This window comes from Arvicola amphibius, chromosome X, assembly GCF_903992535.2.
Source record: "Arvicola amphibius chromosome X, mArvAmp1.2, whole genome shotgun sequence".
NCBI classification, from domain to species: domain Eukaryota; kingdom Metazoa; phylum Chordata; class Mammalia; order Rodentia; family Cricetidae; genus Arvicola; species Arvicola amphibius.
The window spans coordinates 35,690,562-35,762,650 of NC_052065.1; the positions used below are offsets into that span (position 1 = coordinate 35,690,562).

At 37.2% G+C, this 72,089-nt stretch overlaps 1 protein-coding gene across 1 annotated transcript; it reads right to left on the minus strand.

The window, feature by feature from the left end:
- Nucleotides 1-16,339: 16,339 nt before the first annotated feature.
- On the minus strand, nt 16,340-34,844 carry LOC119804199 (odorant-binding protein-like). The gene is given in 6 exon segments (XM_042054315.1): nt 16,340-16,365; nt 30,697-30,798; nt 31,494-31,604; nt 33,276-33,346; nt 34,262-34,401; nt 34,788-34,844. Coding segments are annotated over 6 exon segments (507 nt in total).
- Between the last annotated feature and the right edge of the window lie 37,245 nt (nt 34,845-72,089).

Here is a 72,089-nt window from a genome sequence, read left to right on the forward strand (position 1 = left end):
TTCATATTTTGTGGTCTGGATTATCTCACACAGGATAGTGTTTTCTAATTCCATCGATTTGCTGCAAAATTTAAGGTGTCATTGTTTTTTAACCACTGAGTAGTACTCTAATATGTAGATGTGCCACCCTTTCTTTATCAATTCTTCCATTGAGGGACACGTAGGTTGATTTTGATTCCTGGTTCTGGCTATTACAAATAATGCTGCTATGAACTTAGTTGAACAAATGCTTTTGCAGTATTATTGAGTATCTTTTGGGTATATTCCCAAGAGTATTATTGTTGGATCCTAAGGGAGGTTGACTCCCAATTTTCTGAGAAACTGGCATACTGATTTTCAATGTGGTTGCACAAGATTGCATTTCCACCAACAATGGATAAGTATTCCCCTTACTCCACACCCTGTCCAGCATAAACTATCATTTTTGCTTTTGAATTTAGCCATACTGACAGGTGTAAGATGGTATCTAAAAGTTGTTTTGATTTGCATTTTCCTAATAGCTAAGAAGTTGAACATGTCCTTAAGTATCATTTGACTACTTAAATTCTTCTGTTGAGAATTCTCTCTTTAGTTCAGTACACCATTTTTAATTGGGTTATTTAGAATGTTAATATCTAGTTTCTTGAGGTTTTTTTTAATATATTTTAGAGATCAGTCCTTTGTCTGATCTGGGGATGGTGAAGATCTTCTCATATTCAGTAGGTTGCCTTTTTTGTCTTATTGACTGTGTCCTTTGCTTTACAGAAGCTTCTCAGTTTCAGGAGGTCCCATTTATTCGTAGTTACACTTATTATCTGTACTAATGGGGTTATACGAAAGAAGTGGTCTCTTGTGCCCATGCATTGAGGCGACTTCCCACTTTCTCCTCTATCAGGTTCAGGGTGGTTAGTTTATATTGAGGTCTTTAATGCATTTGGACTTGAATTTTGTGCATGGTGATAGATATGGATCTATTTTTATTCTTCTACAGTTTGACATCCAGTTATGCCAACACCATTTGTTGAAGATGCTTTCTTTTTTCTAGTGTATAATTTTAGCTTCTTTGTCAAAAATCAGGAAATCATAAGTGTGTGGATTAATATCCAGGTCTTTGATTCGATTCCATTGGTCAACATCTCTGTTTTTATTCTAATACCAAGCTATTTTCATTACTGTAGCACTATAATAGAGCTTGATGTCAGGGATGGTCATGCTTCTGGAAGTTCCTTTATTGTATAGGATTGTTTTGGCTATCTTGGGTTTTTTTTCCATATAAACTTGATTATTGTTCTCTCAAGGTCTATGAAAATTTATGTTGGGAAATTGATGGACATTGCATTGAATCTATGAATTTCCTTGGTAGATCTCCATTTTTACTATGTTGATCCTTCCTATCCAAGAGCATGGGAGATCTTTCCATTTTCTGCTCTCTTCTTCAATTTCTTTTTTCAAAGACATAAAGTTGTTGTCAAGTAGGTTTTTCATTTCTTGGTTAGAGTTACCCCAAGATACTTTATGCTATTTGTGGCTATCATGAAAGGTGATGTTTCTCAGATATTCCTCTCAGCTTCTTTATCCTTTGTGTATAGGAGGATTACTGATTTTTTGGGAGCTGATCTTGTATCCTGCCACATCACTGAAGATATTTATCAGCTGTAAAAGTTCTCTGGTACAGTTTTGGGGGTCACTAATGAACACTATCATACCACATGAAAATAACAAAAGTTTGACTTCTTCCTTTCTAATTTGAATCCCCTTGATCCCCTTATTTTTTTCTTGTTGCTATTGCTAGAACTTCAAGTACTATGTTGAAGAGATATGGAGAGAGTGGACAGCTTTGTCTTGTTCCTGATTTTTAGTGGAATTTATTTGAGTTTCTCTCCATTTAATTTAATGTTAGTTGTTGGCTTACTGTATATTGCTTTTATTATATTTAGATATGATCTTTGTATCCCTAATCTCTCCAATACCTTTATCATAAAGGAGTATTGAATTTTCTCAAATGCTTTTTTGGTTTCTAATGAAATGATCATGTTTTTTTTTCTTTCAATTTTTTATATGATGGATAACATTGATAGATTTTCATATGTTGAACCCAGCTTTGCATCTCTGGGAAGAAACCTCCTTGATCATAATGAATGATTATTTTGATGTGTTCTTGGATTCGGTTTTCCAGGAGTTTATTGAGAATTTTTGCATCAATGTTCATGAGTGAGATTGGTCTCTAATTTTCTTTCTTGGTTGAATCTTTGTGATTTTGGTATCAGTAACTGTAGCTTAATAAAAAGAATTTGACAGTGACCCTTCTGTTTCCATTATGTGAAACACATTGAGGAGACTAGGTATTAACTCTTCTTGGAAGTTCTGGTAGAATTCTTCACTAAAACTATCCAGCCCTGGGCTTTATTTTTATTTGGAGGTTTTTGATGACAGCTTCTATTTTCTCACAATTTATAGGTCTATTTAAATTGCTCATCTGTTTTGATTCAATTTTGGTATATGGTGTCTATATAAAAAATTTTCCATTTCTTTTATATTTTTCAGTTTTGTGGAGTATAGGCTTTTGTAGTAAAATCTAATGATTATCTGAATATCCTCAGTGTCTGTTGTTATGTCTCCCTTTTTACTTCTGATTTTGTTTATTTGGGTGTTCTCTCTCCATCTTTTGATTAGTTTGGATAAGCACTGGTCAATATTGTTTATTTTCTCACAGAACCAGCTCTTTGTTTCATTGATTCTTTGGATTGTGTTCTATGTTTCTAATTTTGAAGGTGTAAGTTACAAAACAATCCCACACAAGTTTGGAATTATGATTAATAAAAAGGGTTATTTATTGAAGGGGGAAAACATTACAGATCACTGTCCCAGAAAACAGCCCTCTGTGCTTACAGGAATGAAGAGTGAGTGTTTACAGGTATTACTGCTTTGTAAAGTGAATGAGACCAATGCCCAAGTGGGCTGGTATCTTAAAGGCTATTGGCTGAAGGAGCTCCTGCAGCATATTTTGCTGATTTCAGCACTCAGTTTTATTATTCCCAGTCTTCTACTTCTCATGAATGAGTCTGCTTCTTTTTTTATTCTAGAGCTTTCAGGTGTTCTGTTAAGTCTCTAATGTGAGCTTTCTTCATTTTCTTCATGTGGGCACTTAGTGCTATGAACTTTCTTCTTAGCAGTGTTTTTGTAGTGTCCCATAGGTTTGGGTATGTTGTGCCTTCATTTTTGCTGAATTTATGGAAGACTTTAATTTCTTTCTTGAACCAGGAGTAGTTCAGTAGCTGACTGTTCAGTTTCTATGAGTTTGTAGGCTTTCTGGGGTTGTTTTTTCTAAGTTTACTCCATGGTTATCCTATAAGACACAGGTGGTTACTCCAAATTTTTGTATCTGTGGTTGTTTGCTTTGTTACCGAGTATGTGATCAATTTTAGAGAAAGTTTCCTGAGGTGGTAAGAAGAAGGTATTTTTATTCTCTTTGGGTGGAATGTTCTATATATGTCTGTTAAGTCCATTTGATTCATTACATCTGTTAGTAATCTTATTTCTCTGTTAATGTTCTGTCTGGTTGACCTGTCCATTGGTGGGAGAGGAGTTTTAAAATCTCCTACTTTTAGTGTGATGGAGGCTGGTCTTCTATCAATCTGTTGATTTCATTGGTTAATTAATAAAGAAAACTGCTTGGCCTAATAGGTTAGAACATAGGTGGGTGGAGTAGACAGAACAGGAAGAAGGAAGTGAGATAGATGGCTCAGACAATTGCCCCGCCTCTCCTCTCTGAGACAGATGCGATGAAGCCAGCCTCCAGGTCAGACATGCTGAATCTTTCCCGGTAAGACACCACTCATGGTGTTACACAGATTATTAGATATGGGTTAGTCAAGATGTGAATAAGAGGATGAAACTAATGGGTCAGGCAGTGTTTAAATGAATACAGTTTGTGTGTTGTTATTTCCAGGACTAAGCTAGCTATGCAGGAGCTGGGCGGGATGAAAAGCAGCCCTTCCCACAGCTCATCACTACATTAGTGTGTGGGGTTTGCTGTGCGATTTAAGTTTTAGTAATGTTTCTTTTACATATGTGGGTGCTCTTATATTAGGGGCATAGATATTCAGCACTGAGACTTCATCTTGACGAATTGTTCCGGTCATGAATATAAAGTGTCCTTCTCCATCTCTTCTGATTGACTTTAGATTGAAATAAATTTTGTTAGATATTAGGATAGCCACACATGCTTATTTCTTTGGTCCATTTGATTGGAAAGCCTTTCCCCAAGTCATCATTCTTAGGTAGTGTCTGTCTTTGAGGTTGAGATGTTTTTACTTGTGAACATCAGAATGCTGGATCCTGTTTTTTTTATCCATTCTCTTAACCTATGACTTCTTATAGATGAATTGAGTACATTGATAATAAGTAATATTAATGACAAGTGGTTGTTAACACTTGTTACTTTTTGGTTGTAGTGTTTGTGTGTTTCTCTTCTTTGGGTTTTGTTGGTAGAGGGTTATCAGATGTCTGTGTTATTGTGGGTGTTATATCTTCCTTAGGTTGAGGTTTTCCTTCTAGTACTTTCTGTAAGGTTGGGTGTGTGGATATATATTTTTAAATCTGTTTTTGTGCTGGAATATCTTTTCTTTTCCCATCCATGGTGAAGGAAAGCTTTGCTGGGTATAGTAGTGTGAGCTTACATCCATGGTCTCTTAGTGTCTGCAGCACATCTATCCAAGAACTTCTGGCTTTCATGGTTTCCATTGAGAAATCAGGTGTAATTATAGTAGGTTTACCTTTATATGTTACTTGACCATTTTCCTTTGCAGCAATTAATAATCTTTATTTAGTCTGTATCTTTTCTGTTTTAATTATTATATGAAAAGGAGATTTTTTTAATCCAGTCTATTTGGTGTTCTGTAAGCTTTTTGTACCTTCATAGGGATAACCTTCTTATATTGGGAAAGTTTTTTTTTCTATAATTTTGTTGAATATATTTTCTGTGCCTTTGAGTTAGATGTCTTCTTCTTCTACCCTGATTAATCTTGTTTAGTCTTTCCATGGTGTCCCAGATTTCCTGAATGTTTTGTGTTAAGAATTTGTTGGATTAAATGTTTTCTTTGACCAATAAATTTATTTCCTCTATAGTATCTTCAGCATCTGAGATTCTTTCTTCTATCTCTTGTATTCTGTTGGTTATACTTGTCTCTGTACTTCCTGTTTTTTACCCAGATTTTTCATATAGCCTTCCCTCAGTTTGTATTTTCTTTATTACCTCCATTTTGGTCTTCAAATCTTGAACTGTTTCCTTCACCTGTTTGATTGCTTTTTCTTGGTTTTCTTGGATATCTATGAGTGATTTATTAATTTCTTCTAACTTTTTGTTTGTCTTCTCTTCTATTTCTTTAAGGGAGTTTTCACTTCCTCCTTAAATGTCTCCATCATTTTTGTAAAGTTATGTTTAAACTCATTTTCTTCTACTTCTTTTTGTTAGGATGATCAAGTCTTCCTGTTGTCTGTCTGCTGGATTCTGGTGTTACCATGTTGATTCTTAGCGTGTTTGAGGAATTCTTGCATTGGCACCTACCCATCTCTTCCTTCAAATGAGGTCAGCAGTGTCTTGGCATCTTGGTCCAATCTTTGTTGTAGCTATATGAGTATTTGGGAGTTTTTCTTGTTCTGCCCTCTTTTAGGTCCCCTCAGGACTGGAGCAGGCTCTGCTGCAGGGTTCCAAGGACCTCACAGGCAAACAGGCAGGATTAGGGGCAGGGTAGGTTGGGGGAAAGCCCATCAGCAGGAACACTCCCCACTGGCTCACTAGAAAATCCCAGGAGGTGGAAAGGTACCCCTGAGTTCTGTCCCATGATTAAGGTCCCAGACAGTGGGGCTTCTCACTGTCCAGGCTTGTGAGTGCTGACTCACCTCTCAGGTCCCTTCAGCACTGAAGCAGGCTGTGTTTCAGCATTCCAAGGACCTTGCAAGAAAAAAAATGCAGGCTTGGGGGCAGGGTGGGTTGAGAGAAAGAAAGCCCAGCAGCAGTAAGACTCCCTGCTGGCTCTCAGGCCCCTCAGCAGGCTGTATTGCAGGGTTCCAAGGATCTCACAAGTGAAAAGCACTTTTTAATGATCAATATCTTGAGTTCTTATTATAATTTGCAGATCAGTCCTTTGTCTGATATGGGGTTGGTGAAGTTCTTTTCCCAATCTGTAATCTGCCTTTCATCTTATTGACCCATGATAATTTCTTTACAGAGGCTTTTCAGTTTCAGGAGATCCCATTTATTAACTGCTACTCTTAGTGTCTATGCTACTGGAGTTATATTTAGGAAGTGATCTCGTGTACCAATGTGTTCAAGTGTACATCCCACTTTCTATTTATGAGGCTCAGTGTGGTTGGTGTTATGTTGAGGTCTGTGATCCATTTGGATCTGAGTTTTTTGCATGGCAATAGATATGGATCTATTTGAATTTTCCTACATGTTGACGTACAGTTGGGCCAACAACATTTGTTGAATATTCTTTTTCTTCCATTTTATATTTTTAGCTTCTTTGTCAAAAATCAAGTGCTCATAGATGTGTGGATTGATATGTAGATATTTGATTTGGTTCCATTGTCCCTCTTGTATGTTTTCATGCCAATACCAGGCTGTTTTCATTACACTATCTCTATAGTAGAGTTTGAAGTTCAGGATTGTGATGCCTCCAGAAGTTATTTTCTTGTATAAGATTGTTTTGGCTATCCTGGATTTTTTTCCATGTGAAGTTGTATAATGTTCTTTCCATATCTGTGAAGAATTATATTGGTATTATGATGGAAATATTACTGAATCTGTAGATTAGTTTTGGTAAGACTGACATTAATGACATTATGTTGATCCTACCTATACAAGAGCATGGGAGATCATTCCATTTTCTTATGTCTTCTTCAATTTCTTTCTTTAGAGACTTAAAGTTCCTGTCATACAGGTCTTTCACTTGTTTGGCTATTGTAAAGCATGATTTCCTCTGATTTCTTTCTCAGCCTATCTCTCAGTTTTATATAAGAAGGCTACAGAATTTTTTGGTTAATCTTGGATCCTGTTAGATTACTGAAGATTTTTGTAAGTTGTAGGAGTTTCTGTGTAGAGTCTCATATCATCCATGAAAATTTATAATTTGACTTCTTTCTTTCCTGTTTACATCCCCTTGATCTTCTTTTGTTTTTTTATTACTCAAACCAGAATTTTGAATACAATATTGAATAAATATGGAAAGAGTGAACAGCCTTGTTTTGTTCCTGATTTTAGTGGAATCACTGAGTTGCTCTCTGTTTAATTTGATGTTATTGTCGACTTCTATAAATTAGTAATATTATACTTACATTTTTTTCCTTGTATCACTGATCTCTACAAGACCTTTATCATGGAGGGGCATTGGATTTGTTTGAAGGCCTATTCAGCATCTAATGAGATGATTGTATGATTTTTATTATTTCACTTTGTTTTATGGCTGATAACATTGATGATTTCCATATGTTGTACCAACTCTATCTGTGGAATGAAGCCTACTTTGTTATGGTGGATTATATTTTGATGTGTTCTTGCATTTGGTTTGCTAGTATGTTATTTAGTATTTTTGCATCAATCTTCATGAAAGAGATTGATCTGTACTTTTCTATTTTTGTTTAATCTTTTTGTGGTTGGGGTATCAGTGTAAATATAGCCTTATAAATGGACTTTGACAATTATCCTTATGTTTTTATTGTGTGGAATACTTTGAGAAATATTGGTACTACTGATGTGGGACAGTGTTCTGTTTGTGTTGATTTCATTTGCTAATAAAGAAACTGCCTTGGCCAGCCCTTAGGTGGGTGGAGTAGACAGAACAGGAAGAAGGAAGTGAGGTAGATGGCTCAGGCAGATGCTACGCCTCTCCTAAGTTAGACAGACTGCCATGCCTCTGCTCAGGGAGAGAGATGCGATGAAGCTCCAGCCCAAGATGGACGTACGCTAGAAACTTCCGGGTAAGACACCGCTCATGGTGTTACATATATTATTAGATATGGGTCAGTCAAGATGTGAATAAGAGGCTGAAAATAATGGGCCAGGCAGTGTTTAAAAGAATACAATTTGTGTGTTGTTATTTTGGGTAAAGCTAGCTGGGCGGCCAGGACCCGGGCAGCGGGAAGCCGGCCCACAGCTCATCACTACATACTACCTCTTATTTAAAGTTCTGGTAGAATTATAGGCTGAAGTAGTCTGGTCCTGGGCTTTTTATTTTTTGGTATGGAGATTTTTAATGACTTCTTCTATTTTCTTAGGACTATAGTTGTATGTGAATTGTTTATCTATTCTTGATCTGAATTGGGTAAGTGATACTTATTCAGAAAATTGTCCATTTCCTTTAAGTTTTCTAATTTTATGGAGTACAGATTTTTAAATTATGACCTAATGATTCTCTGGATTTCCTCACTCTGTTTTTATGACACCCTTTCTCTTTCTGATTTTGCTAATTTGGATATTTTCTCTCTGCCTTTTGGTGAGTTTGGATAAGGGATTGTCTATCTTGTTGACTTTCTTAAAGAACCCAGTCTTGGTTTCATTGTTTTTTTTTTTATTTTCTCTTTCTTTCTATTGTATTGATATCAGCTACCAATTTGATTATTTTCTACCTTATCCTCCTCTTGGGTAAGTTTGTTTCTTTGTGTTCTAGAGCTTTCAGGTATTCTGTTAATTCACTCGTATGGGATTTCTTCAATTTCTTTGTATAGACATTCAGTGCTGTGAATTTTCCTCTTGAGTACTGCTTTCATAGTATTACTTAAATTTAGGTATGATACACATTCGTTTTTATAGAATTCTATAAAATCTTTAATTTCTTCCTTTATTTCTTTCTTGACCTAGCAGTTATTCAGTTGAGCAATATTAATGTGGGTTTCCCCTCTGTATGCTGTGAATACTATTGGTTAATAAAGGACTGATTTAGAACTATAGCTGGGCAGAACTTAGATAGGCAGAGAAAACTAAACTGAATGCTGGGAAACAGGAGGCAGAGTCAGCAACAAGCCATGTAGCCCCCCAAAGACAGAGACTGAAACTTTACCTAGTATCCCATGACCTCATGGTGATGCACAGATTAATGGAGATGGGTTAAATAAATATGTAACAGTTAGAAAATAAAAAGCTAGAGCTAATGGGCCCAGCAGTGATTTAATTAATATAGTTTATGTGTGGTTATTTTGGTTCTGATCAGCTGAAATGAACAAGTGGCCTTTTTCTAACACAATATTCAGTTATTATGAGTTTGTAGGATTTCTGATTTTGTGTTGTTGTGGAATTCTAACTTTAAGCCATGGTGATCTGGTAAGATGCAGGAGGTTACTCCATTTTTTTCTAACTATTGTGGTTTGTTTTTACTATGTGGTGAATTTTAGAGAAGGTTCCATGAAGTACTGAGAGGAAGGTATACTCTTTTATATTTAGGTGGAATGTTCTATAGATGTCTGCTAAGTCCATTTGAGTCATGACATTTGTCAGTTCTCTTATATTTCCATTAAGATTCAGTCTAGTATACCATTCTAGTGGTAAGGGTGGGTTGTTGAGGTCTACCACTACCAGTGTGGGGGGCTGGATGTGTGATTTCAGCTTTAGCAATATTTCTTTTACAAATATGGGTGTCCTTGTATTTGGGGTATAAATGTTCTGAATTGAGACTTAGTCTTGATTAATTTTTCCTGGCCTTTTTCATCACTTTTGAATATTTTTAATTTGAAGTTTATTTTGTTAGCTATTAGGATAGCGACACCAGCTTGTTTCTTATGTCCATTTCCTAGGAAAATATTTTTCCAAACGTTTTCTGTGAGATAATATCTGCCTTTGAAGTTGAGGTCTATGTCTTGCACTTAGCAGAAGGATCGATTCTTTTTTGATTCTTTTTTATAGCCTGTGTCCTTTCATAGGCAAATTGAGCAGATTGTTATTAATGTATATTAATGACCAGTGATTTCTCACTTTGTCCCTAATTTTTTGTTGTTGGTGGTGGTATTTTGTGCTTTTCTTTTCTTTGGGATTTGATGGTGTGGGATTATATGTTTTCTATCTTTTTCTGTGTGTAGATAACTTCTTTGGGTTGGAATTTTCCTTCTAGTACTTTCTGTAGGTCTGGATTCATGGATAGGTATTGTTTAAATCTAGTTCTAGATTGGAAGATCTTGTTTTCTCCTTCTATGGTGATTGAAGGTTTTTTTGGGTATAGTGAAGTGGCCTGACATCTGTGGTCTCTTATTTTCTTCATAAAGCCTGCCTAGGATCTACTGGCTTTTATTGTTTCCATTGAGAAATCAGTTGTAATTCTGATAGGTCTGCCTTTATATGTTAATTGGCTTCTTGCTTTTACAGCTCTTAATATTCTTTCTTTATTCTGTATGTTTAATATTTTGATTATTATGTGGCAAAAAACTTTTTTGATCTAGTCTATTTGGTGTTCCATAAGCATGACATACTTTATAGGCATGTCCTTCTTTAGGTTGGGAGAGTTTGTTCTATGGTCTTGTTGAATATATTTCCCATGCCTTTGAGCTGAACTTCTGTTCATTCTTCTAACCATACCCTTCTTAAGTTCTGTTTTTTCATGGTGTCCCACATTTTCTGGATATTTTCTGTTAAAATTTTGTTCAATTTACCGTGTCCTTTGACCGATAACTCTATTTCCTCTATCATACCTTCAACACCTGAGATTCTCTCACCCATCTCTTGTATTTTTTTGTTTATGTTTGCATCTCTAATTTCTTATCATTTTCTAAGCTTTCCCATTTCCAAAATTTCTTCAGTTTGTATTTTCTTTATTACATCTTCTTCAGTTTTTTAGTCTTGATCAATTTCCTTTACCCATTTGATTAATTTTTCTCAGTTTTCTTTAAGAAATTTTCTAATTTCTTTTTTGTATTTATTTATTTATTTTTTATTGTACATCTGATTTTATTTTATTTTATTTTATTATTAAAAATTTCAGCTTCCTCCCCGCCTCCCATTTACCCCCTCCCCCCTCCACTCCACCTCTCACTTCTGTCCAGAGAACAGTAAGGGTTCCCTGCCCTGTGGGAAGTCCAAGTTCCTCCCCACTCCATCCAGGTCCAGGAAGGTGAACATCCAAATAGGCCAGGCCCCCCCAAAGCCAGTATGCATAGTAGGATCCAAATCCAGTGTCATTGTCCTTGGCTTCTCAGCAGCCCTCATTGTCTGCCATGTTCAGGGAGTCTGGATTTATCCCATGCTTTTTCAGTCCCAGTCCAGCTGGGCTTGGTAAGCTTCTAATAGATCAGCCCCAACATCTCAATGGATGGGGTGACCCCTCGCAGTCCAGACTTCCTTGCTCATGTTTTCCCTCCTTCTGCTCCTCATTTGGACCTTGGGAGCTCAGTCTGGTGCACCAATGTGTGGCTCTGTCTCTATCTCCCTCTATCACCAGATGAAGGCTCCCTCACGGTCCTGACTTTCTTTCTCATGTTCTCCCTCCTTCTGCTCCTCATCAGGACCTTGGGAGCTCAGTCCAGTGCTCCAAGGTGGGACTCAGTCTCTATCTCCATCCATCAGCAGATGAAGGTTCTATGGTAATATGCAAGATATTCATCAATATGGCTATAGGATCTGGCCATTTCAGGCTCCTTATCCTCAGCTGCTCATGGAACTAGCCGAGGGCATCTCCCTGGATACCTGGGAACCCCTCTAGAGTCAGGTCTCTTAATAATCCTAAGATGGCTGCCTTAATTAGGATATATGCTTCCCTGCTCCCATATCTACCCTTCATATATCCCAAGCATCCCATTCCCCCAAGCTCTCCCCATCCTCCCCATCACGCTTTTCTCTCCCCATCTCCCCTTGCTCCCACCCCACCCCAACCCCAAGTTGCCAATTTTTGCCAGGCAAACTTGTCTACTTCCAATATCCAGGAGGATAACTATATGTTTTTCTTTTGTTTCACCTTCTTATTGTCTTCTCAAGGATCACGAATTATAGGCTCGATATCCTTTATTTATGGATAAAAGCCGATTATGAGTGAGTACATCCCATGTTTATCTTTTTGGGTCTGGGTTACCTCACTCAGAATAGTGTTTTCTATTTCCATCCATTTGCATGCAAAATTCAAGATGTCATTGTTTTTTACTGCTGAGTAGTACTCATATATATATATATATATATATATATATATATATATATATATTCCACAGTTTCTTCATCCATTCTTCCACTGAAGGGCATCTAGGTTGTTTCCAGGTTCTGGCTATTACAAATAATGCTGCTATGAACATAGTTGAACAAATGCTTTTGTAGTATGATTGGGCATCTCTTGGGTAAATTCCCAAGATTGGAATTGCTGTGTCCTGAGGTAGGTTGATCCCGAATTTCCTGAGAAACCACCACACTGATTTCCAAAGTGGCTGCACAAGTGTACATTCTCACCAGCAATGGATGAGTGTACCCCTTACACCATAACCTCTCCAGCAAAGGCTATCATTGGTGTTTTTGATTTTAGCCAATCTGACAGGTGTAAGATGGTATTTCAAAGTTGTTTTGATTTGCATTTCCCTGATAGCTAAGGAGGTTGAGCATGACCTTAAGTGTCTTTTGGCCATTTGGATTTCTTCTGTTGAGAATTCTCTGTTCAGTTCAGAGCCCAATTTTTTAATTGGGTTAATTAGCATTTTGAAGTCTAGTCTCTTGAGTTCCTTATATATTTTAGAGATCAGACCTTTGTCAGTTGCAGGGTTGGTGAAGATCTTTTCCCAGTCAGTAGGCTGCCTTTGTGTCTTAGTGACAGTGTCCTTTGCTTTACAGAAGCTGCTCAGCTTCAGGAGGTCCCATTTATTCAATGTTGCCCTTAATGTCTGTCCTGCTTGGATTATACGTAGGAAACGATCTCCTGTGCCTGTATGTTGTAGAGTACTTCCCACTTTCCCCTCTGTCAGGCTCAGTGTGTTCCAATTAATATTGAGGTCTTTAATCCATTTGGACTTGAGTTTTGTGCATGGTGATAGATATGGATCTACTTTCATTCTTCTACAGGTTGACATCCAGTTATGCCAGCACCATTTGTTGAAGATGCTCTCTTTCTTCCATTGTGTACTTATGGCTCCTTTATCAAAAATCAGGTGTTCATAGGTTTGTGTGTTAAGATCCATGTCTTCTATTCAATTCCATTGGTCGATTTCTCTGTTTTTCTGCCAATACCAAGCTGTTTTCAATACTGTAGCTCTGTAACAGGGCTTGAAGTCGGGGACGGTAATGCCTCCAGAAGTTCCTTTATTGTATAAGATTGTTTTGGCTATCCTGGGTTTCTTGTTTTTCCATATAAAGTTGATTATTGTCCTCTCAATTTTTGTGAAGAATTTTGTTGGGACCTTGATAGGGATTGCATTGAATCTACAGATTGCTTTTGGTAGAATTGCCATTTTTACTATGTTGATCCTCCCAATCCACGATCAAGGGAGATCCTTCCATTTTCTGGTATTCTCTTCAATTTCTTTCTTCAGAGACTTAAAGTTCTTGTCAAATAGATCTTTCATTTCCTTTGTTAGAATTACCGCAAGATATTTTATGCTATTTTTGGCTATCATGAAAGGTGATACTTCTCTGATTACCCTCTCTGCTTCCTTATCCTTTGTGTATAGGAGGGCATCTGATTTTTTTAGTTGACCTTGTATCATGCCACATTACTGAAGGAGTTTACCAGCTGTAGGAGTTCTTTGGTGGAGTTTTTCGGGTTGCTTATGTACACTATCATATAATCTGCAAATAACGAAAGTTTAACTTCTTCCTTTCCAATTTGAATCCCCTTGATCCCTTTATGTTGTCTTATTGCTATTGCTAGAACATCAAGCACCATATTGAAGAGATAAGGAGAGAGTGGACAGCCTTGTTGTGTTCCTGAATTTAGTGGGATGGCCTTGAGTTTCTCTCCGTTTAATTTGATGTTAGCTGTCGGCTTGCTGTAAATAGCTTTTATTATATTTAGGAATGACCCTTGTATCCCTAATCTCTCCAAGACCTTTATCATAAAGGGGTATTGAATTTTGTCAAATGCTTTTTCAGCATCTAATGAGATGATCATATGTTTTTTTTTCTCAGTTTATTTATATGATGGATTATATTGATAGATTTTCGTATGTTGAACCAGCCCTGTATCTCTGGGATGAAGCCTACTTGATCATAGTGGATAATTTTTCTAATGTGTTCTTGGATTCGGTTTGCCAGTATTTTATTGAGAATTTTTGCATCAATGTTCATGAGTGAGATTGGCCTGTAATTCTCTTTCTTGGTTGAGTCTTTGTTTGGTTTAGGTATCAGGGTAACTGTAGCCTCATGAAAGGAATTTGGCAATGACTGTTCTGTTTCTATATTATGAAATACCTTAAGGAGTATAGGTATTAGGTCTTCTTGGAAGTTCTGGTCGAATTCTGCATTGAAATCATCTGGTCCTGGACTTTTTTTGGTAGGGAGGTTTTTGATAACAGTTTCTAATTCTTTGCGACTAACAGGATTATTTAGATTGTTCAACTGGTCTTGGTTTAACCTTGGTATATGGACTTATCTAAAAAAACGTCCATTTCTTTTACATTTTCCAATTTTGTGGCATACAAGCTTTTGTAGTAAGATCTAATGATTCTCTGAATTTCCTCTGTGTCTGTGGTTATGTCCCCTTTTTCATTTCTGATCTTATTAATTTGCATGTTCTCTCTCTGCCATTTGATTAGTTTGTCTAGGGGTTTGTCAATCAAATAGACAAAATTCAGCACAATCTGAAGGAGCCCGCACTCTCTTGTAGAAATCCTCAGACCTGCCTGGAGGGCAGCCTCTCACCCTTTGAGTGGATGGTCTTAGTACAGGAACAGGACACTTGAATACACTAGGGAAGGCTTGGGAGAGGCAGGGACGTGAGTACCAAAGACACCACTGCCCCAGGAGCTGGGGGAGGGAGGCTGTGCTCTCTTCCAGGCCTGGTTTCCCCAGGGTTGCACACACTCACCCTTCCAGATGGAACTCCACCGCACCGGATCAGGGATTCCTGGTAGCCTAGGGATGCAGCAGGGACAAAAGGCAATTTTCTGATTTCTTACAATTTTTGTTTTCTTTTCCTCCATTTTTCAAGGGAATTTTTATTTACTCTTTAATTGCCTCAATTATCTTCATAAAGGTATTTTACAGCCCTCTTTTCTGCTTCATTTATGTTGAGATATTCAGGTCTTGCTGATATAGAACCATTGGTTTCTGGTGGTGCCATATTGATCTTTATGTTGTTGTATGTGTTCTTACACTGTTGTCTACCCATCTCTTCCTCTAGTTTTTAGAGGTGAGGCCTGTGCTTCAGGTTGTTTCTCGTACTCCAATTGGTGTAGTTGGTGACTGTGCCTCCATTGAGCATTCTTCTAGTAGCAAGCAGGTCAGAGTTTCTGGAAAATGCTCCTCCAGGTGCAGGTGACCCCTAGGCTCAGGTGTTTGCTCCTTCAGATGCAGACAGAATCACAACTCTGGTCATTGCTCCTCTTGGTGCAAGTGGGTCTGTGTCTCTGGTGATTGCTGATGCAGTGTGGTATCTTATACAGATGATGGCACAGCATGCTGGCTGGAAAACAGGTGTTCCATCACAGAGGGACTGCTTGATATAGTTTCTGGAAGCTGCTGCTATAGATTCTCCAGGGCCACCAAAGTAGCCGTTGTATTCCCCCTCTGATGCTTCTATTCTGGGGCATGGGCCACCATTGCAGCACTCCCTTCCTTTCCAACACTTCCTGGCCTGGGCTGGTGTGACCACCATGTTTCCTGTATCTTTGAATCTTAGAGGCCAATGTTGGTACCACTGTTGCTTTCCCTCTCTCTTTGATACATCCTGGCTAGTGCCAGGGCCCCAGCCATGTGCTCATTCTCCCTCCTCTCTCTCTCTCTCTCTCTCTCTCTCTCTCTCTCTCTCTCTCTCTCTCTCTCTCTCTCTCTCTCTCTCTCTCTCTCTCTCTCTCTCTCTCTCTCTCTCTCTTTCTCTCTCTCTCTCTCTCTTTCTCTCTCTCTGACACTTCCAGGCCAAGACTTGGCCCCTTCTGTGCTATCTTTGCCCATGATACTTCATGGAAGGGTGGGGGCATATTGCTGTCTCTCTCTCTCTCTCTCTCTCTTTCTCTTTCAGACATGGGCTAGTGCCATGCTCCTGCTCTCTCTGAGACTTCCAGGCCAGGGCATAGCTGCCACTTTCCTAAACCAGCAAAGCCCCTAACAGTAGCACTAAGAAAATGACATCCCTAACCTCCATACAAACAAATACAATTTTGTGCTCATACTAATGGAAAAGTATATTATTCACCTCTCATAAAGGAAACTTCTGTTTTCAATACATTGAACGATTGCAGAAAACCACAGTCAATCTGAAGGTGTAGATGTGGAGCCTAGTCAAAATAGATATATATAAAAGCATTCCCATACTTAAAGTTCAGAGAATGCTGTGTAAAAGAGGTCAGAAAATAGAATGAATCAGAGCATAAGGGAGTTTGGTCTGTGTTTCTTTATGCTGGTAATATCAGAAGCTACCCCCAGAGTGTCATCAGCAGAACAAGGATGACAACCACAATAGGTATGCCAAAGTAGATTAGGAAAACATTATGTGGTCTCAGCCCTACAGATATAACTTTATGCAACTAGTGAACATGAAGGTTGGGAGATAATAAGTTTCCATGGGGGGAACAGAGTAATTGGTTATTTAGTACTAAATGGTCAGCGTGGAAACACATAATTAACATTATACAGGATGAGCAAAAATTATTTATTTATTTGGACAAAATATGAGTAAACAAACACAAATAATTAAGTAAGAACAATTCCAGAAAAAAGAAGTTATGAATTTGGAAGAGAGAACAGAATGTATATGGGATAGTTTTGACGGGGAAAAAAAAGAAAAGAAAGTGAAGAAATTCTATCATAATCTTAAAATGTAAATAGAATAATAAAAACCTGTCTGGTACTGGCAAAGAAAGATTTATAGACCAATAGACTCAAGTAGAGGACCCACATTTAAGTACTCATTATGACAGCTATAGGGACCTTAGCAAAATGCAAAACACCTACACGGGAAAAAAGACAGCATCTTCAAGGAATGCTGATTAGAAAAGAGGTATCTGCTTGTAGTACAAGAAAATTGGACCAAATCTATTACTTTTCACAAAAATTCAATACAAGTGGATGAAAGACCTCAATCTGTAATCCTGAAACAGTAGAAAAGCTAGAAGAAAACATAGGCAGTATCTTACAAGTTATAACCCCATGTATCATATTGGATCACCATAGCTTAATATTAGAATTCAAAAACAATTTAGAAAGCCCACAAACACATGAAAACTAAACAAAGCTCACCTGAATCACCAATGGGTTAATAAGAAATGAAGAAATTAAAGACTTCCTAAAATTAAATAAAAATGACCACATAACATACACAAATTTATGGGACACATGAAAGCACTGTTAAGATGAAAGTTCATAGCACTAAAATGCTACATAAAGAAGCTAGAAAAATCCCACAATAGTGATTTAACAGAACACCTGAAAAATCTAGAACAAAAAGAAGAAAACTAAACCAGGAAAACTAGATGTCAGAAAATAATCAAATTTAGAGATGAAATCTTCAAAAGAGGATCAAAAAATATATACAAACAATCAATGAGACTAGATTTGGTTCTTTTAGAAAATCAAGAAAATAGAGAATACTGTATTCAAACTAACCAAAAGGAAAGGAAAGAATATGCAAATTAACAAAATCACAAATAAAAAGGGAGACATAACAACAGACACAGAGAAAATCCAGGGAATCATCAGGTCATATTTTGAAAACCTGTGCTCCAAAAAATAAGAAAACTTACAGGAAAAGGACAATTTTCTGGGTAGATATCAAGTACCAAAATTAAATCAAGACCAGATAAGCAAATTAAATAAACATATAACTGCTAAAGAAATAGAAATAGTCATCAAAAGGCTCCCAAACAAAAAAATCTCAGGACCAGATTGTTTCATTGCAGAATTTTACAACATTTTCAAAGAAGAACTAATACATATTCTCCTCAAATTTTTCCACACAATAGAAACAGAAGGAAAATTACCAAACTCTTTTTACAATGCTATGATTACCCTGATACCCAAACGAGACAAAGACATTACTAAGAAAGAAAATTACAGAGCAATCACACCAGGAATATTGATGCAAACATACTCAATAAAATACTGGCAAATCTAATTCAAGAACACATCAGAAAAATAATCCACCATGACCAAGTAGGCTTAATCCCAGATATACAGGGATGGTTCAACATATGAACATCTTTCAATGTAATCCACCATATAAAACATACTGAAAAAAAAATGATCATCTCATTAGATACTGAAAAACCATTCAACAAAATTTAATGTCTCTTCAGGAAAAAGGTGTTGGAGAGAACAGGGTTACAAGAAATATACCTTAAAATAACAATAATAGTAATAGTAATAATTAATAATAATAATAATAATAAATATCATGCATCAAGCCAACAGCCAACATCAAACTAAATATAGAGAAACTCATAGTGATCCCACTGAAATCTGAAACAAGACTAGGTTGTCTATATCTATTCAATGTAGTAATTGAGGTTCTAACACAGCAATAACACAAAAAGGAGATAAAGAGGTTTCAAATTGGAAAAAATAAACCATGAGAAAAAAAAAGAAATTATGAAATAACAAAAAGGAAAAAAAAAAGATTTTAGGCATTGGTGTGCTTTAAGTTCACTGGCAATAACAACGAGGCCATACCATTCTTGCTTGTGTTGCCAAGGATACACTAAATATTTGTGATGTAAAAACTGCCATGGAGAAACCCAGGGAACGTGCTTTGCAGTTTATTTACAAGAGAAGCATGTCCTGCTGGCTACTGTTATCCTAGAATCATGACAATTAAATGATATTTTCTTTTCTTTTTTTTTATTTTGCAAATATATACTTTATTTCTTTTTTTAACATAAACATAAGAAACCCATTTTCAAAATTTATAACTGTAGTCCTTTGCATTACAATGAATTGAAAGTTAACATTAAGTGTATAGTCTTCATGATGAGCCAAACTATGACCTGTGGTTTTGAACTATCCCTGCCCTACTAGTAATTACCATAAATCTCATATTTTTGCTTTTAGTATAGATGCGAACTCCATATGTATTTATTCTTTTTTTTTCCTCATGGTTTTTTTTTTTATATTTAAAAATTTCCATCTCCTTCCCTCCTCCTCCCCCCTCCCTTCCCTCCTCCTCCCCCTTCCCTCCCCTCCTTCTCCCCCTTCCCTCCCCTCCCCTCCACCCATACCTCCCCTCCCTCCCTCTCAAGGCCAAGGAGCCATCAGGGTTCCCCACTCTATGCTAAGACCAAGGTCCTCCCAACTCCCCCCAGGTCCAGGAAGGTGATCCACCAAGCTGAGAAGGCTCCCACAGAGCTCGTCCATGCAGAAGAATCAGAGCCCAGAGCCATTGTCCTTTGCTTCTCAGTCAGCCCCCGCTGTTGGCCACATTCAGAGAGACGGGTTTGGTCGCATGATCCATCAGTCCCATTCCAACTGGAGTTGGTGATCTCCCATTAGTTCTGTCCCACCATCTCCATGAGTGAACGCACCCCTCTCCTTCCTGACTTTCTCCCTCATGTTCTCGCTCCTTCTGCTCCTCATCAGGACCTTGGGAGCTCAGTCCAGTGCTCCAATGTGGGGCTCAGTCACCTTCCCCATCTGTCGCCAGCTGGAGGTTCCCTCACGGTCCTTACTTTCTTTCTCATGTTCTCTCTCCTTCTGCTCCTCATCAGGACCTTGGGAGCTCAGTCCGGTGCTCCAATGTGGGGCTCTGTCATTTTCTTCATCTATCGTCAGGTGGAGGTTCTACGGTGATATGTAAGAAATTCATCAGTATGGCTATAGGAACTGGCCTTTTCAGGCTCCCTCTCCTCAGCTGCCCAAGGAACTAACTGGGGGCGTCTCCCTGGAAACCTGGGAACCCCTCTAGGGTTAAGTCTCTTGACAACCCTCAGGTAGCTCCTTAAATTAAGATATATGCTTCCCTGCTCCCATATCCACCCTTCCTATATCCCAAGCACCCCATTCCTCCGAGCTCCCCCCGTTCTCCCCTTCACACTTTTCTCTCCCCATCTTCCCTTGGCCCAGTCTTGCCCAACCCTCAAGTTCCCAATTTTGCCTGGCGATCGTGTCTACTTCCAATATCCAGGAGGATTACTATATTTTTTTTTTGGAAGTTCACCTTCTTATTATCTTCTCAAGGATCCCAAATTTATAGGCTCGATGTCCTTTAATTATGGCTAGAAACCGATTATGAGTGAGTATATCCCATATTCATCTTTTTGGGTCTGGGTTACCTCACTCAGAATAGTGTTTTCTATTTCCATCCATTTGCCTGCAAAATTCAAGATGTCATTGTTTTTTACCACTGAGTAGTATTCTAGCATGTATATATTCCACAGTTTCTTCATCCATTCTTCCACTGAAGGGCATCTAGGTTGTTTCCAGGATCTGGCTATTACAAATAATGCTGCTATGAACATAGATGAGCATATGCTTTTGTTGTATGATTGGGCATCTCTTGGGTAGATTCCCAATAGTGGAATTGCTGGATCCTGGGGTAGGTTGATCCCGAATTTCCTGAGAAACCGCCACACTGCTTTCCAAAGTCGTTGCAGAAGTTTGCATTCCCACCAGCAATGGATGAGTGTACCCCTTACCCCACAACCTCTCCAGCAAAGGTTATTATTGGTGTTTTGGATTTTAGCCAATCTGACAGGTGTAAGATGATATCTCAAAGTTGTTTTGATTTGCATTTCCCTGATAGCTAGGGAGGTTGAGCATGACCTTAAGTGTCTTTTGGCCATTCGAACTTCTTCTGTTGAGAATTCTCTGTTCAGTTCAGCGCCCCATTTTTTAATTGGGTTACTTGGCATTTTACCATCTAGTCTCTTGAGTTCCTTATATATTTTAGAGATCAGACCTTTGTGAGTTGCAGGGTTGGTGAAGATCTTTTCCCAGTCAGTAGGCTGCCTTTGTGTCTTAGTGACAATGTCCTTTGCTTTACAGAAGCTGCTCAACTTCAGGAGGTCCCATTTATTCAATGTTGCCCTTAAGGTCTGTGCAGCTGGGGTTATGCATAGGAAACGGTTCCCTGTGCCCATTTGTTGTAGAGTACTTCCCACTTTCTCCTCTATCAAGCTCAATGTGTTCAAATTAATATTGAGGTCTTTAATCCATTTGGACTTGAGTTTTGTGCATGGTGATAGATATGGATCTACTTTCTTTCTTCTACAGGTTGACATCCAGTTATGCCAGCACCATTTGTTGAAGATGCCCTCTTTCTTCCATTGTGTACTTTTGGCTCCTTTATCAAAAATCAGGTGTTCATAGGTTTGTGGTTTAAGATCCGGGTCTTCTATACGATTCCATTGGTCAACTTCTCTGTTTTTATGCCAATACCAAGCTGTTTTCAATACTGTAGCTTTGTAATAGAGTTTGAAGTCAGGGATGGTAATGCCTCCAGAAGAACCTTTATTGTATAAGATTTTTTGGCTATCCTGGGTTTCTTTTTTTTCCATATAAAGTTGATTATTGTCCTCTCAATCTCTGTGAAGAATTTTAATGGGACCTTGATTGGGATTGCATTGAATCTATAGATTGCTTTTGGTAGAATTGCCATTTTTACTATGTTGATCCTCCCAATCCACGAGCAGGGGAGATCCTTCCATTTTCTGGTATCCTCTTCAGTTTCTTTCTTCAAAGACTTAAAGTTCTTGTCAAATCAATCCTTCACTTCCTTGGTTAGAGATAGTCCCAGATATCTTATGCTATTTGTGGCTATTGTGAAAGGTGATACTTCTCTGATTTCCCTCTCTGCTTCCTTATCCTTTGTGTATAGGAGGGCGACTGATTTTTTGGAGTTGATCTTGTAACCTGCCATGTTACTGAAGGAGTTTATCAGCTGTAGGAGTTCTTTGGTGGAGTTTTTGGGGTCGCTTATGTATACTATCATATCATCTGCAAATAATGAAAGTTTAACTTCTTCCTTTCCAAATTGAATCCCCTTGATTCCCTTATATTGTCTTATTGCTATTGCTAGAACTTCAAGCACTATATTGAAGAGATAAGGAGAGAGTGGACAGCCTTGTCGTGTTCCTGAATTTAGTGGGATAGCCTTGAGTTTCTCTCCGTTTAATTTGATGTTAGCTGTCGGCTTGCTGTAAATAGCTTTTATTATATTTAGGAATGACCCTTGTATCCCTAATCTCTCCAAGACCTTTATCATAACAGGGTGCTGAATTTTGTCAAATGCTTTTTCAGCATCTAATGAGATGACCATATGGTTTTTTTCCTTCAGTTTATTTATATGATGGATTACATTGATAGATTTTCGTATGTTGAACCAGCCCTGCATCTCTGGGATGAAGCCTACTTGATCGTAATGGATAATTTTTCTAATGTGTTCTTGGATTCGGTTTGCCAGTATTTTATTGAGAATTTTTGCGTCAATGTTCATGAGTGAGATTGGCCTGTAATTCTCTTTCTTGGTTGAGTCTTTGTGTGGTTTAGGTATCAGGGTAACTGTAGCTTCATAGAAGGAATTAGGCAGTGACTCTTGTGTTTCTATATTATGAAATACCTTAAGGAGTATAGGTATTAAGTCTTCTTGGAAGTTCTGGTAGAACTCCGCCTTGAAACCATCTGGTCCTGGGCTCTTTTTGGTAGGGAGGTTTCTGATAACAGTTTCTAATTCTTCGCAACTAACAGGACGATTTAGAGCATTTACCTGGTCCTGGTTTAACTTTGGTATATGGTATTTATCTAAAAAACTGTCCATTTCTTTTACATTTTCCAATTTTGTGGCATACAGGGTTTTGTAGTAAGATCTAATGATTCTCTGAATTTCCTCTGTGTCTGTGGTTATGTCCCCATTTTCATTTCTGATCTTATTAATGTACGTGTTCTCCCTCTTCCATTTGATTAGTTTGGCTAAGGGTTTGTCAATCTTGTTGATTTAATCCAAGAACCAGCTTCTTGTTTCATTGATTCTTTGGATTGTTTTCTGTGTTTCTATTTTGTTGATTTCTGCCCTCAGTTTGATTATTTCCAGTCTTCTACTTCTCCTAGGTGAGTCTGCTTCTTTTTTTTTCCAGAGCTTTCAAGTGTGCTGTTAAGTCACCAATGAGTGCTTTCTCCGTTTTCTTTAAGTGGGCACTTAGTGCTATGAACTTTCCTCTTAGCACTGCTTTCATTGTGTCCCATAGGTTTGAGTATGTTGTGTCTTTGTTTTCATTAAATTCAAGAAAGACTTTAATTTCTTTCTTTATTTCTTCCTTGACCCAGGTGTGGGTCAGTAGTTGACTGTTCAGTTTCTATGAGTTTGTGGGCTTTCTGGGGGTAGCATTGTTGTTGAATTCTAATTTTAATCCATGGTGATCCGATAAGACACAGGTGGTTACTAATATTTTTTTGTAACTGTGGAAGTTTGCTTTGTTACCAAGTATATGGTCAATTTTTGAAAAGGTTCCATGAGCCGCAGAGAAGAAGGTATATTCTTTCCTATTTGGGTGGAATGTTCTATAGATGTCTGTTAAGTCCATTTGGTTCATTACCTCCATTAAGTCTTTCAATTCTCTGTTAGGTTTCTGTCTGATTGACCTGTCCATTGGTGAGAGAGGAGTGTTGAAGTCTCCAACTATTAGTGTGTGTGGTTTGATGGCTGCCTTGAGTTCTAGTAATGTTTCTTTTACATAAGTGGGAGCTTTTATATTAGGGGCATAGATATTCAGGATGGAGACTTCATTCTGATGGATTTTTCCTGTTATGAGTATAAAGTGTCCCTTTCCATCTCTTCTGAATGATTTTAGTTTGAAGTCAACTTTGTTGGAAATTAGTATGGCCACACCCGCTTGTTTCTTAGGGCCATTTGCTTGATAAACCTTTTCCCAACCCTTTACTCTGAGTAGGTGTCTGTCTTTGTGGTTGAGGTGTGTTTCTTGTAAACAGCAAAATGTTGGATTCTGTTTTCGTATCCAGTCTCTTAGCCTGTGCCTTTTTATAGGTGAATTGAGTCCATTGATATTAAGTGATATTAATGACCAGTGGTTGTTAACTTCAGTCATTTTTAGTAGTAGAGTTTGTGTGTTTCCCTACTGGCTACTGTTATCCTAGAATCATGACAATTAAATGATATTTTATTTTCAAAAAAAAAAAAAAGAAAAAGAAATCAAAGTCTCACTATTTGCTGATGATATGATATTTTACATCAGTGATCCCAAAAATTCAATCAAAGAACTTCTACAGCTCATAAACACCTTCAGTAATATAGCAGGATACAAGATTAACTAAAAAAATCACTACCACTTAGTAAATGGACACTGTTTTATATATATATAACATGTTTGGGAGTGATTCTTTACATTCCATGTTTAAAATAAAATGTCAAGATAGTTTTGTTGTAATTCTTATTTGAATTACTTGTGGTAAGACTGATGCTGTCATATTAGAATCCTCCCCACTGATTTTGATTACTACTGAATCACTTTTTCAATTCCGTTAACCAGGGCCAAGTGCAGCCCTTTCCCTGCATCATTTCTTTTATTAATCTTGGTCAGTCTAAGAGAAGTAACATAAAAATCTCTGAGTAGTTTTAATTATATTTCCCTGATTACTAACTATATTGAACACTTTAAATTGTTTCTCAGACATGTGTGCTTCACTTTCTGAGAACATATTTAGTTGTATAATACATGTTTGATAAGGAATTATGTGTTTTCTTGATGTTCATTTTCCTGAGGAGGCAAAGAAATGAGAATTCCTGACTTTGTAGGCGGGTCAACCAGATAGGAAGTAGAGGTGGGGTGATGAGAACAGGAGAATTCTAGGAAGGAGGAAGCCCATTCCTTCCATTCCTGCCCAGACCACCGAGAAGTAAGACATATCCTACCCATATGAGACAGGTACCAAGCCATGTGGCTAACATAGATAAGAATAATGGGTTGATATAAGTTATAAGAGTTAGCTAGAAGCCTGAGCTAATGGGCTAATCGATTTTATAACTTATAGAGATCTCTGTGTGACTTTCTTTGGGACCTTGATGGCTGTGGGGTACAGGGAAGAACAGAAACCCCGAGAGCATGCCCTCGTGTTACAGAATGACACCCCCGTGGATAACTGCATCCACAGAAAGCCTGAGAAAGCTTGGGAAAGAATAGAGTAAAGCATGTTTTCTTGGTAGCAGCAATTTCTCAAGTCTGCTCTTGCTAGCTAGAGGCAAGCAAGCACTCTCATCTAAGAGAGGCTTCCTGTCTCAGCTTTAGCTGCAAAACCTTGCAGCTCTTTTAGGAGGTCCTGCTATGAAACACTTAAATGGTGTTGATGAAAAGCTGAATGCATGCTTTTTGGTTTTCAGCTCTAGCAGGAAAAAAAAGCTGTGCCATTTTTAAAATGCCGGCATTCTGGGCTGTCCTGACAGTGCAAACTCTGACTCTTTGAGATGGAAGGGCTGGCTACAGAGAGAGGACTTGAGTGTTGTCTGTGCACATACTGTTGCAGCTTCCTTGATGGCAGGGACCTTGAAATGCCATAGAGTTGTGGTGATAAACATGGCTACAGCAGGTACCTCTGCCCACGGGGCTGGAAAGTTAAGGAATGGGCTGGATCCAGCCATCAAAGCCACGGCTTTAATCCTCTCCATAAAGACTCATGTGGTCAGAAAAAGAGAGATATACAGTAAAGAAATATTCAAAGATGAAGAAAACCTCTAAATGATTTACAGTGTGTTAAAATATATGCAGGCTAAAGGTTAAAGTCCTTAAAAATAAAAAAGAAAGAAATAGAGTAGTAGGGTGTGGCAGTACACACCTTTAATCCCAATACCTGGGAGGCAGAGGCAGACAGATCTTTGTGAATTCAAGGTGTGGTGGAAGATACCTTTAATCCCAGCACTTGAGAAGCAGAGGCAAGTGGATCTCTGTGAGTTCAAGAACAGCCTGGTCTACAGAGTTATTGCATGACAAAGATATACAGAGAACCTGTCCCAAAAAGTAAAAGTAAAAATAAAAGAAATAGAGGCTAAAATAAAGCTGCATAATGATGGAAAATACACAGAGAATCTTGATACTGTATGCTATTATGCTCTCTTTGAATTGTTTGAATGCTGAGGAAGGAGCAACAGCTGCTAAAAGATATTTGTTTATAAATGCTGCTAAATTAATACAAGATAGGTATTTTGAAAATAACTTGACTTCAAAATTGAAGTCAAAAGGTATGTTACTTTGGAGAAGAGATTTTGCTTTCGTTTCCACAGGAAATGAAAGACTGTGGATTCATTCTGAATTAAGAAAAATCAGGTTCATTCAAGGAAGAACACCTGAGAAATCTCTAATAAGAATAGATGGCCCGATATCAGAGTTCTACATCCAAAACAGATTCAGGTCTGCTGACTGAAGTGATCAAGACTCACAGGATACTCCAGTCAGAACTTGATGATAATTTTTTTAGGTCCCCATAAGATTATTAGTACCCCAACCAGCAGAAAGTAGCCTGGAATACTATGCCCACATTCCCAAAAAATGGACTATGGATATTTTCCTTTGTTTCTTTTAAAGGTGGAAGTGTCTGTATTCTATCAATCATGTTTTGAATAAATGATTATTGGCCAGACAGGAAATATATGGGGGTCAAACAGGAAGTAGAAGTGGGGCAATGAGAACAGGAGAATGCTAGGAAGGAGGAAGCCCATTCCTTCCATTCTTCCCAGATGACCTAGAAGCAAGATGTAACCTGACTAGCTGAGAAAGGTACTGAGCCATGTGGCTATCATAGATAAGAATAATGGGTTGATATAAGTTATAAGAGTTAGTAAGAAGCCTGAGCTAATGGGACAACCAGTTTTATAACTTATAGAGATCTCTGTGTGATTTTCTCAGGGACTAAGGAGCTGGGGGACCAGGCAGGACAGAAACCCCAATGAGTCCAGCCCTCATGTTACACTCTATGTGCATGTGTGTGTGTACTCATGAATGAATGTATGTGTGTTTTTGATGGGGATTAAATTAATATTGGCTATATATAACATGTTTGGGTTCCTTTACATTCCATGTTTAAAATAAAATGTCAAGAGAGTTTTGTTGTAATTCTTATTTGAATTACTTGTGGTAAGACTGATGCTGTCATATTAGAATCCTCCCCACTGATTTTGATTGCTACTGAATCACTTTTTCAATTCCGTTAACCAGGGCCAAGTGCAGCCCTTTCCCTGCATCATTTCTTTTATTAATCTTGGTCAGTCTAAGAGAAGTAACATAAAAATTTCTGAGTAGTTTTAATTATATTTCCCTGATTGCTAATGATATTGAACGCTTTAAATTGTTGCTCAGCCATGTGTGCTTCACTTTCTGAGAACATGATATTTAGTTGTATAATACATGTTTGATGTTTGATAAGGAATTATGTGTTTTCTTGATGTTCATTTTCATGAAGAGGCAAAGAAATGAGAATTCTTGGCTTTGTTAGCTTGTAAAACTGGCACCTTTTGGAGTCTTCAGACTGTTATAAGAACATATCTGCAGAAACAATGCATTCAGCAATTTGATGAAGGAAGATTATATCTGGTCACCTTAAGTGTACTGCCAAGTGGGTCTGGTATTTAAATGATCTCAAGTAGTGTTGTTTAAGCAATTACAATTTGGAAAACAATTAGAAATTACACTGGTTAATGAAAAGAACAATGGTAGCTGGACATATTTATAGAACAATGGAAGATTTATATTCTACAGTTCAGTATGTAAGTTCAACTAATCACTTTTGAATTATCTCTCAGATTGTGCATACTTTACCCATGTTATCAATATGTGAATGGTGGGCCTTAGAACTTCCATGCCATTTGAGGGCTTGCCAGCTTAGAAAGCAAACATTGATAGTAAAAGAAGTAGCGATATTTCTTTTACCTCTAAAATAAGACTACTTATAAGTAGTAAGTAATTGAAGACCAAGAGGTACATTGAACACACCAAAATGTCAGAAGATGCCTGTCAATTATTTTTACTAAATAACATTGCTTTACAAGGCACAGAGTGAAAATTTAAATAACAGGATTTTTCAACAGAATATTTTGTCATTGTTTCTTATTCATATCTCTTGCTTATGAATATTAATGTACTTTGCTTTCATTATATCTTTAAATTTCATGATACTGGACGTAACAACATTGTCTAATATCTTTTGTTTTTCCTTGTTACAAGCCCTCGAAGAAGATTGCATTTGCCTTTTCTAATTTTATAGCTAACCACATTCCAAGGAATCATTGTAATACAAAGAGAAAATCATAATAAACACATGCATATTTTAGGGCATGGTATTTATGGAATATCATTCTCACGAGTTCATTCTCCAAATGGGAGTGACTCATATGTATACTAATTAAGCATATCTTGACCCATTTGCTTCCTGAAGTATTTAACAAAAGATAATCCCCTCAGATGGACATTTGAAAACATATTTTATCCTCTCTTTTAAATAATGTGTAACATGGAGGCAGACCCAAACAGTTTGTTCTGTGAAATATTTAGAGCATTAGGACTGTTCAACTGAAAATCACAACTTTCAGCTGAAAGTAAATATGTAGCACAGCATAAAATTCACTTCTACAGTGTTCTTGCTCATAAACTTCAGTAATTAATGCAGATATTATTTGTTACACTAGAGTGGTTATTTTAATTAGCTTAGTGACTGTTTATATGCTTTTTGAATGAGATCCCTTTCACAAGGTAATATTGCTTCTTGAAACACTTTATTTAATTATTCAAAATGTAGGATGAGCTCACAGATCATAAAATGGGGAAGGAAAGGAAAGTCAGGAGTTTGGTATGTAGTATTCTGACTTCACAGGAGAGGGGAGAATTCATTTAAAAAGAAATGCTGATTTATATGTAATGCTGTTGCGATGGTGAAGAGGATAAGATGCATAATTCCATTCTTCCTGTCATCTCTGCTGACATGAAAGCAAAAATTAAAACATGATTGAACAGACCGGAAAGACTTCATTATTGAGAGTTCACAGAAGCAAAATTAAATATAACAATATATTGAGTATGGGGAAGAGATTGTACACAAATAGTTCCTTTCCTAGAACTCACCAATATGTTGTGCTTTGAATTGTACAGGAGCACAGTTGACAGAAAATAATGACATTCTGTAATGCTACATAAAAATTTATATTGAAAGGTTTCAAGGAATATCCTGAAAGATCAACATGCTTTACTGTATCTTTGACAAATAATACACTACAATCATATGTAAAGTAAGATTTTTCAAATGACAAGACATATTTTCTTGATGGGATATTGCTCAATATAAAAATATTAGCAATTCTGAATTAGATAAAATCCTTCACATTGTTTTTAAAATAAAAATATTCTATCCTTCATTTCTATCACTATAAGAATTTTTGCTTTAAAAGATACATAATATCCTGTCTTGATTTTGCCAATTTTGAATTCATTTTTTCTTTGGTCACATATTTTTTATAAGTTTTTATATAATAAGCACAAATTCATTCAATATCAAAATGGTTATGCCTGACTTCTGTTTCTACTCACCAACAGAAGGTAGTTATTGAGGACAAATATCTGTAAAATAATATAAGTAAGATAAAGAGTGACATAAATGTTCTCATAACTTGGGGGTGGGGTGGGATGGGGTAAGGGGAGATGGGGAGAGCAAAGTGTGAAGGGGAGAATGGGGAGAGCTTGGGGGAATGGGATGGTTGGGATAAAGGAAGGGTGGATATGGGAGCAGGGAAGTATATATCTTAATTAAGGGAGCCATTTTAGGGTTGGCAAGAGACTTGACTCTAGAGGGGTTCCCAGGTGCCCAGGGAGATGCCCCCAGCTAGTTCCTTGGGCAGCTGAGGAGAGGGAGCCGGAAATGGCCAGATCCTATAGCCATACTGATGAATATCTTGCATATCACCATAGAACCTTCATCTGGCAATGGATGGAGTTAGAGACAGAGCCCCACATTGGAGCACCAGACTGAGCTCCCAAGGTCATGATGAGGAGCAGAAGGAGGGAGAACATGAGAAAGAAAGTCAGGAATGCGAGGGGTGCACCCAGCCACCGAGATGGTGGGGCTGATCTAATCGGAGCTCACCAAGGCCAGCTGGACTGGGACTGAAAAGGCACTGGATAAAGCCGGACTCCCTGAACATGGTGGACAATGAGGGCTGCTGAGAAGCCAAGGATAATGGCACTGGATTTGGATATTACTACACATACTGGCTTTGGGGGGGTGCCTAGCCTGTTAGGATGCTCACCTTCCTAGACCTGGATGGATGGGGGAGGAACTTGGACTTCCCACAGGGCAGGGAACCCCTACTTCTCTTTGGACACGAGAGGGAGGGGGATCGGAGGGGGGAGAGAGAGGTAAATGGGAGGAAGGGAGGAGGCAGAAATTTTTGATAAAAAAAAAGAATATGAGAACAGCTCCCCAAGGATTATTTCTGGAAATAGTAACTGAAATATTGCATATGACTAGATATAATCTGAATCAGTAATATTACTGAATATATAGATAGATAAGACTCACTATATATATACATGAATATACATTGATACACAAATACATTTTATATATGCGTGTGTGTGTGTGTGTGTGTGTGTGTGTGCAACGAGCAAAAAAAAAATATTCAATGAGGTTACCTGTAGCCAGAACATTTCTAATGTTTTCTGTTGGAATGTTCTGTTCCTTGGCAAATTCCTCAAGTTTTTCATATTGTTCAGGAGTCAAAGGTTGACCTTTTCCTACATTGCAAGAATAACAGTGTCACAGACATGTTCAGTAGAATTCTGAAATATTTACATTGCTTCTTTCATGTCCCTCCTTGATAAACAATGGAAAATAAAAACAGCTCCAAATATATTTAATCTGGGTGGATTAATAAAATCAATAAAAAATTTTCTTCAAATTTCATGGATACAATTAATGAAGTCTATATGGTGGTATGATATCACTTTTAAGGGTTTCATGATATATCAAAAAATAAAACAAATTTCCTTGAAAATTCACTCATCTCAATCCTATGTACTTTCATAAACCTATAACACTAGAGAGTCATGAATGCCTGTCAATGGAACCTTCACATTTCTCCCGACTCTATACTCTAGAATTTATGTTTTAATTTAGTACACACTGGGTCAAATCACACCCAAAATTGTCTGAACTTTGAGAAAATAATATTTGCCTGATTCTTTCTAATGAGGAAACATGTACATAAACACTTCCAATAGTCTTCCCCTTTGCTTCCAGTATACAATGACCATGCTACTCAAATTACAATATAATGTAAAAGTTGGTCCACAGAACAATCCGATTGTTATTTAGTGGACAGGAGTTTGGAAATACCATGATAAAGTATTTCGAGGGTGAATTTGACACAATCTTCATTTGCAGGGTGATAACTTTGTTACTATTTCAAAAAACCCACTACCATTCTTACCAACAACAAAAATCAGGTTTGTTGTCCGGCCAGCTCGGTCCACATTCTGACTGATAAAGACTATGTTCTCTGGTGTTGCATACACAGGTTTAAATCTATCATCACCTTCAACTGTAATAACAGAAATATTTCAAAATGAGTGTCACTTAGTTTTCTACTTTGTTTGATGTCACCTTTTGACTAAACATTCATATTGATCCTTACTCTAGCAATTATGTCTGATTTACTATCATATGACACATGTGTGCAAATATATTCCTATAGTCATTCATTTTACATATCCCATCATAATACAATGACCAACATCCCCACTCTTTAAACCAGATAGTGAATCTTAGGTACAGACACATTCCATTTTCTCTGAATTCTTTGCATCAAGACCTGTGGGATCACTCTGTTGGTTATTTTGTCCCCTTTAACCAGATCCTAAAAGGCCACATGTCAATTTTTGGAAACAGTAAAACTCTGGTGTCACACCATGGTAATATTTGGTGGGCAAATGAATACATGTGCAAAGACTGTACTAATTAGAGATATGCATAAAAGTTTTCATCTTGTAAGATTATGGATGCAAAAGATGTAAGAATGAACATTTTAAGTTTACCAGATCTTCATATTGTGTGTGTTTGTCTCTATGTGTGTTTCTGTCTGTCTGTCTGTCTGTCTGTCTGTCTCTCTCTCTCTCTCTCTCTCTCTCTGTGTGTGTGTGTGTGTGTGTGTGTGTGTGTGTGTGTATGTGTGTGTGTTTGTCTGTGTCTCTGTGTGTGGCATTTCCACTTACTGACACTGATAAGTGTATTTCATGGGGAAAAAAAGGATTTTCGGATCTGGTCACTTTTTATTACTGGGCTGCTTTAAATATCAATATAAACTTGGAAAACAATAGGCTTTCCACAAGAATGCACCTTCCCAGGCTGGAGAGATGGCTCAGCGGTTAAGAGCATTGCCTGCTCTTCCAAAGGTCCTGAGTTCAATTCCCAGCAACCACATGGTGGCTCACAACCATCTGTAATGTGGTCTGTCTGATGCCCTCTTCTGGCCTGCAAGCATATACGCAGACAGAATATTGTATACATAATAATAAATAAATATTTAAAAAAGACTGTACCTTCCCTTATTTTAAGATCAAACCAAAGGTCATCCTATGTATAATTCAGTTTAATAATATTGCTATTATCTTAACAATTTTTACAAAATTGAATTAGTCAGTCTGAAATTCTTAGATTTTCTCCTAAATGCTTGTCAAAATTGAAATGTCTCATCCAAAGATCTAAATGTTATGATCTCTATAAAATAAGAGAAAATGAAACTTTAAAATAGTACCATTAATTTAAATTTTCCGTGAATCCGGGATGATAGATAATGCCTGCAATATAAGTACTAGATAGTCTGAGACATGAAGTTTACAAAGGTTTTTGAGGCCACTGAGACCAATCAGTGAATAGCAGGCCTGTTCAATAACAAACCAAGATACTGTATGAAAGAAAAGATACTGAATACTATATAGAAATAAATTTTCATGCAGGAAACTATTGGGAGATATTTTGTTAGCATTACTCACATCTTCATATAATAGTGTTCTTCTCCATGTAAGCTTCAGATGACCTATAATATACTCTAAATTTGTAGCATATCTCAGCTAGTTGGAAGGATTGATAACATTCCAAATAACCAAATTAGATTTAGGTTCATGTACCTATGAGTGGCTGTGGTGTCTATGTATGTGTTCATAGCCACAGTTATTTTTTGTTAATAGAGGAAGCTCCCAGAACCGATACTTACACTGGGTTCAGTACTTGCCATCTTCTTGCATATACCCAGTGATTTTGGTCTTTGAACATTGGCCATTCTCACTAAAAATCAAACAGAGGAACCCTGGTTTATACTTAATAATCTTTAATTCATATTAAAGACCTTCAAGCATTTTAATGAACTTGATGAAGTAATAGTATCTATGAACATTGTACAGAGCTGGAACAGAAGTACCTAAGCTTACCTCACTTCTCCTCATTCTTGTTTATAAAATATTATCCTGTTTGTAATCATAAAAATAAAATTCCTTTATTTGTGGTAATTGTTTTCCAAATGCTATGAAGGTGGTTTTCTTATCCCAATTTCACTATTCACTGAGTATGTCTTTCAATATGTTAATTCTCTTGTTCTACTCCAGTCATAATATGTATTTAGGATTATATGCATGTGTTTTAAGTGATTTAATTTGAAATTGAAAACTTACAATTGTAGCTAGAACATAGCAATGGTTCTAGGCTTTCTTAGTTCTTTTGGCATTATACACTCTTACAATGAACATAGTCATCCAAATATCATAGAGTGTCTTTGAAACTAGAGCATGAAAGAAAATGATTTGCAAATTAGATTTATCTGACCTGTTTGTGGAAGACCTTTTTTTGATGGCATTGACTGAATAATATAATATGTGTGACTTTGAACCAAATGCTCACATACACCTTTTAAATTACTAGAATGAAATTTTTAGAGTCTCCTGCATCTAATAATTGGACACAAAATTCAATCACTGGCCTCCAACCAAAAAGATTTCTAAGGAAACACTCATGGAATTGGAGAAAATATCTAACTTTTGTGTTGTGACTAGAGCTAAACCATCACAGAATAAAATAATCATATTGCTGAAGATGAGGACTTCAATTTCATGACCAAAAACAGAACATTCCCCTATAAGTTTAACAATATAAAATCTGTAAAATGGAAATATTCTGCTTTGTATCCATGGTTGACCATTTGCTTACTTGACGTAAAATGTGACTTCCAATTTATTACATCCCTCACTACAAGTAAGTTCACGAACGTAGAGTCTCAGAGGTCCTTCTTGCTCTATCTTGTCCACATTGTCAGCAGCGATAGCAATGGTATCCCACTTTCCTTCAAGCTAAGAAAACAGCAAAGATCATTGATCTCAATCATTGGAAATGCAAAAGCTAACTAGAAATATAAATAAATAATATTTTCTTTATTACTTCAAGATTATGTTTCTAGGGATGTAGAATAACACAGGGCAATATGATGACTCAATTAACATAGCACATTGAACCTGAACTTTGAGCTGCTGATGTTTTGCCCTCTTAAACTCTGCATATTCAACCCATTGTTATCTTATTTCATTTCTTTCATCCTAGAGAATCAGACTGAAAAGTGTAACTGAGTGAAAGTCAGAAAGGTTATTTCATGAATATGGACTAACTGGACAACACATCACATCCCCAGAAATGTGCTATTGAAGAATATCAAACCTATGCACAGACCAAATGAATTTACCTCTGCATGAGCATGAGCCAGGCCAAATGCCAAAGCTAGCAGTAGAAACTTTACCATGGCGGTGCCTGACTTTGGTCTTCTGCAGAAGCTCAAAATATTGGATGTGAAGGAACTGAACTGACAAAGATTTTTATACAGCTAGTTAGAGGGAGTTTCATGGAATCAACCAATGGTTCTGCACCACAACAACCTGCATGTGTCTAATATTTCCTCTTTGGCCCTGCTGAATAGTGTATGATCTCATATCCCTAAACTAATAAGATTAAGCTAAAGGTCAGATTCTGTTGGGATGATTAATTGAGTGTTCCTGTCAGAAAGAACTATCCTTGGGAGAGCATTTAAGTATTCATTTTGCCTCCAGAACTATACTTGTGGGTAAAGGTCACAATGCATATGCATATGTCATATAAGATTCATTTAAAACTACAAGTGCTTTAAAACACATTTTGAATCTAAGCATAATACTCTGCAGTTAAAAGAATTTAAAACTGTGGCATGGGCTTTATGAGCCAAAGTAACCACACTATTAGAAGATAAGATGTTAAAATTAAAGAAGGATCTCCTATAAGGTTATTGATATGTCCTGTGCTATCTTTAAGTCTTTCCATATATTGACTACATTATTTTTCCTGTATACTGAATTTAAAGACTATGACACAGAGTTACAGGAGATATCACAAAAGCTTAACTGCATGAGTAATAGAAAAACTGCTATTACATGTCCACTGGCAATAAATACAGGTATCATTAATCAGAAGAAACCAAATCAAGTAAAACAGTCTATAAAAATAATGATGTTCAAAAAATTGTATAATGTGGAAATGGACTCTACATTCAAGCTGAAAATAGGTTTACATTTCCTAAAGCAAAAACCCTCCCTGGCCAGTTGACTTCTTTACACATCAAAACCAGGTTCTGTGTTGTGTTTAGACATAGGATCTTGTCATCAATTTCTAGGAACAACCAAGAATATCAGGACTCTGCAGTACTTTTTTATCCTCTGGGGATTCCCTCTATGACACATGGAATAACCTACAGTTAGCATTTTGCTATTTTTGGTTGGCTAGCCATGATTACTAACTACACTATTGTAAGGAATGAGTCAGCCATTCATGACACTTTCTTTAATTTATATTTTATTACTATCTCTATTTCTTTCAATTTTGAGATTATAGCATAATTACATCATTCCCTACTTTCCTTTCTTCCCTCTCTCTAAACCCTCCAATATGCTCCCCCTTCATCTCTTTCAAATTTGTGTATTTTTTTTTTACTGAATGTTGTTACATTCCAAGGTAGCAAGTGAGTCCTGAACTTTTTAAACTGATTTTTATTGAGCTCTAAATTTTCTCTGATCCTCTCCTTGCCTCTCTCCTCCCCATTCAACCATTCCCCAAAGTCCCCATACTCCCAATTTACTCAGGAGATCTTGTCTTTTTCTACTTATCATGTAGATTAGATTTATGTAAGTCTCTCTTAGTGTCCTCATTGTTGTCTAAGTTCTCTGGAATTGTGGTTTGTAAGCTGGTTTTCTTTGCTTTATGTTTAAAAACCTCCTATGAATGAGTACATGTGATAACTGTCTTTCTGTGTCTGTGTTACCTCACTCAAAATAATGTTTTCTAGCTCCATTAATTTTCCTGCAAAATTTAAGCTGTCATTATTTTTTTTCTGCTGTGTTGTGTTGTACTCCATTGTGTAAATGTACCACATTTTCCTTATCCATTTTTCAGTCAAGGGGCATTTAGTGTGTTTCCAGGTGAGTCCTGAACTTTTATTTGAAGATGTAGAGCTGGGAATAACAGAAGAGACCTGACATGCAACATTTGCCTTTTTGTATGTGGGTTAGCGCACTCAGTAGGATCTTTTATAATACCTGCCATTTGCCTACAAATATTTGTATATTTGTATATTGATTTCAGCTTTCTTTACAATAGAATCATATGCATGTAACACTTTTTCATTATTTATTAGACAGCTTTAGAACATTTAGGTTGTTTCCATTTTCTGGATGTTGTGAAAAGATGTTGTGAATGTTCATGAGAAAATACCTGTGAAGTAGAATATTAAGTCATTTAGGCATATTCCAAGGAATGGTACAGTAGAGTTACATGGTCCATAATTACTTTCAGAAATTATATGTTCTCCACAGTGTTTCTAGAGTTGCTATATAATTTTTCAACACAAACAAAAGATGTCTCTGATCTCCTTATTCAATATCTGTCTCTCTCCCTGTCTTTCTGTCTCTCTCTATGTGTCTCTCTCCATGTCCCATGTCCATTTTGAATGGACTGTCACTTTTCTCATACTTTGTGTTTTAAATCTGTCGTGTATTCTAGATATTCAGTTACAGCTAGCATGTTTGCTTACACTGAACATAAACTAGCCATTTTTCTGTATGCTGGAGGTTATGAAAGAGGACATATCTCATGGGATTATACATTTCATTTTTGAACTATGGGCCAATGATAGGTTGGGATAGGAAGAACATTGTCTACCCCTATTCTTTCTACTTGTGAGGCGCTTAAGGCCCAAACATTAGTTCCAAAATTAGGGGTACACATATAGACCTGATTGAACTTATAGGGCCACAAAAAAGATAAAGTTATTGATAGTGTGTAAGGGACTTGTTGTTTGGGGGGACTTGAAAAGATTGAGATGACATCAGAGAGAAGAAATATCAGAATATTTTATATATGTGGGAAATCATCAACAAGCAATTTTTAAAAATAATGTTACTAGAGATATCCATGACAAACATTTTTGAATAATTAAAAAGAAATAATTGTGGATTATGGATTGAAATACAAAATAATGACACATTATGTAGGTTCAGGTTCACAGACCTGGGTCCCTGAGTTACATAGGCTCTTCCATGACATCCTTCCAACCTTCCCCAAGACCCATGAGAACACTCATGGAAAGTACATGTTCTCCAAATTCTAAAAATATAAAAATAACAATAGAGACAGGCTGTGGTGGCACATGTCTTTAATCACAGCATTCAAGAAAGAGAGGGAAGTGAATCTCTGTGAGTTCAAGGCAAACCTGTTCTACACAGTGAGTTTTAGCACAAGTTACAAAGCTACACAGAGAAACCATGACTCAAAAAAACAAAAAGTAAAACAAAATAACAGTGGACTGAACAGCAGTTCTCATTCTTTCTTTATGTGCTTTGTTTTCTGTCACCAGTCAGTAAGAATGAGTGGAGAATCCCCTTTCTAATCCAATTACAGAGTGATGTTATGCTCCTCTGTTTGCTGACCTTTTCAAATCAAGTATATGATTCACTGCCTATTGTTTTGCAAAAACTCAGCTACTGTATTTCTTGGCTTGATGCTCAGGACCAATATGAAAAGAGGCAGGTAACTATTTGACAAAATTGCCTCCACCATTTTGCTAATACTCAGCAACTGGGCACAGATACATTGTAATACATTTGTCATGGTTTCTATTGGAAGTTTTATTTTATACTTTCCGAAGGAATAAAGTTACTTGTTAAATGATTATTCAATTTCATTATTTTCTATACTTCTCTGTTCAAATCATTACTCATTTATATTAGCTGTATTTTTATTAACGATATTAGTGATTTGCTATACATTTTAAATGCATGTTCTGTTATAATATATTTAACACTGGATACATGTATTGTCATAAATAATGTATTTAAATAACCTCAATATGAACTTTCTGTCAACTATTTCTTCAGTACATCTCAAAGTCACAAATATGTAAATTCTGACAAAGTTCATCTCTATTCCCCTCTCTCTCTCTGTCTCTGTCTCTCTCTCTGTCTGTCTCTCTCTCTCTCTGTGTGTGTGTGTGTGTGTGGGTGTGTGTGTGTTTGTCTGTATATCTGTCTCTCTTTCTGTGCTTCATAGGACAATGAAGAATGATTTTCCTAAAACGTTTTTTCTCTATTCTCTATCCAACATTTTAAAGCTTCAGGTGATATGTACTCAGGGATTAGTGATTAAACATATTTAGTTTTGTTTTTCCTGGACAATAAATACATTAGAAGAAGTGATTTTGCTATTTAAATGTTTAGGAAAATACATCCGCAAAGAATATCCACCAGCAATATGCTCCCTGACATTTGTAATGAAACTGTTTGTTTTTTACAATTCCCAAATTAATAACCATCTTTGGTCACTGCTAATTTATAAAAGAGCTGGGCTATTTGTTTATTACACACTATGGTTTAAGCATCCCCAAAATGAATCTCCCATGATGATTCAGAAAATCAATACTCTTTTTTTTATTTTTATTTATTAATTAAAAATGTCCACCTCCTTCCATCCTCCCATTTCCCTTCCACTCCCTCCCCCTCCCTCCTCCTCACTCTCCAGTCCTAAGAGAAGTAAGGGTGCCCTGCCTTGTGGAAAGTACAAGGCCCTCCCCCTTCCATCCAGGTCTAGGAAGGTGTGCCTCCAAACAGATTTGGCTCCCAAAAAGCCAGTTCATGAAGTAGAATCCAAATTTGGTGTCATTATCATTGGTTTCTCAGTCTGCCCTCATTGTCAGCCACATTCAGAGAGTCAGATTTGATCACATGCTCATTCAATCCTATTCCAGCTGGCCTTGGTGAGCTCCCATTAGATCAGTCCCACCATCTCCATGGGTGGACACACCCCTCGCTGTCTTGACTTCCTTGCTCATGGTCTCCCTCCTTCTGCTCTTCATCTGGGCCTTGGGAGCTCAGTCCACTATTTCCGTACATCGCCAGATGAAAGTTCTTGATCAATGGCTTCTCAATCAGCCTCCCATTTCAGCCACTTTCAGAGAGTCCAGTTTGGTCGCATGCTCATTCAGTCCTGGTCCAGCTGGATTTGGTGACCTCCCATTAGAACAGGCACACTGTCTCAGTGGGTGGACCAACCCCTCATGGTCCAGACTTCCTTGCTCATCTTCTCCCTCCTTCTGCTCTTCAATTGGACCTTGGGAGCTCAGTCTGTTGATCTCATGAGGGACTTTGTCTCTATCTCCATCCACCACTGGATGAAGATTCTAAGGCAATATTCGAGATAATTATCAGTATGTTAGTGGGACAAGGCCAATTCAGGCACCCTCTACTCTGCTGCCCAAGTACCTAGATGGGGACATCCCCGTGAACACCTGGGATCCACTCTAGAGCCAAGTCTCTTGACAACCCTAAAATGAATCCCGTAATGTAGATAACTTCCCTGCTCCTCTATCCGCCCTTCCCTATGCCACCCTCCCACTCCCCCAAGCTCTCTCCAGAGTTTCCCTTCTCCCTTCTCTCTCCCCTCTCTCCCCTCCCACAAGCCCATGACCACCCCTAACTCCACCCCCATGTTCCCAACTTTTGCCCAGCAATCTTGTTTGCTTCCAATTTCCAAGAGGATCTATACGTTTTTCTTTGGGTTCACCTTATTATTTGGCTTCTCTAGGCTTAATATCCTTTGTTTATGGCTAGAGTTCACTAATGAGTGAGTACATACCATATTCCTCTTTTGGGGTCTGGGTTATCTCACTCAGGATAGTGGTTTCTATTTCCATCCATTTGTATGCGAAATTCAAAATGTCATTATTTTTTTAACCACTGAGTAGTACTCTAATGTGTATATATTCCACACTTTCTTTACCCATCCTTCCATTGAGGGGCAAAACAGAGACATTGACCAATGGAATCAAACTGAAGACACAGATATTAACCCACAAACTTATGCACACCTGATTTTTGACAAAGGAGCTAGAAGTATACAATGGAAGAAAGAAAGCATCTTCAACAAATGGTGCTGGCAGAACTGGATATCAACCTGTAGAAGAATGAAAATAGATCAGTATCTATCACCATGCACAAAACTCAAGTCCAAATGGATTAAAGACCTCAATATCAATCCAAGCACACTGAACCTTATAGAAGAGAAAGTGTGAAGTAGACTCAACACTTGAGCACAGGAGACCTCCTCCTATGTATAACCCCAGTAGCACAGGCAACAAGAGTAACAGTGTATAAATGGGACCTCACGAAACTGAGAAGCTTCTGTAAAGCAAAGGATACTGTCATTAAGACAAAAAGGCATCCTACTGAATGGGAGAAGATCTTCACCAACCCCGCATCAGACAAAGGTTTGATCTCCAAAATATATAAAGAACTCAAGAAACTGGACATGAAAATTCTAATTAACCCAATTAAATAACGGGGTACTGAACTGAAAAGAGAATTCTCAGCAGACGAAGTTCAAATGGTTAAAAGACTCTTAAGGTCATGTTCAACCTCCTTAGCCATCAGGGAAATGCAAATCAAAATAATTTTGAGATACCATCTTACACTTGTCAGAATGGCTAAAATCAAAAACACCAATGGTACCCTTTGCTGGAAAGGATGTGGAGTAACAGGAACACTCTTCCATTGCTGGTGGGAATGCAAACTTGTGGAACCACTTTGAAAATCAGTGTGGTAGTTTCTCAGAAAATTGGGAATCAATCTACCTCAGGATCCAGCAATACCGCTCATGGGAATATACCCAAGAGATGCCCAATCATCCTACCAAAGGATTTGTTCAACTATGTTCATAGCAGCATTATTTGTAATTGCCAGATCCTGGAAAATCAATACTCTTTAAATTTTAGTTGAGTTACAAATAGAGTGCCCAGGCTCAAACAATGCCTTTTGTGTAGGATTCCTGTATCATCAAATTCAATTATCATCATCCAGGTAGACATTAAATTGAAAGTGATTTATTTCATTCTTTTCTTCTTTCATTATCTATCCTTGTTGAAAGGAGGCCGCTTGTTCATTTCCCTGCTGTATAACCCCAAAATAATTGCACAGAAACTATATTATTTAAAACACTGCTTCACTTAAAACACTGCTTCACACATTAGCTCTAGCTTCTTATTGGCTAAGTCTTACATTTTAATTAACCCATTTCTATTAATCTGTGTATTACAACACGGCTGTGGCTTACCCTCTAAAATTCATGCATTTCTCTCCGGTGAGGCTACATGGCTTCTCTCTGACTCTGCCTCTTGTCTCCTAGCATTCATCTTAGTTTTCCCTACCTAGCTCTGTTCTCCTATAGATCTGCTATAGACCCAAAGCAGTTCCTTTATTAACCAATGATAGTCACAGCATACAGTGGGGAATACCATATTACTTCCTCTTCTATATGGCAGGAACCTGTCCTGATCATTCCCACTGCTCTTGCTGCAGTAAATATATTTATTCTCAACACTGTCTCATCGTCTCTATAATCTAAATGTTAATAAAATTTATCCTTTCTCTCCACCTTTTGGAAATCCTAGAATAAAACATTCACTCATTGATGTTTTTTCTCTAAACGGTTTTCTAAGTTCATTTTCCAAGTTTTTAGAATTTAACATTAACAGTTCTTCTAATGTTTCTTCATATTGCCATTTTAATAACAAAGATTTATGGTTTAACTTGACATAATACTAGTGTATTTGAGAAATGAATCTAAAAATTTTGAATGCAGTTATTTTTTTTCTCCTCCAAAATGTGTGCTAATCAAGATCCTTCTCGATATCCATTTATAAATGTCTCCTTCACAGTTTCCACTATGGAGTGTATTTTTAATTTCCCAAATTTACACACACACACACACACACACACACAAACACAATAACACACACACACACACACAAACACACACACACACACACACACACGTATATACATATATTGGTTCCAATGTGTTATAAAAACAGATACATTAAAAAAACAAAGTTTAGAACACAAAGTTGAACCAACCATAAGAGTCTGAAATGTAAATACTCTTTATTTCAGTTGAGTTACAAATCACCTAAAAGTCATCAACATCAACAATTACCTGTGAATTTGCTGTCATGTTCAATCCTAGGCAATTTGCCTCATATGTTCATGTTGAGGTTAATTCAGGACAATATTTAAATATTTCCTTCTTCCTCTGTCTTACTATCCTTTCTGACATTAATGTGCCAGGAATCTGACTATGTCTTTGCTTGTGTAACACATATGCACAAAGTTAGTTAAGGATTTTATTTTCTGAAAAACCTTATGGAACAGTAAGCAAATTCACTCCATTTCCCTTGCTTCTATCTATACTCATAAAACAGTCATATTAGTTCAACAAATTTTCACAGTTTTGAATATGACAATAATTAGTTTTAAAAGAAGTTCCAATAATGACAGAGAATGGAGAGGAATATGGGATGGTTCAGAAGAAGTAAGTGTAAAGAGCAATTAGCATGGCTATAATATAATGTCTTAAAATAAAAGGAATAAATTTATTTTACAATTTAAAGTCTGTTATAAATATATTTCTTTATCTGTTTATTTTGAACAGTCTAAAATCCATTTTTTTCATTTCTTTCACATTCGCTTGATTTTTATTTTATAATAATCTTATGAGTGGTGATCCTTAAAATTTATTTTGATCTTATATTCAGAATTCAACCAAGAGCAGTAACTATGGATACCCATGGTCGCAGAATAAAAATACACATAAGTTTCTTATCTAAATATACATCACATTCTTAGGGCCTACTCCCCTCTAATGACAGACCTTATACTAACATTTTCCTTGAAGGAGAAAACTCAGGCAATATCTTCAATGGCAAATACAACTTTATACACACAAGCTAGTTATTCTTCATTTGTCATGTATGATTCTTAGGTTAACACATCCCAGAGAAAAATCAATGCAACTCTCTATACTTTATTCTGTCTCTTCTTGTCCCTGTATTTTTATTTGCACAACATAAATTTGGCACACACTAGGTTTACAAGCCAAACCTTTGAGGAAAAGGAGCTGTTGGGAGTTACTCAATTGAAGCTATGTATATATGGATGCACTTTAAACAATCTTCAAGACATATAATGAAAAATAAATGTAAATAGTCCTCAACAAAGAGAAAATGTCATAGTTAATATTAAGAAGATTCAAATGAATCAAGTATGAATCAATATGTCAAGTAACATATTGTCCTAATGCAAAATATATAAAACTTAATGCTATGTTATATTAACAAGAAAATCCAAACACAAATGTCAATGAGTTCTTTACATATCAGGTGCTGTTTTATTACATTTTATTGTTTTTAGTTGTCATCAATTTATATCATTTTCCCTCTTCTTTTCCTTCCTTGAGACCCTCACACCTACCCAAACATAAACATCTTTTATGTACTCATTCACTCAACATTATACCCTTTTACTAGAATTATTACTGATACACACACATATGTGGTTGAACAACCAACAACAGTGCCACTCTTACCTGGGCAAGTCTATTCTCCTTATTCACACACTCATTAGATATTTGTGATCTTTATGCTGCTGGGACTCTGAAAAAAATTACCCTTCTGTGTTAATTTTGCCATTAATATTGATATTTTACCATCTTTAATTCTATAATTTCTAACAGAGAAAATGTCACAGAAGAATTCTTTGTATTCTGGCTTTTAGTATCTTTCTTTGCTCTCTTCAGAGGTGTTGCCTGGTCCCTAGATGCAAAAGCTGAGATGTAGATTTATCCATATGTGCCTGGCCCCCACAATCTGTTTCTCCACCTTGTGTCTGTGTGTGGATTTCTGAGATGATTTCCATTTGCTGTAAAGAGAAGCTTTTCTCAGAAGGGAGATCTACCTACACGTATCTCTGGTTATACAGATAAAGGAGGGAATTGTGCTTGTATAGCAAAGTTGTAATTTTAGATACTTTTCTAAAATCTGTGACCTCACTAACCCTGGGCACTTGACAAGGTTTCTAGCAACAGGAATGTGTTCCCTCTTGTTGATTGGTCATGGTCCTTGAGTCATGTCAGACAACTATTTGTTGGTACCAACACATGAAATTTAGTTCTTGTGCCTTTTTTAAATCATGCAATGCTTATAATCATCATTGGTTTCTCCTCCTCGGCATTCTAAATAATATGTTCTTGAACAAGGGGAGAGAAATGATAAGAGAGAAAATTTAGGATCTTGGTTCCAGTTAGATTATGTGTGTCCTATGTCCTAACTGTACATTAACTTCAGGCATATAGACCTACCTACAACCTCTGACATGCAACCAAGCTCAGAATAGAGAATTTATATTGTTTTGGCAGCAACACTGTCAACTTGACAAATCATTCAAAAGAAGTTTTCTCATTCTATTCTATTATTTAGTCTATCATTTGTATAGGGAGTTTATCTGATGTCCAAGTAACTTAGTATCTTTAAGATACTATGCACATCTATATCTATCTGTCTGTCTGTCTGTCTGTCTGTCTGTCTGTCTGTCCTTACATTCTCATGCATTGAGTATAACTTTAGGAAAATATAAAATATAAATACAAAATAAAATTATACATGAATTTAAACATGATACCTTGAGGATTCATCAGATGTCTTTGTTCTTATTTTACCATCATGACTTGTTTCCCTATTGTATTAAATTATCTCCCACATCCCCACTTGGAGCCTTGGCTCAATGATTCTGTTTTATCTTTATAGAACAATTATCCTACGTGAACTTCCCAATCCTTGGGCCTAAACTGCATATGGTCCCTTTATACTGTCCTGATATCTTTGTTTACTTAGTATTATATACTCAAATCTGTAGATTTGGAGCTAAGGAGTCCAGATAATGTGATTTTTTGGGGGGGGTAACATGTTCTGGGTTATTTCACTCAATATGATCTTTCTTGCTTCATTTTATTTACCTGCAAAGTTAAATATTCCATTTTTATTTATACCTGAATCATGTTCCATAGTACGTGTTAAACACACTTTCATTATCCATTCTTCATTTGAAGAGTATTAAGGTTGTTTACATTTTATAGCTATTTTGAATGGAGCCACAGTCAACATGACTTGGAAAGTTTCCTTGAGTAGGAAATCAAGTCCTTTGGGCATGTGACAAGCAGTAGTGTAGCTGTTTAATATACTTGATTTACTGTCACCTCCTTGACAATTATTCACACTGGTTTGAAGATTTGTACAATGTAGTGTGGAGCTGTGGGCAGGCCTGCTTTTCATCCCGCCTGGCTCTCGGCCACCAGCTAGCTTATGCCTCAAAATAACAACACACAGACTGTATTCTTTTAAACACTTCCTGGCCCATTAGTTTCAGCCTTACATCTTGACTAACCCATATCTAATAATCTGTGTAACACCACGAGTGGTGTCTTACCAGGAAAGATTCAGCATGTCTGACCTGGTGACTGGCTACATCACATCTGTCTCCCTGAGGAGAGGCATGGCACTCTGCCCCAGAGAGGCAAGGCATGGCAATTTATCTCACTTAGGAGAGGCGTGGCATCTGACTGAGCCATCTACCTCACTTCCTTCTTCCTGTTCTGTCTACTCCACCCACCTAAGAGCTGGCCAAGGCAGTTTCTTTATTAAAACAGAAGACCCTCCCACATCAGTACAATTTAGTAAACCCACCAAGAATGAATGAGTATTGCATTTTTTCTTTACACTTTCTCACATTTCCTGTTTGTTGTATTTTTTTTCTTTATCTTTGCCCTTCTGACAGGGATAAGAAGAAATCTAAGCAGTGCTTTGATGTGCATTTCCCAAATGACTGAGGTAGACAGACATTTTTCTGAGATTTTTTGAGCAATTTCCCTCTCTTTCTCTCAGTTAAAATGTACTTCAGGTACAACCTCTTGAAAGGAGTATTTAGGGTCTGCTTCTGTTTTTTGAGTTCTTTATATATTCTGGATATTAATCCTATCAGCCATAAAGCTGGCAAAGATTCACTCTCATTCCATGGGTTTCCTCTTCAATCTTTTTTGTTTGTTTCTTCAACTATACCTTTTATTTCTTTTATGAAGTCATACTTGCAAATTTTTCAACTTAATTCACATCTTACATGCTTGTCTTCACTGAGCCTGTACTAATTATTGTTCATATGAGGAACTTCTGGAGGAAAAACTCACTTACATGATTTTATACTTGCATTGTAAAATATGAGTCAATGAAAGTTTTCTTGTAGAGATAAACATTGCCTTCACTATTTTCCTCACTAGGCCCCTTAGTGTTCCACTGATTCCTAGAGTCATCTATAGTCACACTAATATAATAAGTTTGCAGAGTCACACAAGAAAATTGTTTAAAGATAAAAAAGAGGACAGATACTGAGAGAATCAATAAACAGGACTTTCTGAAACTGAAAAGGTTCTGTAAAGCAAAGGACATGGTCAACAAGACAAAATGACAGGCTACAGAATGGGAAAAGATCTTCACTAGGCCCATATCAGACAGAGTTCTGATCTCCGAAATATACAAAGAACTCAAAAAATTGTTCATCAGAAAAACACATAATCCAATAAAAAATGGAGTACAGACCTAAACAGAGAACTCTTAACAGAGGAATCAAAAATGGCTGAAAGACAATGAAATGTTCAACATCCTTAGCCATCAGAGAAATGCAAATCAAAACAACTCTGAGATTCCATCTTACACCTGTAAGAATGGACAAGATCAAAAACAGTGATGACAACTTATGTTGGAGAGGTTGTGGGGACAAAGGAACACTTCTGCATTGCTGGTGTGAACTCAAGCTGGTTACAACCCTTTTGGATATCAGTGTAGCAATTTCTCAGAATATTAGGAAATGACCTTCCTCAAGACCCAGTAATACCACTTTGGGGTATATATCCAAAGGATGTTCAAACATGCCACAAGGAAATGTGCTCAACTAAGTTCATAGCAGCATTATTTGTCATAGCCAGAACCTGGAAACAATCTAAATGTTCCTTGACCAAGGAATGGATAAGGAAAATATGGTACATTTACACTACAGAGTACAACACAACACAGCAGAAAAAATAATAACATCTTGAATTTTGCAGGAAAATGGATGGAGCTAGAAAACATTATTTTGAGTGAGGTAACCCAGACACAGAAAGACAGTTATTACATGTACCAACTCATTGGTGGTTTTTAAACATAAAGCAAAGAAAACCAGCCTACAAAACACAGTCCCAGAGAATTTAGACAACAATGAGGACACTAAGAAAGACATACACAGATCTAATCTGTATGGGAAGTAGAAAACGACAAGATCTCCTGAATAAATTCAGAGCATAGGGACCTTGGGGGAAGGTTGAAAGGGGAAGGGGAGCAGAGAAAAATGTAGAGTCCAAAAAAACAATAAATAATAAGAAAAGTTATAAATCTTTCATCAGAAAAATAAATAAATAAAAAAGCATTGATCTCTAAAAGTAACCTTTTGGTGAACCGTTGATGATCTTGACATTAATATCTAAGAAGTGTGAGATAAGAGAAAGCAGAATAAGAATATTGTTCCTCTGTCTCTGTCTCTGTCTGTCTGTCTGTCTGTCTATCTGTCTCTCTCTCTCTCTTTCTCTCTCTCTCTCTCTCTCTCTCTCTCTCTCTCTCTCTTTGAGTATTTGTGTTTGACACATTCAAAGAACTATTTTATTTTATCAGTACATGTTATTGGGGATTTATATGACAAACCAGGTATTTTAACAAATTAGAAAATACTTATAAACTCTTGAATGAAGTATGAAACATTGAGACATCTTATCTTTCATATTCAAGGAAAGGTCCTGATCTTTCTCTACCCTTCCCATAGAACATATCCTAAGGTTTGTGAAACTCTTGATATTTGTGTGTCTCAAAACTTGCAGAATAAATAGTGGAAGGGTGATAAATTTCAGTATTTGATCATGTAGCCTTGTTTTCTGTATTTTGTCAATGATGATCTTTGAAAGGCTGATTTCCATCTACCAGTGAACAATAATGAAGGATTCAAATACCAGTTATTGTTGGATTTATAATTGATGGATGTATTTTTATGGTTGTTGACCTTTTCTAAGTAAAAGGAAGAATCAATCACTACTTGTTCTCAACAACTGTGCCGATATGTTTCTTCACTTGATACTCATTGGTATTTTCTCTAAAAAATAGTGTTTTTCTCTTCACTGTTCAAATTCTTAAATCTTAGTGTGACCATTCACATTAAACCTCCAGATTTCTTCTTAAATACTAAGATCTATGATATGCTTGAGCATAACTCTACCCAATTCTGGAAAAAAGCCTTTTTATGGATCTTCAATATGCCAGAAAAGAAAAAAAGCCTACAACAACAACAAGAAATGACAGCCATTGTTGTAAAGATTACGATTTTATTTAGCTCTTATACAGGAGAATCCTTTTTCAGAGGATATCCACTGACAAGTTACATCTTTAGATTTCCATTAAAGCAGACTAGTTTTACTGTTCACAAATTTATTTCTACATTTTGGGCACTGTTACATTATGAAAGAGATATGAATGCTGTTTTACAAAAATAAAGTCTAAACAATAACAAGATGAACCAAACATGACAACTCAAGAAAGTAAACATATTTTCATTTTATTTGAGGGACAAATCCACATAGTCTCCAAACTGAAGAAGTGCCTTTGGTTTTAGCTTCTTCCACAGTCCAGGGAAAATTGTCTCATTAATTCAGATTGAAGTTAAATCAGAAGAGGTTTATTTTTTCATTTCCTTCATGTTTATTCTCACTCTTCTGAATGACAGGACTACTACAAGGATATTCCCTGCATCCTTGCTAGGGTAAATCATATGCAAAACTAAACATAAGACATGGGAGGAGAGATAGCAGTCATGTTGTAAAAATAAAGCAACAAAAAAACACATACAAAAATTTATTATATGAACAGTTTTAGAACACTGAAATAGTTCTGTATTCATTGATTTTCTCATGTTTCTATGTAACACAATACATTGATAATAGTTCATCATTTATTCATAGCTTTTAAATTAAAATAAAGTTTATATTATGTAATTATATATATATATATATATATATATTTAGAATATTAAAATACAGTAGGTTCAATTTCTTTCAAATTCCCTCATATTATTGTCACATTTTATACTAATCTTAACAGCAAAGAACTCAAGAGCTTATTTTTATCTAGTTTGCAGGATTTAACTAGGAGGAATAACTATAAATGAGTGAAAATGCTCATGATATTGAAACCTGAGATTTCTTCCTTCTGATTTTTACATCCTAACCTAATCTTTAGTGCCTCCTCTATTCCTAGCCCCCTACCTCCCATTGCCTCCCCTTGCCCCATTCACTACTCATGCACTTTTTCTATTAAGATGCAGACAAGCACACCCAGGATATAAGCCAGCCAAGTTCTGTCAAATTGCACTGAGACCAGACAACCACTCTTTCAGCAAGGTTGAATGAAGAAATCTTGCAGGAAGAATGGGTCCCAAAATTAAGCAACAGAGTTAGAGACATTGACTGATGTAGGTGTGTATGTCTTCTATCTATCTGATGATTTCATTGGTTAATTAATAAAGAAACTGCTTGGCCTGATAGGTCAGAACATAGGTGGCTGGAGTAGACAGAACAGGATGCTGGGAGTGAGGCAGAAGCCTCAGGCAGTGGCCATGACTCTCCTCTCTGAGATGGATGCAGGCTAGAATCTTCCCAGTAAGCCACCCCTCGTGGTGCTACACACATTACTAAATATGGGTTAATCAAAATGTGAGAGTTAACCAGTAAGAGGCTGAAGCTAATCGGCCAAGCAGTGTTTAAAAGAATACAATTTGTGTGTTGTTATTTTGCGACATAAGCTACCCAGGCAGCTGGGAACCAGGCAGGAATACAGCCCACTACTCTTCACTACAATTGACTGCTCTAAATGATAGGATTCCTGCATGAAAACCAAGTCACACAACTGTAGCATATGCAGGTCATTCTCATGCAGGCTCTTTCAGTTCATTCACTTTTAGACCTTAGAACCCAGGTTTGAATTTTCTTGCATTTGTATGTGGTGGCCTTGGAACCACTGAGTCCTACAATCTTCCATTCCCGTCTTCTGCACAATTATCGAAGTTCTGCCTAATGTTTGTCTGTGGGTCTCTGCATCTGTTTCAATAGTTGCTGTGTGAAGCCCCTCTGATCATGGTTAGGCTATGCACCTATTGGTTCTGGCTGGTGTGGCCTGCTTCTGAGTGACTGAATTCCTCTGGGGTTGGGGATAGTACCAAGCAGCAGGGACAGTGACTAATAGGTATAGCCTAGGCCTGGGGCAGTGATCCAGGGAACAGAAACCAGAGAGGAGTTCAGTTCTATTGGCAAGCAGGTCAATCATGGTTGGTATGGCCTGTTCCTGAGTGCCAAAAGTCTCCTGGGGTTGAGGGAAGAGCCAAGAACTTAGACCAGGAATGATCTGGGACAGCATGGCATCCAATATTCTTAACTAAGAATACATTATATCCTCAGAACCTCCTTTCAATCTGATTGCTGACCTTAGAATAAAACTTAGCTAGATAAAGAATAACCTCAGCCAGCATGTTCCAAGTGAAATATGACTTTATATACCTAAAGAAGCCAGGCTCCAATCCTTATAGCACATGTGTTCCTGTTAGATTTATACTTTCCCAAACATTATTCACCATGATTCTCAATATTTACTTCTGCTTCTGCTTGTCTATGTATTCCTTTTACATGGAAAACTACTGGCAGACCCCATTTCCAAGGGGAAGGAAAAGTGGGAGAGGAGGTATTAGGGAAATACTGAATTAAATCATGCCTGAAAATATCTTATGAAATGCTGAAAATATGCTATCAAAATAATAGTAAATAAACTCAAAAAGAGAAAAATATATAATGTATAAAGACAATAGTAAAAAGGAATCATCAAAAGTGTATCAAAATAATAATGAATAAACTCAGCAAAGAGAAATAAGATAATAAGAGCATAATAAAAGGAATCAGCAAAAAGTAACACATTTTCCAGACTGTAAAATGAAGTATATCTAATGCAGTATTACATTAGAAAGAGTATTTCAACGCAAATATAATTGTTGAATTGTGTACTTAATGTTCCAGGTGCTATTTTAATGAGCATTTAAGTTGTTAATTGAAATAACACCATATCTGTTCCTTCTCCCAGCAATGCAAGATATGTTTTCTCCAATTTTCCACACATATACCTACCCATTCTCAAGTTAATAGCCTCTATTTCCTTGATTATTATTACCAAATGCACATCACATCTACATGTGTGTGTTTACATATGTGTGTAAATATATACATGCAACCTCTGTCTATTTATTTTATTTTATTTCTTTAAAAAACACATTTTTTTTTCAATTTACATACCAATCCCAGCTCCTACTCTCTCCCCTCCTTTATTTCCCCACAGGTACTCTCCCACACCAACCCCATTCACTCCTCATAGAGGGTAAGGCACATTGCTTTAGTAGGAAGGTCCAAGGCACTCCCTACTATATCTAGGCTGAGCAAGGTATCTATCCAAAGAGAATGGGTTCCTAAAAAGCCAGTAAAAACAGTAGTGATAAATTCTGGTGACACGGCCAGTGGCCCTGCAGTCTGACCCAACCATAAAACTGTCACACACCTTCAAAGGTTTGGTCCTATGCTGCTTCCTTCCATATCTGGCTGGAGTTGGTGGGCTCCCATTAGCTCAGGTAAACTGTTGCAGTGGGTGTCCCCACCACGGTCTTGACCTCTTTGATCATATTCTCACTCCTCCAAATCTTCAACTGGACTTTAGGAGCTCAGCCCAGTGCTCCACTGCAGGTCTCTGCCTCCATTTTCAAAAGTTGCTGGATGAAGGTTCTATAGTGAGATTTAAGATAGTTGTTAATACAATTACAGGAAAAGGCCAGGTTGGGCACCCTCTCCTCTATTTCTTTAGGGTGTTAGCTGGAGAAATCCTTGTAGATTCCTCAGAGTTTCTCTAGTGCCAGATTTCTTGCTAGCCCCATAATGGCTCCATCCATCAAAATATCTCTTTCCTTGCTCTCATCTCTGTTCTTCCTCCATCTTGACTATGCTGTTCTTTCAAGATCTCTCCCCTCCCCTTCTCAAATCCTCTTCCCCTTCTATTGTCCCTTCTCCCTCAAACCCCATGCTTCCAATTTTTTCAGGTGATCTTGTCTATTTCCCCTGTACAGGTGGCTATATGTATGTTTTTCATAGGGTTTACATTGTTACTTAGCTTCTCTAGGATCATGAACTAATGACTCAGTATCCTTTGCTTTACAACTGTTATCCACTTATAAGTGAGTAAACACCATGTTTGTCTTTCTGGAACTGGGTTACCTCACTCAGAATTGTTTTCTCTAGTTCCATCCATTTGCATGAAAATTTTAAGATGTCCTTGTTTTTAACCTGCTGAGTAGGTATTATGCAAATATACCATATTCTCTTTATCTATTCTTCTGTTGAGGGGTATCTAGGTTGTTTCCAGGTTCTGGATATTACAACTATTGCTGCTATGAACATATTGAACAAATGTCCTTGCAGTATAATAAAGCATCCTTTGGGTATACCATCAGGAGTGGTACTGCTGGATCTTGAGGTAGGTTGATTCCCAGTTTTCTGAGAAACCTCCATAATGATTTCCAATATGGTTGGACAAGTTTGCCTTCCCACCAGCAATGGACAGTTCCACTTACTATGCATCCTTTCTATCATAAGCTATCATTGGTGTTTTTTACCTTAGCCATTCTGACAGGTATCTCAGAGTTGTTTTGATTTGCATTTCCTTGGTGTCTAATGAAGTTGAACATTTCCCTAAGTGCCTTTTGGCCATTTAATATTCTTCTGTTGAGAATTCTCTGTTTAGTTTGTCCCCATTTTTAACTGGATTATTTGAAATTTTTTGTCTAATTTCTTGAGTTCTTTATATATTTGAAGATAAGTCCTTTTTCTGATGTGCAGTTGGTGAATATCTTTTTCCATTCAGTAAGTTGACTTTTTGTCTTTTTGACTGTGTCCTTTGCTTGACAGAAGCTTCTAGTTTCAGGATTGATGTGGCATTTCTCTCTATATATACTGTGATTACTAGAAGACCCTAATTTCTGGGGTTCAGGGAAGGATCCCCCAGACTCAATAAGCCACACCAATGGATGCAAATAACAAGAGGATCTTTAATGTGGAAAGTGCCAATTGGGGACTCACTACTCCAGTGAGACTGAGCCCCCTTGGTATTTTTCCAGGGTCTCAGGGTTATATAACAGGGAAACATAGCAACAGCATATCACTGGTCAACTCAAATTAACATATGGGGAGGGTGTCAACATTAGGACGAAAACAAGTCAAACAGGACAAAAACAGGACAAAAACAAGTCTAACAGGATAAAAACAAATCAGGGCAAAAACAAGTCTAACAGGATAAAAACAAGTCTAACAAAACAAATCAGGACAAAAACAAGTCTAAATTAAGCCAGTTTTCAGCCAGCCAGTTTCTGCCTCCCTGAGCTTTGATACACAAAGGACTGGGTGTTTTTCTCAAGGCTGCTCCTGCTGCCCACAGACATCCTGTTTTTACTCCATTAGCAGGTATAGCTGGTCTCAGGCCTACTTTTGCCACCCACAGGTATCCTGTTTTTACCTGGCCTAGTTGATCACAAAAACATCTTAAGATGGAGACTAGGGTTGGGGTCTTTCAATTACCATTAATTAATAAAGGATCTACTTTTGGGCCTATAGCAAGCTATAGGGGAACAGAGGTAGGTGGGGAAAACTAAGCTGAATGCTGGGAGAGAGAAGGCAGAGTCAGAGAGATAGCATGTAGCCCCACTGAGGAGGACAGATGCAGGAAGTTTAGTTGGTGAGCCACAGCAACATGGCCATACTCAGATTAATAGAAATGGGTTAAATTAATATGTAAAAGTTAGCCAATAATAGCTAGACCTAGTAGGCCAAGCAGTGATTTAATTAATATAGTTTCTGTGTGATTATTTCAGTTCTGGGTACTTGCAACTAACAAGAGGCCTCCCTCCTATACAGGAGGTCCCATTTATTTATTGTTTCTTTTAGTGTCTGTGATACTGAGGTTTATTTAGAAAGTGAACTCCTTTGCCCATGCATTGAAGGCTACTTCCCATGTTCTCTTCTATCAGGTTCAGTGTGGTTGGGTTTATCTTCAGGTTTTTAATCGATTTGGACTTGAGTATTTGGGCATGGAGATAGATACGGATCTATTTTCATTCTTCTACATTCATGTCGACATCCAGTTATGCCAGCTTTCTTTTTTCCATTGTATAATTTTAGCTTCTTTGTCAAATATCAGGTTTTCATAGGTGTGTGGATTATTATCTGGGCCTATGATTCAATTGCATTGGTCAACCTCTTTGTTTTTATGCCAATACTAAGCTGTTTTGTTACTGTCACTCTATAATATAATTTGATGTCAGAGATGGTGATGCCTCCGGAAGTTCCTTTATTGTTTTGGATACCCTGGGCTTTTTGTTTGTCTATATGAACTTGATTGTTTTTTTCTTTCAAGGTCTGTGAAGAATTGTGTTAGAATTTTGATGAGGATTGCACTGATTGTATAAATTGCTTTTGGTAGGGTTGTCATTCTTATTATGTTGATCCTACACATCCAAGAACATGGGAGATCTTTCCATTTTCTTGTATCCTCTTCAATTTCTTTCTTCAAAGACTTAAAGTTCTCATCAAACCGGTATTTCACTTCCTTGGTTAGGGGTACCCCCAAATATTTTTTGTTACTTGTGACTATTATGAAGGGTGATGTTATGCTGATATCTTTGTTTATTTCTTATTTGTATATAGAAGGGTTGCTGATTTTTTTTAGTTAATTTTGTATCCTGCCACATTACTGAAGGTATTTATCAGCTGTACAAGTTCCCTTGTTGATTTTTTGTGGTCACTAATGTATATTATCATATCATCTACAAACATAGAAAGTTTGACTAATTCCTTTCTAATTTGAACCCCCTTGATCTTCTTTTGTTGTCTTATTGCTCTATTTACAGTTCTGTAAAGAACTATGCTGAATAGATATGGAGAGAGTGGCCAACCTTGTCATGTTCCTGATTTAAGTGGACTCTTCTTGAGTTTTTCTTCATTTGATTTGATATTGACTGTTAGCTTACTGTATATTGTTTTTATTATGTTTCATTATGTTTCTTGTATCCCTGATCTCTCCAAGGCCTTTATCAAGAAGGGGTGTTAGATTTTGTTGACTGCTTTTTCAGCATTTAATGAGATAATCATATGGTTTTGTTCTTTCAGTTTATTTATATGGCTGTTTACATTGATATATTTTATATGTTGAACTATCCCTGCATCTCTGGCATGAAACTAACTTGATCATGGTGGATTATCCTTTCGATGTGTTCTTAGATTTAGTTTGCCACTATTTTATTGACCATTTTCATATCTTTGTTCATTAGTGAGACTGGTCTCTTTTTCTCTTTCTTGGTTGAGTGCTTGTGTGGTTTGTGTATCAGGGTAACGATAGCCTCATAAAAACAGTTTGGCAATGTTCCTTCTGTTTCTATTATGTGGAACACTTTGAGGAGTATAAGTATTAGCTCATCTTGGAAGTTCTGGTAGAATTCTGCACTGAAACTATGCGGCCCTGGGCTCTTTTGGTTGGGAGGCTTTTGATGACAGGTCCTATTTCATTGCAGGTTGTAGGCCTATTTAAATTGTTTCCATGGCCTTGGTTTAATTTTTATATGTAGTACCTATCCAGAAAATTGTCCATTTCCTTTAAGTTTTCCAATTTTTTTTTGGAGTACAGATTTTTGTAGCATGTCCTAATGATTCTCTGGGTTTTTTTTGTATTTGTTGTTTTGTCCCCCTTTCATTTCTGATTTTCTTAATTTGGGTGTTCTCTCTTCGCCTTTTGATTAGTTTGGATAAGGGTTTCTCTATCTTGTTGATATTCTCAGAGAGAGAGAGAGAGAGAGAGAGAGAGAGAGAGAGAGGAGAGAGAGAGAGAGAGAGAGAGAGAGACAGAGGTGTAGAACTTTATGTCTAAAAAGAAGCTAAGTCACTTGGGCTGATAGACTGCTCACATTAATGATATGCTATGAAATAAGTAGTGTCACAAATGAGAAAACTTCTTTTGTCAGGTTGAAAATGTTACTGCCAAAACAATATAAAATTTCTATTCTGAGCTTGGTTTCATGTAAGAGGTTATAGGTGGGTCCATATGGCTGAAGTTACTGTACAGTTAGGACACAGAACTCATGTAATCTAACTGGATCTAAGACCCTAAATTTTATTTCTTGTCACTTCTTTCCCCTTGATCCAGAAAATACTCTTTAGGATGCCAAAGAAGAGAAACAAATAATTAGAAGCATTTCAAGATAAGCAAAAAAGGTTCAAGAAGTGACCCTCATGTGTTAGTAGCAGCAAATAGTTGTCTGATAGGACTCAATGACAATGACCACTCAACAAAAGGGAAAACACTCCTGTTAATAAAAACCTTGTCAAGTGTCCAGTGTTAGTGGGGTCACACATCTTGGAAAAGTGTTCCTGACACTTTTCTAGACCAGCACAATTCCCTTCTTTATCTTTATAAACACAGATAAGTATAGGTAGATACCCTTTGTTTGGAAAATCTTCTCTTTACAACAAAGGAAAACAATCACAGAATTCTGCACCTGGACACAAGGTGGAGGAAAAGATTGTTGGAGACAGGTCCCAATAGGTAAATCTACATTTCAGCTTCTGCATCTAGGGACCAGGAAACATCTCTGAAGAGAGCATGGAAAGACACTAAAAGCTAGAACATCATTTCATCCAATTCATTTATAATTATCCATTTAGGTTGACATCAAATTTGAAGATTTTTTTTCATTACTTTCTCCTTCAGTCATCTTTCCTCTTTTGCATGGGAGGAACATGCCCTGAACATTACCACTGTCCTTGCTGCAGTAAAAGCATATTCATTCTGTGTTTACAACTTTACTACTATGTCTCACAGTCCCTAATACCTAAAGGTTAATAAAATTTACCTCTCCTCTCCATCTCTTTGGAAATCCTAGAATAAAACATTCATTCATTGTTGCTTTCTATAAATTATTTACTTAGTTCACCTTCCACATTCTTAAACTTTAACATGAGAGTTGTTCTAAAGTTTCTTCAGATCCCCTTTATAATAAGAAAAATCTATGGTTCAAGTGGACATAGACCTACTGTATTAAAGAAAATGACTCTGCAGTTTTTGATTGGAGTTATTTGTTCCCCTACAAGAATGTGTTTATGATTAATAATATTTCCATTGTGCTTATCAAGATCCTTCTAGATATCCATTTACAACTGTCTTCTTTATATTTACCATTATACAGTATATTTTTAAATTCCAAAATTAGTATACACATTTCAGTCCCAATGCATTATAAAAAAATTCACAAATTATTTTTAAAAATCATACTGAAGTCTAGAGTATAAAGTTGAATTAACCATGAGAGTCTGAAAAATAAATATTCTTTATTTTCAGCTGAGCGACAAATCACCTTAGAGACTCCAACAACAACAGTTCCCTGTTTCTTTGGTTTCATATTCAATCCTAGGCAATTTGCATCTTCTTTTTACCTTGATGTCTAATCAGGATATTTTAAAATGATTTTTCTTTTTCCTTCATCTTACATTCTTCTCTGATAATTAATATGCCTGTAAATTGCCTGTGTCTTTGCTTGAGTATGCAGGTATACACAAACATAGCTAATGGTTTGAATTTATTAAAAACTTTATGGAACACTAAACAAATTTTTTCACTCCAATTCCACTGATTCTATCTGTACTCAAAACCCAGTCATATTAGTTCATCAAATGTTTACAATTTTGAATAGGAAAATAATTTTGAGAGAAGTCCTGAGTAAGGACATATGGAATGTTTTATAAAACGTAAATGTAAGAAGCAGTTGCTGTGGCTATAACATAGTATCTTAAAATTAAAGAAATCAGAAGATTTTACATCTTAAATGAATGTCAGTTATAAATATATTGGTGTAGAATTGTACTAGAATTTCCAAAAAGAGCTAATACCTGTACTTCACAAAGTTTTCCACATAGTAGAAATAGAAGGAACTTTACCAAACTCTTTATGAGGCTACTGTTACACCTGGTACCCAAACCACACAAACACTCAACCAAAAAAGAGAAATACAGACCAATCTCACTCATGAATATGGATGAAAAATACTCAGTAAAATACTGGAAAGCCAAATCCAAGAACACATAAAAAAATCATCTACCATGATAGTCATCTTCATTGCAGAGATGCAGGGATGGTTCAACCTATGAAAATCTATCATTGTAATCCATAATATAAATAAACTGCAAGAAAAAACCATATGGCCATCTCATTAGATGCTAAAAAAGCATTTAACATAAACCAACACCCCTTCATGATAAAGGTCTTGGAGAGATCAGGGGTACAAGGAAGATTCCTAAACATAATAAAGGCAAAATACAGCAAGCCAATAGCCAACGTTAAATTAAATGGGGAAAAACTCAAAGTAATTCCACTAAAATCAAGAACAAAAAAAGCTGTCCACTCTCTCCTTATCTCTTAAACATAGTTCTTGAAGGTCTGTCTAGAGCAAGAAGACAAAAAAAAGGAGATCAAGGGGATTCAAATTGGAAAGGAAGAAGTCAAACTTTCATTATTTGCAGATGGTATGATAGTATATATAAGTGACCCCAAAAACTCTACGAGAGAACTCCAACAGCTGATAAATACCTTCAGTAATGGGGCAGGATACAAGATAAACTGAAAAAAAATCCCATATTCCTCCTATATAAAAACAATAAGGAAGCTGAAAATGAATCAACGAAACAATACATTTAACAATAGCCACAGATAACATTAAAAATTGTGAAGTAACACTAACCAAAGAAGTGAAAGACCTATTTAACGAGAAAGTAAGACTTTTTTTTTTTGATGTTTTATACCATCAGAATTTTTTTTCATGGTTTATTTTTTTATATTTAAAAATTTCCATCTTCTCCTCCCCCTTCCCTCCCCTCCTCCTCCTCCTACCCTCCCCTCCCCTCCCCTCCACCCATACCTCCCCTCCCTCTCTCTCCAGGCCAAGGAGCCATCAGGGTTCCCTACTCTATGTTAAGACCAAGGTCCTCCCAACTCCCCCCAGGTACAGGAAGGTGATCGACCAAGCTGAGAAGGCTCCCACAGAGCCTGTCCATGCAGAAGAATCAGAGCCCAGCGCCATTGTCCTTTGCTTCTCAGTCAGCCCCCACTGTTGGCCACATTCAGAGAGACGGGTTTGGTCGCATGATCCATCAGTCCCAATCCAACTGGAGTTGGTGATCTCCCATTAGTTCTGTCCCACTGTCTCCATGAGTGAACGCAACCCTCACGGTCCTGACTTTCTTTCTCATGTTCTCTCTCCTTCTGCTCCTCATCAGGACCTTGGGAGCTCAGTCCAGTGAGGTGGAGGTTCCCTCACGGTCCTTACTTTCTTTCTCATGTTCTCTCTCCTTCTGCTTTTCATCAGGACCTTGGGAGCTCAGTCCGGTGCTCCAAAGTGGGGCTCAGTCATTTTCTTCATCTATCACCAGGTGGAGGTTCTATGGTGATATGCAAGAAATTCATCAGTATGGCTATAGGAACTGGCCTTTTCAGGCTCCCTCTCCTCAGCTGGCCCAGGAACTAACTGGGGGCGTCTCCCTGGAAACCTGGGAACCACTCTAGGTCAAGTCTCTTGACTACCCTCAGGTGGCTCCCTAAATTAAGATATATGCTTCCCTGCTCCCATATCCACCCTTCCTGTATTCCAAGCATCCCATTCCTCCGAGCTCCCCCCATTTTCCCCTTCATGCATTTCTCTCCCCATCTTCCCTTGGCAGCGTCTCGCCCAAACCTCAAGTTCCCAATTTTGCCTGGCAATCATGTCTACTTCCAATATCCACGAGGATTACTATATCTTTTTGGGGGGGTTCACCTTCTTATTATCTTCTCAAGGATCCCAGATTATAGGCTCGATGTCCTTTAATTATGGCTAGAAACCAATTACGAGTAAGTATATCCCATGTTCATCTTTTTGGGTCTCGGTTACCTCACTCAGAATAGTGTTTTCTATTTCCATCCATTTGCCTGCAAAATTCAAGATGTCATTGTTTTTTACCGCTGAGTAGTATTCTAGCATGTATATATTCCACAGTTTCTTCATCCATTCTTCCACTGAAGGGCATCTAGGTTGTTTCCAGGATCTGGCTATTACAGATAATGCTGCTATGAACATAGATGAGCAAATGCTTTTGTAGTATGATTGGGCATCTCTTGGGTAGATTCCCAATAGTGGAATTGCTGGGTCCTGGGGTAGGTTGATCCCGAATTTCCTGAGAAACCGCCACACTGCTTTCCAAAGTGGTTGCACAAGTGTGCATTCCCACCAGCAATGGATGAGTGTACCCCTTACCCCACAACCTCTCCAGCAAAGGTTATTATTTGTGTTTTGGATTTTAGCCAATCTGACAGGTGTAAGATGATATCTCAAAGTTGTTTTGATTTGCATTTCCCTGATAGCTAGGGAGGTTGAGCATGACCTTAAGTGTCTTTTGGCCATTCGAACTTCTTCTGTTGAGAATTCTCTGTTCAGTTCAGCGCCCCATTTTTTAATTGGGTTAATTGGTATTTTACAGTCTAGTCTCTTGAGTTCCTTATATTTTTTAGAGATCAGACCTTTGTCAGTTGCAGGGTTGGTGAAGATCTTTTCCCAGTCAGTAGGCTGCCTTTGTGTCTTAGTGACAATGTCCTTTGCTTTACAGAAGCTGCTCAACTTCAGGAGGTCCCATTTATTCAATGTTGCCCTTAATGTCTGTGCAGCTGGGGTTATGCATAGGAAACAGTTCCCTGTGCCCATTTGTTGTAGAAAATCTATCAATGTAATCCATCATATAAATAAACTGAAGGAAAAAAACCATATGGTCATCTCATTAGATGCTGAAAAAGCATTTGACAAAATTCAGCACCCTTTTATGATAAAGGTCCTGGAGAGATTTAGGGATACAAGGTTCATTCCTAAATATAATAAAAGCTATTTACAGCAAGCCGACAGCTAACATCAAATTAAACGGAGAGAAACTCAAGGCTATCCCACTAAATTCAGGAACACGACAAGGCTGTCCACTCTCTCCTTATCTCTTCAATATAGTGCTTGAAGTTTTAGCAATAGCAATAAGACAACATAAGGGAATCAAGGGGATTCGATTTGGAAAGGAAGAAGTTAAACTTTCATTATTTGCAGATGATATGATAGTGTACATAAGCGACCCAAAAAACTCCACCAAAGAACTCCTACAGCTGATAAACTCCTTCAGTAACGTGGCAGGCTACAAGATCAACTCCAAAAAATCAGTCGCCCTCCTATACATGAAGGATAAGGAAGCAGAGAGGGAAATCAGACAAGTATCACCTTTCACAATAGCCACAAATAGCATAAGATATCTGGGAGTAACTCTAACCAAGGAAGTGAAGGATTTATTTGACAAGAACTTTAAGTCTTTGAAGAAAGAAATTGAAGAGGATACCAGAAAATGGAAGGATCTCCCCTGCTCGTGGATTGGGAGGATCAACATAGTAAAAATGGCAATTCTACCAAAAGCAATCTATAGATTCAATGCAATCCCAATCAAGGCCCCATCAAAATTCTTCACAGAGATTGAGAGGACAATAATCAACTTTATATGGAAAAACAAGAAACCCAGGATAGCCAAAAAAATCTTATACAATAAAGGTACTTGTGGAGGCATTACCATCCCTGACTTCAAACTCTATTACAGAGCTACAGTACTGAAAACAGCTTGGTATTGGCATAAAAACAGAGAAGTTGACCAATGGAATCGTATAGAAGACCTGGATCTTTAACCACAAACCTATGAACACCTGATTTTTGATAAAGGAGCCAAAAGTACACAATGGAAGAAAGAGGGCATCTTCAACAAATGGTACTGGCATAACTGGATGTCAACCTGTAGAAGAATGAAAGTAGATCCATATCTATCACCATGCACAAAACTCAAGTCCAAATGGATTAAAGACCTCAATATTAATCTGAACACATTGAGCTTGATAGAGGAGAACGTGGAAAGTAAGACTTTTAAGAAAAAATTGAAGAAGATATCTATCTATCTATCTATCTCTCTCTCTCTCTCTCTCTCTCTCTCTCTCTCTCTCTCTCTCTATATATATATATATATATATATATATATATATATATATAAAGATCTCGAGCTACCTAGGATGGAGTGGGCCTGAGAAAGCAAGCTCCATGGGAACAAGAGACCACCACCAGAACAGGTATAGAGGATTAACTTCTGAGTGAGTATGTCAGATCCAGAGAACATTGTGTGTCCTGACGTGAATCTGAGACCTTCAAGGGAATAGACCTAAGCCAGAACCCCTGTGGGTCTGGGCAAGAGTCTAAGACCTCCAAGTAAGTAGGCCTGAGAAAGAACCTCTGCCTATCTAGGCATGAATCTAGGACCTCTGATGGAGTAGGAAAGATCTAGAGATCTCTGTGCATCCAGATATGAGTCTGGAACCTCAGAGGGAGTAGGCCTGAACCAGGAACTCTGTGGGTCTGGGCATTTGTCTTGGAATTCAAAGGGAATAAGCAGGAACCAAAAACCTCTACAGGTCCAAGCATGACTCTGGGACCTCTGAGCGAACAAACCTGAGCCAGGTCCTCTGAAGGTCTAGGCACACCTAAGCCTGGGAACTCTGAGAGAGTAGACCAGAGCCAGAGACCTTTGCAAGACCAACCCCAAGACAGGGACCTACACAGGAACAAATCCAGACTGGGGACATTTACAGAAAAAGGTCTTAGCTGACAGCCTAGGGTAGAGCAGGCCTGAAACAGCAAAATCCAAGGGAACAGAGAAAAGACTGGGAGTGTTGAGCTATCTCCAGGAAGATGGAGTGACCAATGTAGTAACTTGAACAGTGGCACTGACTGTACCATGAGGAACAACCATCTGAGCCTTGGATTCACTGTCACCTAGAAGATTAATCAGCAGAATCACAGACAGCCCCAACCACACCTATTAGAGGAAAAGATGAGTAGAAAAGGTAAGAACACATGCAACACCACAAAGAGAAACACAACACCAGTAAAACCTAAAGACCCTACAACAGCAAGACTTGAACAACCAAATATAGATGAATCAGAAGAAAAAGTCTTAAAACATAACTTCAAGATAATGTTTGAAACTCTTATAGAGGAAATAAGAAATTTCCTCAAAGAAATGGAGGAAAAAAACAAACAAAAAAAAATGGAAGACATCAGCAAATCCCATAAAGAAAGCCAAGAAAAGGCAATCAAACATATGAAAGAAACTATTCAAGACTTGAAAAATAAACTAGAGAAAACAAAGAAAACATAAGCCAAGGGAATTATAGAAACAGAAATCATGAAAAAAATAATCAGGAACCACAAACATTAGCATAATCAGAAGAATACAGGAGATGGAAGAGAGAATCTCAATTGATGGAGAAGCTCAGCCAATCACCTTGTTTGTGGGGTGTGTCCTCCCCCCCAGGGGCCACAAATAGTCTATAAAACATCCGTATGTGTTTGTTTTCCCTCTTTATTTTCCTGCACTCCTCGCTGGAACCTTGGCTTTTGTAAGTTCCCTTTTCTTTCCTTTATTAAAGCTGAATATTATATATTAAAGCTAGTCAATATATTTAACAAAATCATAGAAGAAATCTTTGCAAACCTAAAGAAAGATATGCCTGTCAAGATACAAGATGCTTAACGAACATGAAATAGACTGGATCAAAAAATGTCCCCTTGCCATATAATCCTCAAAACTTTAAACATACAGACTAAAGAAAGAATATTAAGAGCTCCAAAGGAAAAAAGCCAAGTAACATATAAGGGCAGACCTATCAAAATTACATCTGACTTCTCATTGGAGACAATGAAAGCCAGAAAGTCATCATCAAAGCATTATGCAGACATTAAGAGACCATGGATGCCAGCCCAGACTACAATACCCAGCAAAACTTCCAGTCACACTCAGCGGTAAAAAACAATGACATCTTGAATTTTGCATGCAAATGGAGGGAAATAGAAAACACCATCCTGAGTGAGGTAACCCAGGCCCAAAAAGATGAACATGGGATGTACTCACTCATAATTGGGTTCTAACCATAAATAAAGGACATCGAGCCTATAATTCGTAAAAATCCTAGAGAAGCTATATAAGAAGGTGAACCCAAAGAAAAACATATAGTTATCCTCCTGGATACTGGAAGTAGACAAGATTGCCGGACAAAAAATGGGAACATAGGGGTGGGGTGGGATGGGGGGGAGGGGGGATGGGGCGAGAAAAGTGTGAAGTGGAGGATGGGAAGAGCTTGGGGGAATAGGATAGTTGGGATATAGAAAGGGTGGATATGGGAACAAGGAATTATATATCTTACTTAAGGGAGCCATTCTAGGGTTGGCAGAGGCTTGACTCTAGAGGGGTTCCCAGGTGTCCAGGAAGACGCCCCCAGCTAGGTCCTTGGGCAGCTGAGGAGAGGGTGCCAGAAATGGCCAGATCCCATTGCCATACTCATGAATATCTTGCATATCACCATAGAACCTTCACCTGGCATTGGATGGAGAAAATGACAGAGCCCCACATTGGAGCACCGGACTGGGCTCCCAAGGTCCCGATGAGGAGCAAAAGGAGTGAGATCATGAGCAAGGAAGTCAGGACCGTGAGCAGTGTGTTTACCCATTGAGACGGTGGGACAGATCTAATGGGAGACCACCAAGTCCAGTTGGAATGGAACTGATGGAACAGGGGACCAAACCGGGCTCTCTGAATGTGGCTGACGGTGGAGGAGGACTGAGAAACCAAGGACAACGGCAATGAATGTGAACTCTACAGCATGGACAGGCTCACTGTGAGCCTTAACCTTCACCTGGCGATGGATGGAGATAGAGACAGAGCCCCACATTGGAGCACCGGACTGAGCTCCCAAAGTTCTGATGAGGAGCAGATGGAGAGAGATCATGAGAAAGAATGTCAGAACCATGAGGGACGCGTTCACCCACTGAGACGGCAGGACAGAACTAATGGGAGACCACCAAGTCCACTTGGAATGGGACTGATGGAACATGCGACCAAATCGGACTCTCTGAGGGTGGCTGATGGTGGAGGCTGACCGAGGAGCCAAGGACAATGGCGATGGGCTTGGTCTCTACGACATGGACGGGCTCTGTGTGAGCCTTGTCAGTTTGGTTGCTCACCTTCCTGGACCTGGGGGGAGTTGGGAGGACCTTGGACTCAACATAGTGTAGAGAACCCTGATGGCTGTTTGGCCTCAAGAGGGAGGGAGTGGGGGTGTGGGTGGAGGGGAGGGGAGGGAAGGGAGAGGAGGAGGGGAGGAGATGGCAATTTTTAATAAAAAATAAATAAACTGGAAAAAACAAACAAACAAACAAAAAAAATGTATGTTTACATTTAAAGGGAGATATGCCATAAATACTTTGCATTGGTATGGATCTTGGTCTATTGATATGTTTTACATCAATTTTGTGTATATATATGTATATATATGCATACATATATATATATATATATCTGCATATATATCTGCTGTTAAGGTATTGTGTTTGTGCAGCTCATTTAAAAATGTAATGTATAATGAAGAACTACAGGTTAATAGATAGCCATCTATAATAGTAAAGCTTGTAGTCATGTTATGTTTTTTAGATATACAGAAATATATTTCAGTTAGATAGGCATTATTCAAATCTTTCAGAAACCTTCAGAATATGTTATTTCAAAATTTTAAGAATTTAGACTTTTCATGACACTGAGACACATCTGCTCCTGGCAGCACCGATCTACTTCAAGGGAATGATTGGCATTGAAGAGGTTCCTGAAAGAGTTTGTTAGCCATATGTGCAAGAACTGCACTTGCCTGGACTGCTTGATCTTATGCTGTATAAACTGGACATGCAGGACCCACAAAAAATGACTGCTGAAGTTGCCTAAAGGTGAGACAGTACTTCATGAAAGAGTCTGTCAGACATACTGTAGGACATAGAAGAAAGTGACTAATAAATTTTCAATATAGGCAAACTCTCATTGAAATTACTTGCTTCATGGAAAATTTTGCTGGATACTATGGGCCAGTAGGCTGAAGATGACTGCCTGCAATGTTACTGAAAATTTTTGGGGGACTGTCCAGGCAATGAGATGTCTCTTTCAATTCTAGAGTTTTGGAAGTTGCTTACAATGCATTTTGTTTACTTAGGTAAAATTATATTCTTCTGGAGTCTATGATGGTGTTGAAGAATAGATAGTTATATGGATAATTTCCCTTAGTTATGATGAAAGATAAAGTAGATATAAATACTGAAGCTACAATTCTTGCATGATAATTGATACATGCAAATGTACTATGTTAAAGTTAAAAACCTTCCTTTTTGTTTGAACAAAAAAGGGAAATTTTGTGGGAAGTTATTCTGTATATATGTTGCTTTCATTGGTTAATGAAAAAAGTAACATCTTTGGACTATGACAGGGCAGAATAGGATGGGCATGGGGATATATATATATATATATATATATATATATGTATATATATTTATATATAAGTAAAGAATATGAAGACAAAAATGATAAAGAGAAACCATAAAAAATACTGGGAGAACATTCTACTGAATACTGAAATTGTCCACGTTTAATTTTCCAAGTACTATTATACTCCAATACAAAAGCTAGGAGAAGGTAAAGGAATACTTTTACATGATTCAAAGGACAACTTGAACAGTCAATTGTTTTAACACTTTGAGGCATCAAGTCATTGGCATTATGCTGTTTAGGTATTACAGCCACTCTAGACCAAGGATCCTAAAGGCAACCACTCTGTGGGTAACTATTTATTACAACAAAAAGGAGAAAAAGTACATTTAGATATACTGAATATCTGTCAGGATAAAAATAGGCTCTAATTTTGGGCCTTCATAAGGAGTTGAGATGGAGTCCTCATGTCCCTGCTGTGATGTGATATAGAATTACATCAAAACAGGGTATGACTAGACTATTAAATTCTCAGTGAGAGAAGTGAACACATGATAATCCACAGAGTATGTGTTCTCCAGTTTGTGCTGTGAACTGATAATAATTACATCAAGACAGAGTATGAATAGAATATTAATAAGTTCTTAGTGTATGAATACATGCTAATCCTCTGAGTATGTGTTCTCAAGTATGTGTTTGTTTATTCTTTTGTAGACTTTTTGACATGCAATATTTTGACTACAATGAATGCTTTCATAGGGTTTCTCACCAATACAGGTTCTTTAATGTATTGAAAGACTATTGTGAAATAAACGGCTGTAACAAAAAAAAAAAAAACTTCCAGTCACCATAGAAGGACAAAACAAGATATTTTATGACAAAACCAGATTTAACTAATACCTAGCCACAAACCCAGCCCTACACAAAATACTAGGAGGAAAACTCCAACCCAAGGAAGATGGCTACATCACAAAAACACAGACAATTGATGTTCTCATAGCAGCAAACCCCAAAGAAGGGAAAAACACACAAATTAACATCACCAACAATGAAAACTAGATTAGCAGGAGATAGCAATCACTAGTCATTAATATTACTTAAAATAAATGGAATCAATTCACCTATAAAAAAGCTCAGGCTAACAGAATGGATATGAAAACACAATCTATCCTTCTTCTGCATACAAGAAACACATCTCAACCTCAAAGACAATGACTCAGAGTAAATGGTTGGGAAAAATATACTAATCAAATGGACCTAAGAAAAAAGCAGATATAGCTATCCTAATATCTAATAAAATAGAGTTTAAACTAAAATCAATCAAAAAAGACAAAGAAGGATATTTCATACTAGTCACAGGAAAAATCCATCAAGAGGAAATCATAATAATGAAAATCTATACCCCAGATACAAGGGCACCCTAATATGCAAAAGAAACACTTCTAAATCTTAAATCATACATTAAACCCCACACACTAATACTGGGCTACTTCAACACTCCCCTCTCACCACTGGACAGGTCAATCAGACAAAAAATGAATAGATAAATAAGGGAAATAACAGATGTTATGACTCATTTGGAATTAACAGACATCTATATAATATTCAATCCAAACAGAAAAGAATATACCTTCTTCTCAGCACCTCATGGAACCTTCTCAAATATTGACCATATACTTGGTAACAAAACAAACCTCAACAAATACAAAAAAAATTGGAATAACACATTTATCTTATCAGATCACCATGGTTCAAAACTAGAAGTCAGCAGCAATACTAGTTCCATAAATCCCACAAACTCATGGAATTTAAACAATGCTGACCTGAAGCATCAGTGGGTCAGGGAAGAGATAACAGGAGAAATTAAAGACTTCCTAAACTCAATGAAAATAACCACACAACATACCCAAATTTATGTAACACAATGAAAGCAGTGTTAAGAGGAAAGTTTATAGCACTAAATGCCTACATAAAGAAGATGGAAAAAACCCATACTAGTGAATTAACAGAACATTTGAAAACTTTAGAACAAAAGGAAGCAAACTCAACTAAGAGAACTAGATGGTAAGAAATAGTCAAACTGAGAACTGAAGGCAACAAAATAGAAAAAAAGGAAAACATTACAAAGAATCAAAGAGACAAAGTGTGTTGTCTGGGTTTCTGTCCTGCCAGGTCCCACAGCTGTTTAGCACCAAAGAAATCACACAGAGGTTGAAATTAATCATTAACTGATTTGCTCATTAGCTCAGGCTTCTTACTAACACTTATAACTTATATTAGCCCATTATTCTAGTATATGTTAGCCACATGTCTCAGTACCTTTTTCAGTGGGGCAGGTCACATCTTCCTTCTTTCTTCTTCTGTGTCTGGACAGGACTTCAGAGAGAGTTTCCCTCTTCCCAGAATTCTCCTTTTCTCATTGTCCCATCTCTACTTCCTGTCTGGTTGTCTTGCCTATACTTCCTTCCTGGCTACTGGCCAATCAGCATTTATTTAAAACATAGTTGACAAAATATAGATAATTCCCCACACCAAAAGTGTTGGTTCTTTGAGAAAATCAACAAAATAGACAATCTTTTATCCAAATAAACCAAAATACAGAGAGAAAATATCTAAATTAACAAAATGAGAAATGAAAAGTGGAACATAACAACAGACACAGAGGAAATACAGAGAATCAGAAGGTCATATTTTGGAAACCTGTACTCCACAAACTTGGAAAACTTAAAGGAAATGGACAACTGTCTGGATAAGTATCACATACCAAAATTAAATCAAGACCAGAGAAGCAAATTAAACAGACCTATAACTGCTGAAAAAAAAAAGAAATAGGCAACAAAACTCTCCCAACCAAAAAAGCCCAGGATCAGATGGTTTCAGCTCAGAATTCTACAAGATCTTCAAAGAATTACTAATACCAATACTCCTCAAATTATTCCACACAATATAAACAAGGGGAACATTGCTAAATGCTTTTTATGAAGCTATAATTATCCTGATAACCAAATTTCAAAAAGACATTACAAGGGAGTACTACACAGCAGAAAAAAGTAACAATATCCTGAATTTTGTAGGAAAATGGATGGAGCTAGAAAACATCATTTTGAGTGAGGTAACCCAGACCCAGAAAAGCAATTATCACATTTACTCACTCATAGGTGGTTTTAAACATAAATCAAAGAAAACCAGCCCACAAATCATAATCCTAGATAACTTAGATAACAATGAGGAGACTAGGAGTGACGTTTATAGATCCAATCTATATGGAAAGTAGAAAAGACAAGATCTCCTGAATAAATGGAGCATGGGGACCATGGTGGGTGTTTGAAGGTGAGGGGAGAGGCAGGGAGCACAGTAGAGAAAATTTTAGAGCTCAATGAAATCAATAATTTAAAAAAAGAAAATGTAAAGATCTCTCATGTTCTTGGATAGGTAGGATCAACATAATGAAAATGGCAGCCTTATCAAAAGCAATCTATATATTCAGTGCAATCCCCATAAAAATCCCAATACAATTCTTCACATACTTTGAAAAACAACAATTAACTTTATACAGAAAAACAAAAAATCCAAGATAGCCAAAACAATCCTATATAATAAAAGAACATCCAGAGGTATCAGCATCCCTGATATCAAGCTTTATTACAGAGCTCCAGTAATGAAATAACCATGGTACTGGCATAAAAATGGAGAGTTTTACCAATGGAATTGAATCAAAGACCTGGATATTAATCCACTCAATACTCAAGTCCAAATGGACTAAAAACATGGATATAAATTCGACAACTCTGAACATGATAGAAGTGAAATTGGGAAGAAGCCTTCAATATATGGGCACAGAAATTCACTCACTAAATATATCCCAAGGAGCACAGACTCTGAGCACAATAAATAAATGGGACCTCCTAAAACTGAGAAGCTTCTGTAAAGCAAAGGACACAGTAAATATGACAAAAGGCAGCCTACTGAATAGGAAAATATCTTCATCAACCCCACATCAGTCAAAGGAGTGATCTCTGAAATATATAAAGAACTCAAGAAATTAGACTTCAAAGTTCTAACTAACCCAATTAAAATATGGGGTACAGAACTAAACTGAGAATTCTCAACAAAAGAATCTAAAATGGCTCAAAGACAAGTGTCTTTGGAAATGTACAGCATCCTTAGCCATCAGGAAAATGCAAATCTAAACAACTCTGAGATTCCATCTTACACATGTCAGAATCGCCTATATCAAATACACAAATGATAGCTCATGTTGGAGAGGTTGTGGAGTAAGGGGTACACTTATTCATTGATGGTGGGAATGCAAACTTATCAAACCATATTGGAAATCAGTATGGTGGTTTCTCAGAAAATTTGGAATCAACCTCTCTCAGGATGCAGCTATACCACTTTTGGGCATATACCCAAAAGATGCTCAACCATACTATAAAGACATTTGTTATTATAGCAGCATTAGTTGTAATTTCCAGAAACAGGCAACAACCTGGATCCTTCTTAACCAAAGAATGGATAAAGGAAATTTGGCACATTTATACATTAGAGTACTACTCAGTGGGAAAAAAAGTAATAACATCTTGAATATTGCATGCAAATGTATGAAACTAGAAAACACCATCCTGAGTGAGGTAACACAGACCCCAAAAGATGAATATGGTATGTCCTCACTCATAAGTGGATACTAGTTGTAAAGCAAAGGATATTGAGTCTATAGTTCATCATTCTTGAGAAGCTAAGTAACAAAGTAAACCATAAGAAAAAACATATATAGATTTACCTGGAAAGTCAAAATAAACAAGATCACCTGATAAAACTGGAAATGTAGGGGTGAGGAAGAAGGGAGGGTAGATGGTGAAGAAGAGGAGAATGGGGGAGGGGCAAGGGGAACTTGAGGAGATGAAATAGTTGAGATGGAGAAAGGAGAGAGATAAGAGCAAGAAAAGAGATATTTTGATTGAGGGAGCCACTGTGGGATTAGCAAGAAACCTGATACTAG